Source organism: Aegilops tauschii, chromosome 7, assembly GCF_002575655.3.
Source record: "Aegilops tauschii subsp. strangulata cultivar AL8/78 chromosome 7, Aet v6.0, whole genome shotgun sequence".
Lineage (NCBI taxonomy): Eukaryota > Viridiplantae > Streptophyta > Magnoliopsida > Poales > Poaceae > Aegilops > Aegilops tauschii.
The window spans coordinates 211,960,126-212,031,573 of record NC_053041.3 but is presented as its reverse complement, the minus strand read 5'-3'; the positions used below and the strand labels follow the sequence as shown (position 1 = coordinate 212,031,573).

Sequence of the window (71,448 nt, the reverse complement as noted above, 5' to 3'; positions counted from 1 at the left end):
GCGTTACTCTATTTTCATGAACTTAATACTCTAGATGCATGCTGGATAGCGGTCGATGAGTGGAGTAATAGTAGTAGATGCAGGCAGGAGTCGGTCTAATTGTCTCGGACGTGATGCCTATATACATGATCATACCTAGATATTCTCATAACTATGCTCAATTCTGTCAATTGCTCAACAGTAATTCGTTCACCCACCGTAAAATACTTATGCTCTTGAGAGAAGCCACTAGTGATACCTATGCCCCCCGGGTCTATCTTCATCATATTAATCTTCCAACACTTAGTTATTTCCTTTGCTTTTTTACTTTGCATCTTTATCACAAAAATACCAAAAATATTATCCTATCATATCTATCAGATCTCACTCTCGTAAGTGACCGTGAAGGGATTGACAACCCCTTATTGCGTTGGTTGCGAGGATTTATTTGTATTGTGCAGGTACGAGGGACTAGCGCGTAGCCTCCTACTGGATTGATACCTTGGTTCTCAAAAACTGAGGGAAATACTTACGCTAGTTTGTTGCATCACCCTTTCCTCTTCAAGGGAAAACCAACGCAGTGCTCAAGAGGTAGCAAGAAGGATTTCTGGCGCCGTTGCCGGGGATGTCTACGCAAAAGTCAACATACCAAGTACCCATCACAATCCCTTATCTCCCGCATTACATTATTTGCCATTTGCCTCTCGTTTTCCTCTCCCCCACTTCACCCTTGCCGTTTTATTCACCCTCTCTTTTTCGTTCACCTTCTTCCCGTATGTATCTTTGTTTGTGTTTCCTCGTGCCTTCTATATGCTTGCATCTTCGCTTGCTGAAAATGTATTGATATGGATCCACTTAAATTGTTTTACTTGGATCATCTTTGATCCTTATGCGCTCGTGCTGAAACCCCAACTAGCCTAGTTGATGGGAAATCTTTAGATGAGCATGCTCATTTTGTGCGTCATTGTTTGTTTGAAAAAGGGAAGCTCTTATGGTATCATATAAATAGTTTGCTATGCTATGCTTGGAATCTTTGTGAAATGTGTGATATTACTTGTTGCTCTAAGAACCCTAAAAAACACCTTCCCTACCTATGTGAGTTCAATGATAATGAAATCTTATCTTCTTATGCAAAGGGTGTTTATAGCTACTATGATATCGAACAAATTGAAGAATTCGTTGTTTTTAAGGGTGCTCATGAAGTTGCTTATTTGATTGAAAAGTATGATTTTACTCTCAACAAATCTTAAAATTCCGTCATACTTAAATATTGCAATGAAAACCTTGCTCACAATGTCTATGTCCAAGAATTTATTGAAAGAATGACCGTTGCTTTGGAAGAAAATAATGATATGCACGAATCCATAGATAATGATGATTCCGATGATTTGGTTGAAATATCCCTTGATGAACATGATGCTTGCTATTCTTGTGGCCATGATGCCAATATTTATGAAGATGATTTTGCTATAGTTCCTTATGTTAAACATGAGATCGTTGCTATTGCACCCATGCTTGATAGTTCCCTCGATGAAAAGCATGATTTCAATGATTTTACTATAAATTCTCTTGATGTCAATTGTGCTAATAATATGCAAAACCCTAAGCTTGGGGATGCTAGTTTTGCTATGTCTACTACTTGTTGCAATGATCATGATTGGGGTGATTCTTCTTATGATCTTGAAAATTTATTTAATCCCCATGATGAATATGAGATTGATAATATTGTTTGCAATAATATTGAAAGTGGGCTTGGAAGAGTGTCAACTTTAGATCCCACATATTTGGAGAATATTCAATCTTGTGAAATTTTTGATAAAAGTGGGTTTGGAGAGGTCATGACTTTAGTTAATGTTAATCCCACTATTTCGGAAGAGTGTCAACTTTGCATGCATGAGGATCGTGTTGAAAATATTTTATGTGATAGCTATTTTGTTTAATTTTCTTATGATCCCACATGTAATTATTATGAGAGAGGAAAATATGGTCGTAGAAATTTTCATGATAATAAATTACCTCTCATTATGTTGAGATTGCTATTGTTTCTTTCCGCTTCCTTGCATATGCTAGTTTTTGCTTGCTATGATAATTTGTTTGCCTATAAGATGCCTATGCATAGGAAGTATGTTAGACTTAGATATTTTGTCGCGTGTTTCATGATGCTCTTTTTGCGCTTCAATTCTTGTCTTTGATGTGAGCATCGTTAAAATTATCAATGCCTAGCTAGGGGCGTTAAACGATAACGCTTGTTGGGAGGCAACCCGATTTTATTTTTAGTTTTTTTTGCTTTTGCTTCTGTTTAGGAATAAATCTTTGATCTAGCCTCTGGTTAGATTTTTTTAATGTTTTAATTAGTGTTTGTGCCAAGTTAAACCTATAGGATCTTCTTGGGTGATAGTTATTTGATCTTGCTGTAATTTCCAGAAACTTTCTGTTCACGAAAACAATTGTTAAAAATCACCAGAACGTGATAAAATAGTGATTCCAATTGCTGCTGATCAATAAACAAATTTCCTAGGTCGTCCTATTTTGGCTGATTTTTTGGAGTTCCAGAAGTTTGCGTTAGTTCCAGATTACTACAGACTGTTCTGTTTTTGACAGATTCTGTTTTTCGTGTGTTGTTTGCTTATTTTGATGAATCTATGGCTAATAAAATAGTTTATAAACCATAGAGAAGTTGGAATACAGTAGGTTTAACACCAATATAAATAAAGAATGAGTTCATTACAGTACCTTGAAGTGGTCTTTTGTTTTCTTTCGCTAACGGAGCTCACGAGATTTCTGTTGAGTTTTGTGTTGTGAAGTTTTCAAGTTTTGGGTGAAAGATTTTTGATGGATTATGAAACAAGGTGTGGCAAGAGCCTAAGCTTGGGGATGCCCATGGCACCCCCAAAATAATCTAAGGACACCAAAAAGCCAAAGCTTGGGGATGCCCCGGAAGGCATCCCCTCTTTCGTCTACTTCCATCGGTAACTTTATTTGGAGCTATATTTTTATTCACCACATGATATGTGTTTTGCTTGGAGTGTCTTGTATGGTTTGAGTCTTTGCTTTTTAGTTTACCACAATCATCCTTTCTGTACACACCTTTTGAGAGAGCCATACATGATTTGGAAATTATTAGAATACTCTTTGTGCTTCACTTATATCTTTTGAGTTATATAGTTTTGCTCTAGTGCTTCACTTATATCTTTTAGAGCACGGTGGTGGATTTGTTTTATAGAAACTATTGATCTCTCATGCTTCACTTAGATTATTTTGAGAGTCTAAAATAGCATGGTAATTTGCTTAAATAATCTTAATATGCTAGGTATTCAAGAATAGTAAAAACTTTCTTATGAGTGTGTTGAATACTAAGAGAAGTTTGATTCTTGATGATTGTTTTGAGATATGGAGGTAATAATATCAAAGTCGTGCTAGTTGAATAGTTGTGAATTTGAGAAATGCTTGTGTTGAAGTTTGCAAGTCCCGTAGCATGCACGTATGGTAAACGTTATGTAATAAATTTGAAACATGAGGTGTTCTTTGATTGTCCTCCTTATGAGTGGCGGTCGGGAACGAGCGATGATCTTTTCCTACCAATCTATCCCCCTAGGAGCATGCGCGTAGTGCTTGGTTTTTGATGACTTGTAGATTTTTGCAATGAGTATGTGAGTTCTTTATGACTAATGTTGAGTCCATGGATTATACGCACTCTCACCCTTCCATCATTGCTAGCCTCTTCGGTACCGTGCATTGCCCTTTCTCACATTCAGAGTTGGTGCAAACTTCGCAGGTGCATCCAAACCCCGTGATATGATACACTCTTTCACACATAAACCTCCTTATATCTTCCTCAAAACAGCCACCATACCTACCTATTATGGCATTTCCATAGCCATTCCGAGATATATTGACATGCAACTTTCCACCATTCCGTTTATCATGACACATCCATCATTGTCATATTGCTAGCATGATCATGTAGTTGACTTAGTATTTGTGGCAAAGCCACCGTTCATAATTCTTTCATACATGTTACTCTTGGTTCATTGCATATGCCGGTACACCGCCGGAGGCATTCATATAGAGTCATACTTTGTTCTAGTATCGAGTTGTAATCATTGATTTGTAAATAAATAGAAGTGTGATGATCATCATTTTCTAGAGCATTGTCCCAAGTGAGGAAAAAAAGAGAGAAAGGCCATAAAAAAAAGAGAAGGCCCAAAAAATGAGAGAAAAAGAGAGAAGGGACAATGATACTATCCTTTGCCACATTTGTGCTTCAAAGTAGCACCATAATCTTCATGATAAGGAGTCTCTTGTTTTGTCACTTTCATATACTAGTGGAAAATTTTCATTATAGAACTTGGCTTGTATATTCCAACAATGGGCCTCCTCAAGTGCCCTAGGTCTTCGTGAGCAAGCAAGTTGGATGCACACCCACTTAGTTTCTTTTGTTGAGCTTTCATACATTTATAGCTCTAGTGCATTCGTTGCATGGCAATCCCTACTCCTTGCATTAACATCAATCGATGGGCATCTCCATAGCTCATTGATTAGCCTCTCTGATGTGAGACTTTCTCCTTTTTTGTCTTCTCCACATAACCCCCATCATCATATTCTATTCCACCCATAGTGCTATGTCCATGGCTCGCGCTCATATATTGCGTGAAAGTTTATAGGTTTGAGATTTCTAAAGTATGAAACAATTGCTTGGCTTGTCATCGAGGTTGTGCATGATGAGAGCATTCTTCTGTGACGAAAATGGAGCATGACTAAACTATATGATTTTGTAGGGATGAACTTTCTTTGGCCATGTTATTTTGAGAAGACATAATTGCTTAGTTAGTATGCTTGAAGTATTATTATTTTTATGTCAATATGAACTTTTATCTTGAATCTTTCGGATCTGAATATTCATACCACAATTGAGAAGAATTACATTGAAATTATGCCAAGTAGCACTCCACATCAAAAATTATCTATTTATCATTTACCTACTCGAGGACGAGCAGGAATTAAGCTTGGGGATGCTTGATACGTCTCCAATGTATCTATAATTTTTGACTGCTCCATGCTATATTATCTACTGTTTTGGACATTATTGGGCTTTATTATTCACTTTTATATTATTTTTGGGACTAACCTATTAATCGGAGGCCCAGCCCAGAATTGCTGTTTTTTGCCTATTTCAGAGTTTCGTAGAAAAGGAATATCAAACGAAGTCCAAACGGAATGAAACCTTCTGGAACGCAATTTTTAGGAAGATTATGATCCGGGAGACTTGGACCCTACGTCAAGAAACAAAAGAGGAAGCCACGAGGTAGGGGGGCATGCCCACCCCCCCAGGGCGCGCCCTCCATCCTCGTGGCCCCCCTGTTGCTCCACCAAGATACTCCTTCCTCCTATATATACCTACGTACCCCCAAACTATCAGATACGGAGCCAAAAACCTAATTCCACCGCCGCAACCTTCTGTACCCACGAGATCCCATCTTGGGGCCTGTTCCGGAGCTCCGCCGGAGAGGGCATCCATCATGGAGGGCTTCTACATCAACACCATAGCCTCTCCGATGAAGTGTGAGTAGTTTACCTCAAGCCTTCGGGTCCATAGTTAGTAGCTAGATGGCTTCCTCTCTCTTTTTGGATCTCAATACAATGTTCTCCCCCTCTCTCGTGGAGATCTATTCGACGTAATCTTCTTTTTGCGGTGTGTTTGTTGAGACCGATGAATTGTGGGTTTATGATCAAGATTATCTATGAACAATATTTGAATCTTCTCTGAATTCTTTTATGTATGATTGGTTATCTTTGCAAGTCTCTTCGAATTATCAGTTTGGTTTGGCCTACTAGATTGATCTTTCTTGCAATGGGAGAAGTGCTTAGCTTTGGGTTCAATCTTGCGGTGTCCTTTCCCAGTGACAGTAGGGGCAGCAAGGCACGTATTGTATTGTTGCCATCGAGGATAACAAGATGGTTTTTTTATCATATTGCACAAATTTATCCCTCTACATCATGTCATCTTGCTTAAGGCGTTACTCTGTTTTCATGAACTTAATACTCTAGATGCATGCTGGATAGCGGTCGATGAGTGGAGTAATAGTAGTAGATGCAGGCAGGAGTCGGTCTACTTGTCTCGGACGTGATGCCTATATACATGATCATACCTAGATATTCTCATAACTATGCTCAATTCTGTCAATTGCTCCACAGTAATTCGTTCACCCACCGTAAAATACTTATGCTCTTGAGAGAAGCCACTAGTGAAACCTATGGGCCCCGGGTCTATCTTCATCATATTAATCTTCCAACACTTAGTTATTTCCTTTGCTTTTTACTTTGCTTTTATTTTACTTTGCATCTTTATCACAAAAATACCAAAAATATTATCCTATCATATCTATCAGATCTCACTCTCGTAAGTGACCGTGAAGGGATTGACAACCCCTTATCGCGTTGGTTGCGAGGATTTATTTGTATTGTGCAGGTACGAGGGACTCGCGCGTAGCCTCCTACTGGATTGATACCTTGGTTCTCAAAAACTGAGGGAAATACTTACGCTACTTTGCTGCATCACCCTTTCCTCTTCAAGGGAAAACCAACGCGGCACTCAAGAGGTAGCAACGGCCTGTTGGGGCCCCGCGAGAACCCCGTCGACGTGGCTCCCTTCTTCGCCGCCAGCGCCGAGCTCATCCCGAGTGTGGGTGCAGGGGGGGCGAGGTCTGACGGAAGCTGGTGGCCCGAGTGCTGAGGTGCATATGCCGCCTGGGGATCTTGGGGCGTCGTCCTCGAGAGCTCATGATTCCTCCCCTGGGGCGTCGGTTGCGGAGGCGATGCAGCACGTGGCTCCCGAGGCCGAAGCCCTGGAGGTCTGGAGGGGTTGCGGTCAAACGGCGCCTGGCTGCTCTCCTCAGCTCGGCGCTCCTGAAGCTGTCCCTCCGAGCGCTTCCCTGGCTACGCCCCGTGCCGGCCGCCACGTCCAGCGCTTCGGCCGGTTTTGCATGAACTTCGAGGAGCTCCGCAAGAGGAAAGGATCCCTGAGCAGCAGCGGTATCTTCGGGCCATTGAAGCGGAGGAAGTACATCGCCGTTGACGAGTAATTACCCCATCTTTGTGTCTTCTTGAGTGCTGCTTCCCTTCCTGATGTTAGTTCTTCAGGGTCCCTTCCGTCAAGGCCACCGTGTCCCCCGAGAAGCAGCCCGCTCTTTCCTCGACTCCCCCGCTGGCCTTGAGCGCTCCGAGTCTGCATGCTGTCCCTGGAGCAGGGTTGGTTGGAGAGGCGCGCTTGCCTCCATGGCGCATTGATCCTGCAGCCTCGTCATCCCTCCCCCACGGCCTGGTGTGGTGCCTGGCGGGCGTGCCCAGGACCCCTCATCTGGTCATGGACAGTAGCTGGTTGGCTTTGGTCTTCGGTTCCTCTTCAAGCAGCGGGCCCCAATAGGCTAAGGCCCCTCGCGAGGCCCGGCTGGCGCCTGGGGCAGCACCAGCCCCCAGCCCCCTGCTGGGAGGGTGTGCGCCGCTTCACGTCCCGCCTGCAGCCCCCGAGGCGGAGGACGAGGTGGGCGCGCTTGAGTTCGAGCACGGGTGGAGCGTCGTTCGTCATGAGCTCTTCCAGGAGGCGATGGGCGCGATGAACTGACTCGGTGAAGAACTCGCGGGTGTCGACGCGCGCCTTGAGGCCGAGGGTCTTCGGTTGGCAGAGGAGTGGCACAAGTTGAAGGTGGCCATCAACCTCGGCCGTCGTCAGTGTGATCTTGACAATGCGAAGGCCGAGGCGTCCCTTAAGGTCTCTCGTGAGGCCTGCTCCAGAGCTTTGGAGGAAGCTCGCGAGGCTGACCGCCGTTGTGAAGCCGCAGAGAAGCACGCGTGGGAGCTCCAGGCCTGGAGTGCGTCCCTGGAGCAGCAGGTGGAGGCGCGCCAAGCCGCCCTTGCGTCGTTGAGGAGGACGCCCGCCGAGGAAGAAGAGGTCCGGAGGCGCGAGGAGGCGTTGGCTCTGGAAGCCGTGGAGCGTAGCCTCGAGCTTGAGCGGCTGGAGACGAGGGAGCGCCAAGTTGCCCAAGAGGAAGATGCCATTGGCGCACGCGAGGCCAAAGCTCAGGAGGAGGTCGATCGCCGGGTGGCCGAGGTTTGCGCGGGTCTTAAGGGTTGGCATGATCTGAAGTTGCAGCCTGCGGAGACGGAGGCTGCAGGCCGGGCCACTGCCCTTAGGCCCAGGCTGGCTGAGGTAGAGAGGCGAGAGGAGGCCACAACGGCCGCCCTGGTTACGGTGCAAGCAGAGTTGGCTTCCGCCCGCGCCGAGCTGCTCTCTCTTCAGAAACGGGTTGATGACGCCAAGGCGGTCGCGCGGCAAAACAGGGAGGAAGTGCTTCAGCGGCGGACATTGGAGCGCGAGCACGCCCCCATGCTCCAGGACCTCAGGGTCAGGGCCAATGCGTCGCTGGGCCATGTCTGTGACGAGAATGCACCGCATCCCCACTCGGATGACTACGCCAGCCACCTGCACTTCTTTGCCGACGCGGTGACGCGCCTGGAAGCCCGGTCTAATAGAGCTCGCCAGCTCATGGAAGAGAGGAGCCGGGGCCTGCTCGGGCGCGCGTTCTCCCGTGTCTTCAGCCATCTTCGGAACACCTTCCCCGACTTCGACTTCGACGCCGCCATTGCCCCTGTACCGCAGGCCATTTGGGGCGACCTGGCGCGGTGGGTGGAGGACAATGTGGACGCGCTGGTCAGGGCCTTCGCTTCCGAAGACGACGCGGTGGTGGTCGCAGTAGACGAAGGCGACGTGGTCAATGACGGTGATGGAGGCACCGCCGAAGGCAACGACGATGCTGGCGAAGGTGACGACGATGCGAGCGACATGTCCAAAGGCGATGCAGCGAGCGACATATCCGGCTGATCCCATGTTCCCCTGCTGTTTTATCCTGTATGCAAAAACTCGGGCGTGGCCCCTAAAGATTGTAAGAGCATTTTGAGAGGGGGAGCCCCTCGTGTAAGCAAACCGCTGTCTTTTATTCCTTATGTCAAGCCGAGTATGCACCTTCGAGAATCCGTGCGTCCGGCGGCAAACTTCCCGTTGCGGCTTACCTTAGCCGGGTAAGCCCTCGTGCTGGATCGTGAGATCGTGAGCTCCCGAGGAACTCCTGAAAAGTCTGCTGGCTCGCCTGAGAGAGCTTCGCGAGAATCTGGCGCTGATCGTGGTGCCGACGCGACGCGTATGCTGCGCCCTGCCCCGCTCGCGAGGAGCCCACGAGGGGGGGGGCAGCGGTCGTAAGGTCCAGGGCAAGGCAAGAACGAAATAGCAAAAAATCGCTCGAACGAGAAAAGGCACCCCCCCCCCCCCCCGCGCGCGTCAATGAAAATTTAACTTCAACTTAAATCCAAATCCGGAAGGCAAGGCTACAGAAAAGAGATCCAAAGCAAATGGCTGCATCCGGCGCCTAGTCTAGTCTTCTGGTCTTCGAGTCTTCTCACCAGCGCGGAGCTAAGTGCTGCCACTAGGACATGGGAGGGAGCCCCCGAGGCCCGAGGGCGGCTCTCTGGAGACTCCGGGGCGTGTACAGCCCCACTCATTATTACGTGAGAGTGTCACGGGCGGCGATCTTCACAGGCGCGAGCCTTACTTCATATCACCAGACGAGAGCTCCGCTTTGCGCCTCCCTCGGCCACCGATGGGGGCGACCGAAAACTAGGACGCCACCAAAGGGGCAAAGGGGACGCTAGCAGCGCCCTCGGCGACCACGGGTCCTCTGCCGGGGGCAGGCTTCTTAGCACCTCCCCAGTAGAGGACCTACCTCCGGGGGGCGCCTTGCTCCGTGCGACGTGGGGAGGGATCCAGCTCCCGACCCCTCTCCTGCAGCCCCCAGCGCGATCCCCCTGGCGGAAAGGAGGTCGCCGAGTTGGGGCCGCCAGCCGCTGTGGTGACCTGATCCCCTTGCGACTCATGGTTAGCGTAAGCTTGCTCCTGAGGGATTAGTGGTACCCTGTATCTGTTGTCGACGGCGCGGTTGGTGGGGCTCTCTGGCGGCTCCTGGAAGGCTTCAGCTCCTAACGCCTCCTCCTCCCAACCTGGCCCGAGGAGCGAGCCAGGGTCGTCCTCCGGTGTGTACTCCTGGTCCATCATGTGGGGAACATAGGCCTCTGAGGCCACTGCCCCGAAGACCTCGCCGAAGTGCCCCACACTCCATGTTGCCCGACCTATCATGCTGTCCTGAGGATGGCAGGGCGGCGCTCCGATGGGGCCGTAGGCGGCAACACTTGTGCCCGCACCCATCTGGGGTGGTGCGGGCGCGGCTGGGCGCCCTCCATCGTGGGTCATGTTGATGTCGACGAGGGCCCCGGGCGCACCCGGGAGTACGCGGGCGCTGTGTGGCCCGCCGTGGGACCCAGCCACCACCTGAGACATGAGCTGATAGCAGAAGGGCGGAGCTCCCATGGCCGCCGCATCTAGTAGCTCGGCGACGCGCTCCAAGAGCGCATCCCGGCCGCTCTCCATCAGTCGGCACCGCAGCAGCTCCCGCGCCACTGTGAGTGCGGCCCGCATGTTCGCCTGCTCCCGCCGGGTGTGTGGCGTCGTTGCCGCGGTGTGGCTTGCGGCCCTTGCAGCAGCTCGCGCTTGTCGTGGAGTAAGGGTGGACGGTGCCTGGCCGCGCCGCCCGCGCCCAACAACGTTAGGTGGCGCCCGTGCCGCCTGGAGCGCGGGGTTGAGATCTTCCTGGGCAGGCGGCGCCGCCCGGGCAGGCCAGGCTGCCCAGCAGTCGGCATCGGCCCTCGGGTTGCCGGACATCGGAACCGCGGAGCGTCGGCGGATCGACTGGTGGGGAAGAGGCTCCGGCGCACCCCTACCTGGCGCGCCAAATGTCGGATCACGGGTTCCGGCAAAACCCTTAAGGTTCGAACTCTGGGGTGCGCGCAAAGTTCTTTCCCCCTACCAATCCACGCCCTAGCTTGCTAAGATCTCGCGGACAAACTCAATGAACTCACAACACAAAAGACACAAGATTTATACTGGTTCGGGCCACCGTTGTGGTGTAATACCCTACTCCAGTGTGGTGGTGGTGGATTGCCTCTTGGGCTGATGATGAACAGTACAAGGGGAAGAATAGCCTCCTGAGGTTGAGGTGTTCTTGTGCTTGGCGAACTTGTGTGTGTGGATTCGATCAGCTCAGGCTTAGTTGCCCCCTACTGTGGTGGCTAGTCCTACTTATATAGGCCCTGGTCCTCTCCCCAAATATTGAGCGGGAAGGGATCCAAAAATGGCCAATTCGAAAGGGGACAACTAGTACAACTTATCCTGACAAAAGCGGTCTTCGCCTGCAAAAGGCTCTGGTGGTGACGCCGCCTTGGGCTCCATGGTGACCTCCGTCTTGCCGTCCTGCTGGTCTTGGTCTTGTTCCACTGATATGGAAACCTTTTCTTGACGCCTCGGTACTCCGTGCATGCGCTTGCTTCCTTAGCACTAAAGGGGAAATAAGGACACTACGCGCGCTGGCGCCCGCCTGATCTTGATCGTCATGGCTCACGTCACGAGAACCTCGTGAGGTTTGCTTCGCCTTGATCTCTCCGCTCCTCGCGAGCCAACTTGGTGAGGCCGCTCCTGAGGAGGTCTTGTGTCGCCCGCCTCGCGAGGCTTGGCCCCTCACGAGGGTCTTGAACGCCTTGTTGATGAAGATGGGCCGTACAGGCCCACGCGCAGAGCCACGCCGTGGGCCACAGGCAGGCAAGTCTGGGGACCCCCGTTCCCAGAACGCCGACATGGCGGAACCAAGTCTGCGTCTCGGCGATGCGCCCCTCAAGATCCGCCTCCGCCTTGTCTACCGCTGCCATCCTGGACTTGGCCTTGTCCAGGCGGGCGCGATGGAGCGCCTGGAGCTTCCGAAAGTTGGCACCCATGGCCTGGAGAAGCCGCTCTTCCTGGGAGCCGCCGCCGTCGGCGCTTGGCTCGTCAACGACTTTGAGCCTGGCGGCGGCAAGCACCTCCTTATCGAACACGTCTCCCTCAACGGGCGCCCTGGTGCTCGCCGTCCTTGGGAGGTGGACGAATAGGTCATCGGTCACCTTCAGATACCTGCCGGAGCCCGATGCAGCGGAGGAGGAAGGTTGGTCGTCAACCACCTCCTCCTCGGTAGCAGCCTTGCCGGCCTCCCCGGCAGGCCCCTTGCCGGCCTACTCGACAGCAGCCTTGTCGGGCCCCCCGGCAGACTCCTTGGCGGCGCCCTCAGCAGCATCCTCGGCCTCCTCGGCGGCGATCTTCTCGGCCTCCGCTGTGGTGTCCTTGGCAACGTCCTCGATCACGGTGTCTATGTCCTCCCGATCCGTCGAGGGACGGTCTGGACATCGAGAAGGGGATGAGGCGAAGCCAAGACCAAGATTCAAAAAGAAAGAAAAGAACAGGGACGGAAGGCGAGTAACTTACCCGTGCCAGGATGGGATGAAGTAGCCCCTTCGCCGCCAACGCCTGGCGCCAGGACGGAGCCACCACCGCCTCGGTTCTCCTCCTCTTCCGTGCGCATCGGCTCGACGCTCGGCGCCCTTGCCGGGGACGCCCCTCGGGGCACCGTAGTTGACGGGGGTGGTGTGTTGGGGGCGGCCCTCAGTGGCTCCTCCTGCCGCTGTCCTCCTCCTGCAACCCCGGCGAGGTCAGCACCGAAGGGTCGTGCCTCGACACACGTTGAGGAGAGGCAAGTGATGAGCTTACGCTGGGGGTTGTGTCGGGGGCTACTGTCCGGGCTGCTCAACACCACCAGCGGTGTACCGGAAGTGCCTGCCGAGGGCTGGCCGCTCGCCGAAGCCCTGACCCTCTTCACCCTCTGAGCCAGCATCTCCGCATCCCTGCAAAGGTGGAAACAGATCAAGATAAGCGGCACAGTCTGAGGAGATGGAGATGACAAAAAGAAACAAGATACTTACTCATCCTCCACCTCCTCTTCTGTTGCCTTCCTCTTCCTCCTTGGGCTGAGGGACCCAAAATCGAAGACAACCTCCGTGACGTCGCCTGCGGGAGGAGGGGAAGCAGATGGAGTCCGAGGACGTTTGGACGAAGAAGAGGCAGTTGCTTTCTTCTTCGCCACCGCGGCCTTCACCAACTTCCTCGCCGCAACGGCCCTTGTCTGGCGCACGGACCCCTCCTAGGTCTGTTGCGGCGGCGCAGCCCTGCCGGGCTAGACCGGCTCGCCGGAGCTGGCCCGTCGTAGGACTCGCCCTCTCCCCATAGCCGGGGGATCGACAGTCTCGGCCTCCTCCTCCGGCGACTCGTCGACCACATCCTCAATGAGAGGGGCCCCGGTGCCGGTGCTGCTGGCCTCCCCAGCGGACTCCACCCACTTGATGAGCTCCTTCTCCTCCGCGGCTGCCGCGGCCTTGTCCTCCACGCCGCCGGCCTCCCTGGCAAGCTCCGCCTCCGCCGCCCTGGCGGCGATATAGTCCAGCTCCGCCTGGGTGGTGTCCTGGACGAGCCGCGGCTCGGCGCGGACGTACTTCTCCTCCAAGGTATCGAAGAATTCCTGCACCTGATCCGCCGGTGGCTCGGCCCAATTTGGGACAAGGCCGTGCGCGTTGAACTCCGGCATCATGGCGATGGTGTCACTTCGGCGCAAGTTATTGCTCAGTAGGACCACCCCCGCCGGCAACCCAAACAAGGGCACCTTGGCGACCTTGCCGGCCTTCGCGGCCTTGCCGGACCGCTTGACCTTGCCATCGCGGTTCACGTCGAGCTGGAAGAGCCGCTGGCAGAAGTGGGCGTGCCCCATCACCGTGACGTTGTGGTCCAAGCCAGGGCGAAGCCTCATGATGTCAGCCGCATTCGTGAAGAGCCAGGACGGCCTTCCCTTGTTGTGCAGCAGAGCGATTCGGCGGCGGATGAAATCCGCCCCGTTCATCTCAAGGGTGAGCTCGGCCTCGGTGAGACGAAGAATCCTGGTGGTGGCGACCGTGAGCTTCTTGTCATTTGCGTCAACATCACTCTAGTCGTTTCTGCGGACCGGCGGTGCGTGGCGGACCCGGCAAAAATCCTGCGGGTCCTTCTCTTCAATCCGGCACCACCGGCCCCGCCACTCCTCCCAACTTTCCTTCTGGGCGCCTTCCGGATATGTCTTTTTCTCCTGGGTCCTTGGGATCCAGGCGACACAGCCGGAAATGGCGCCTCCCTTTTGGATGCGAGTGAAGAAGTAGTGGCAGAAGAGCGCCGTGTTGGGATGCACTCCGGCGAAGCCCTCACAGAGATGGGGAAAAAGGGCCATGCACGCCACAACATTTGGAGTAAAATCCAGAAGGCGGAAGCCATAGGTGTGCATGACATCATTGAAGAAATCGGAGAAAGGGGGACAGAGCCCGCAGGAGAAGTAATCAACGAAAAATGGGTACCGATTCAGGCCGGCTTCGGCGAAAGCGGCGGGGATGACGCGCGTGGCCGGATGCCTCGTCGTCTCGCCCCCCGTCTTGCACCCCCACAGGTGTTTAAAGTAGTCCCGGAGTTCGACCGCATCGACCGTCGACGCGTGCTGTGTCCGCGGCACCACCAACTCGCTCTCCGGCGGCTCCTTCTCCCCGGCGTCCTTGGCCGCCCCCTTGCCTCTGCTGGTTTTGGGCGCCATGGTGGTTGAAGAGTACAAAGGCACAACGGCGGCGAGCGGGAGCAAGAGCTTGAGAGGGAGGAATAAGGGGACGGCGGTTCTGAGAAGGCGCAAGGGGTAAATGAGCAGCGCGCCCGTGGTTATTCCTTTTTACGGGGAAGGCGCGGGCCGTCTCTTTTCCCATTAACTGCGATGTGACGCATGCGTGCGGAGACCGCCCCACGCATGACCCCCACGTCACGCACGACCCTCCATGTCGCACGTTCAACGCGGGTCGTGGGGAAGCGCAACGGACGAAAAGTTACTGCGGTAAAATCCGCCCCACCTGCCCGCGCACCGTTCTGGGCCTAGCCCAACAACGCGTCGTGCTTATGTGTGGCCCAGGCCCGGGGGCTCCTGTCGGTGCACAAAAGTAGGGGCTCTCCTTTTGACCCCTTTACTTGTGCACGGGCAGTTAGAGCCACGCCCGCGGCCACACTTAGCAGGGCAGAGGAGGGAAGCCGGAGCACAAGCCAAACCAAGGCAACGCTAAGACCAGAGACACAAAGAGCACAGGAGCGAGGTAGACTCCCCCGGCAAGACCCTTGCCGGGGCGGCCTCCGCGGCCCCGACAAGAGCCTTGCCGGGGCAGATTGCCCAACACCAGCAGAGCGAGCCACCCTTGAGCCCAAGGGTTCCAAACGTTGCCAACGACTACTTTGGAACCAAGGCTCGGGAGGCACCTCCGTGGTGGCATGCAGATCTTTGTCAAGATCATAAATTCATGAGATCAGATGAGGACCATAAGACGACGACCCTCAGTGGGATCCTAGCCGAGGAAATCCACAAGACCCCCGGCAAGATCCTTGCCGGGGACGACCACGATGCCACGGCAAGACCCTTGCCAGGGCCTCGGCAAGACCCTTGCCGAGGACACCAGCAGGGCCGCAGCCAGGCCCACGTCTGCCAAGACGCCACCGCCGTCCCCATGTAGCTGCTAGCTCAACCAGCTGGGCAGGCACCTGCGTGGCAACGAGCGACCTCTACACCGACCTAGCAAGCACCTGCGTGGTGGCATGCAAAACTTCGTGAAGGCTCCACCACCGCGCCAGCCCAGTAGCCAGCCAACGTGGCGCAGCAACGCCTCGTCAGCTCGGATGTGCGTCGGAACCCGGCGAGGCGGCGACAGCTGGGACGTGCTTCCTCGCCGTCCCCAATAAAGCAAGAGGGGCACGTCGGCAGCGCATTAAATGCGTTTGTCCGATGGTGAGAGAGGATAGACTCATCCACTGTACACCTTTCCACCTCCTGTGTGCCACTGTGGCAACCCCTTTTGCCTATAAAAGGAGGCCCGAGGTGACCAGGAGAAGGATTCAGATCTTTTGGGCAAGTTGCACCCTGTAGCTAGCTCAAGAACACAAGAACACTGAAATACATCCATCAAAGCAGGACTAGGGTATTACGCATCTTCGCGGCCCGAACCTGGGTAAACGATCTGTGTGCCTCCTGTCAGACCCGCTCTTTGCACAACCCCGTGCCCGCCAACCGTAGAAGGGATCCCAGTGATTCCATAGGTGCCGATTTCCCCCGACACATGTACTCTCCCTCGCATGCCTCGCGAGGGGGCTGGACAGGTGCCCTCGTGAGCATTTTTCTTGTTGCCCTCGTGAGCGTTTTTCCTGTTTTTCGCAAGGCACCCTCGCTCGAGCTCGCAAGCTGGCGCACCTCTCTCAATCCGTGCCCCTCGGGTACCGCGATGCGAAGCGCTGGGTCGTGGCCGGCTGCGCCTACGACCAAGGCTCGGAAGAATAAGAGTTTCGTAACGAATTTTTGCAGTTCCTAGACGCCTCCCAAGCCAAGGAGGCCTCGCCAGATACTGGGACATGCGCGCCTCACGAGGCGGAGACTATTTCGAACGAGTAAGCTAAGTTATTCCTACGCGCCTACATAAAACGCTGATGCTGCAACACGACACAGGAACGATAAACATAGCATAGCAACTTGGAAATCATAGTAGTTGCACGCCCCAGCGGGGCCCCATACTTGTCTCTCTCTTAATGCAGGAAGGAAAGGAAGAGCGAAACAAAAGTGGCACGTGCTCCCGCGGCAGTTCGTGAGGATGGGCCCATGGCGCTCTCCTGAGCTCAGGCAGACCCCTCCTCGCACTTCACCGGAGCACGGCGACGAGACGACCCGCTGCCACCCTCGAAGCGGGCGCGGCGCCTGGTCGTAGCCGCCGCTGCTGGAGCTATCGCCGGAAGAAGAGTCGCCGTAGCTGGACGAGCCATGGCCGGCGCCGAGGACAAGCCCGCCTTCACCCTCGACGCGGCCATCGCCGAGACTGAGCACCTCACCGCCGTCATTGTCCTCAGGGCAGCACCCGACGTGGCGGCCATCTTCCCCGAATACCCTCACATAGAGGGTCGAGTCGCCATCGTACTTGAAGTAGAGGGAGCACCGCCGGCCCAGGCCGCGCGCGCGGGCAAACGTCTGCCAGCCGGGGGCCAGGGTTGCGTTGCCTGTGATGGAGACCTTGACCGCGACCCACGAATCCTTGCTGCAGCAGCCGTCTGCCTGCGGCCAGAGATCGCCTGGACCCGTGGCTGGCAGCTCACCGGCAAAGAAGCGCGGGAGCTGAAGCCAGGTACCGGTCGGGTTCTCTGACCACACGACAAACTCCGGCAACACCTCCGCCAAGTGGAAGCGCGGCCTGGGAGGCCGCGCGACCATGGCGCGCCTCCCTTCATCGATGGGGCTACGACGACCTGGGCGACTCCCACCACGCGAAGAGGCGTCGCCGCGGCCGCGAGGGGCCATGGTGGGGGTCGCGGTGTGCTTGCGGGGATGGCCGCGCCCCCTCTTGGGCGGCGGTGAGCCGGGCCCCTCCTGGCGGGCCTTCACCTTCTCTGCGGCCGAGAACCTCTTTGCAGGCGCCATGGGTGTCGCTGCCGGCAGTGAACCAAGGGAGAAGAAACGAGCGGAGCAGGAAGAGATGAGCGACGGGGGCTCCGCCCCCTCCTCATTTATAGCGGAAGAAGGCCAACCGGCGACCCCACGATCACAGGTAATGATGATTTTTCTCTGCATGCAACCGGGACCCGTCAAGTCGGGCAGTTATCGAGGCAGCGTGAGGAAGTGGAGACGCCCACGTCCAATCAATCGCCACGCGTCAAGCGAGGCCGCAGACTGTTGGGGCCCACGGCGCTGCGCACTTGCCCTTTGGCTTCGCCTCGAAGCCAAGTCCGAGCGTGCCTTGGGCCCGGGGGCTACTGTCGGTGTCCTGGGAACGGGGGTCCCCAGACTTGCCTACCTACGGCCTGCGGCGTGGCTCCACCAGCGGCCCTGTATGGCCCATCTTCACCAGCAAACACTCAAGACCCTCGCGAGGGGCCAAGTCTCGTGAGCGGACGACGCAAGACCTCCTCGGGGGCGGCCTCACCAGGCTAGCTCGCGAGGGGCGGAGAGATCAAGGCGAGGGGCACCTCACGAGGTTCCTGTGACGTAAGCCATGACGACCAGGGCCAGGCGGGCGCTAGCGCGCGCAGTGTCCTCGTTTCCTCTTTGGTGCTAAAGAGGCAAGCGCAGGCAAGGAGTCCCGAGGCATCAGGCAAAGGTTTCCATATCGGTGCAACGAGACCAAGACCAGCAGGACGGCAGGACGGAGGTTACCGTGGAGCCCAAGACGGCGTCACCGCCAGAGCCTTTGGCAGGCGAAGACCACCTTTAGTCAGGATAGCTTGTACTAGTTGTCTCCCTTCGAAATTGGCCGTTGTGGCATCCCTTCCCGCTCAATATTTGGGAAGAGGACCAAGGCCTCTATAAATAGGACTAGCCACCACCTTAGAAAGGGGAGGATCATTCAGATCACCCTTGACCACCCGAACTCACCAAGCACAAGAGCACCTCTCCTCAAGAGGCTGTTCTTCCTTTGTACTGTTCATCCTCAGCCCAAGAGGCAATCCACCATACCACACTGGAGTAGGGTATTACACCACAACGGTGGCCCGAACCAGTATAAACCTTGTGTCTCTTGTTCTGTGGGTTCGACGCGCTAAGCTTTGAGATCGCGGTGAGGGCGTGAGCTAGAGGAAGGAGAGATCTTCGTGTGCACCCCAGTGTTCGAACCTCAAGGGTTTTGCCGGAACCCGAAATCCGATAGTTATAACATAGAATATAAACTCTTAATTGTGAACACGGACATATAATAATACAATATTATTGCCTCTAGGGCATATTTCCAACAGTCGGTTCCCCCCCAGTACACCGGGATTGGCTAGGGACTCAAGCGTGGGTACCTCTTACGGTGGAGGCGCTCACCCACACTCAGTGGCTGATGCCAGGCTAGGAGTAGAAGGGTGTCTCTGCTCATCCTACCGCGGTTGGGTGCGCTGAGAAGTGGGTCATGTACGGTGTTTCGCGACAGGGGCGCTGGGCGGTGGCCTTGGATGGTGGGCTTCAATGTGGGCTTTCCAGCAGGCTTCGTGGCAGCGATGGTGACTCCACTTCTTGGCCATGTAGGCCGCAAGGGGTGTAGTGGCTGGAGGCGCTGGCTTTGCCCAGATCCGGTGGGGATGGGTCGGCCCTCGTTGCAGTGGTGACTGGGACTTCTATCGATGGTGGTGACGAGTGTTCGAGCAAAAGCTCGTGTTTTTGGCACTGGTGACGGTCGCCCATGGGTGTCGCTTGCTTCCTGAAGACGGGGTCATGGAGCTCACCCTTGTTCCAGGGTTCCGGGTGAAAACCTCTGTCTGATCGGCCTCGGCAACGACAACGCTTTGCCGTCACCCTCTTGGGGTGTTGTTGTGGAGCTCAGGATTCTTTGGTCGGGCCGTGGCGAGCTGTTAGGCTCATTCTAGGTTGATGGTGTATCTTGTGTTCTGCTTTGCAAGGGGGCCTCCCCACCATATTGTATCGTTCGGTCATGTACTTTGTTGTGTTGCTTTATATATAAAGCAGGGTGAAAGCCTGTTTCCAGAAAAGCTTTGGAAGAACTCAACAATGCTCAGATACAAAATCTTCTTCTAGCTACTCCTGCATGGCAGAAGTAACACTTGGAACCTCTTGCACAGAAAGTATTTCTTTCTTCAATCATATTTTTTTGGAACTGGACGTGTGCCCCCAGCCTCTACATCATAACGATGCATGCAACCATCTTATTAAACAATCCACGAAGTAGCACAAAGTCATAAAAGTATTACAGCTTGCAAGCGGAGCGAAGCAAATGAAAAAGAAAAGTACATGTTGGCAATGACAACCGGAACGGCAAAATGAAGGATAAGCTTCCTAAACTCCTATCCTGTTATGCGACTGCCATCCGAACCGGTTGAATATACCCCGTGCTACCATCTCCCACCGGTTGCACCCAATAACCAAAGGCTCCCTGGATTCCAAATGAGTGAGTAAGGACCACGTACGGATCCATGCGGTAGCTCTGAAGATGACGTGCAAGAAAGTTAAAGTGTGTTGTCTGTTAAAAATTAAATCATTCCTACAGTTCCATATAGCCGACAGAAGCGCACATATTCCAATCCGAATACGAGCCGTAGTAGTATGTTCAACCCCAGTTAACCACGTTCCAAACAACGACTCAATGTCAACTGGAGGATTAATGTTGAAGGCTATATGAATCGTTCTCCAAAGCAATTTGGCGAGTGGGCATTCAAGGAATAAATGTTGTATTGTTTCATCATGATCACAAAAACAACAACGTGAACTACCTACCCATCGCCTCTTGATTAAGTTGTCCTTGGTGAGTATTACTTGCTTGTGGACAAACCACATGAAAATTTTAATACGCAAGGGAACCTTAATCTTCCAAATATGTAACGATCTCGAGATTGGGCCAGAATTAATCAAATCTACATAGAAAGATTTCACCGTAAATACCCCTTTTTAGCTAATTTCCATTGCGTCGAATCCGGCTGGTCAGAGAGTTGAACATCTATCAATCTCCGAACCAAGTGCATCCATGCAGTCCATCACTCACCAACTAACGTGCGTCTGAACTTAATATTCAGGGGAATCGTTTGGAAAACTGTGCCTACGTAATCCTCCTTACGTTGCACAATGTTATAAAGGGTGGGATATTGTACGGCATTGGTGTCTCTCCTAACCACGTATCCTCCCAAAATCTTGTTGACATCCCATTGCCAACCAAGAATTTGACCCTACGAAAGAACATGTCTTTCGTTCTCATAAGCCCTTTCCAGAATGGCGAGTCAGTTGGTCTCATAGTAACCTGGGCAAGCGTTTTCGTCTGTAAATACTTATTACGCAAAATCTGTGCCTACATGCCCTCTGGCTCCGTCTCTAACCTGTAAAGCCATTTGCTCATAAGGCATTTATTCTTGATTTCTAGATTCTCAATACCGAGACCCCCTGGTCTTTTCGTCGGTAAAGGATATCCCATCGCGCGAGACGATATTTCCTCTTGGCCTCATCTGACTGCCAGAAGAACCGAGATCTGAAGAAATCAAGTCGCTTTCGTACCCCTTTTGGAATTTCGAAGAACGATAATAGGAACATTGGCATACTAGTCAGTACCGAGTTAATCCGCACTAGCTGACCTCCATAAGACATAAGCTTGCCCTTCCAGCAGCTAAGCTTTTTTCAATTCGATCTTCGATACACTTCCATTCTTTATTGGATAACATACGGTGGTGAATCGGTATACCCAAATAACTAAATGGTAAAGAACCTAATTCACACCCGAACAATTCTCTATAAGTGTCTTGCTCGTCTTTGGCCTTCCCAAAGCAGAACAACTCACTCTTATGAAAGTTTATCTTTAAACCAGACAATTGTTCAAAGAGACATAATATAAGTTTCATATTACGCGCCTTAGCAATGTCATGATCCATGAATAGGATAGTGTCGTCAACGTACTGTAGGATGGATACTCCTCCATCAACCAGATGAGGAACTAACCCCTCCACTTGACCATGCTGCTTGGCCCTGCCAATAAGGATGGCCAACATATCGGCCACTATATTAAACAAGAGAGGAGACATGGAATTCCCTTGTCTCAAACCCTTGTGTGTCTGAAAGTAATGGAAGATATCATCATTAACCTTGATTTCGACACTACCCTTGTGGACTTGAGAACCCACTTGGTTCCGCCAAGCCTCACTAAATCCTTTCATACGCATTGCCTGCTGAAGGAAAGGCCACTTAACTTTATCATATGCCTTCTCAAAATCCACTTTGAAGATAACCCCATCTAGCTTCTTCGAATGAATTTCATGTAACGTTTCATGCAGAACGACCACCCCTTCCAGTATGTGTTGCCCTGGCATGAACGCTGTCTGGCTCGGTTGTACCACTGAATGAGCAATCTATGTCAATCTATTGGTACCCACCTTTGTGAAAATTTTGAAACTCACGTTAAGAAGGCATATGGGCCTGAATTGTTCGATTCGGTCTGCCTCTTCTTTCTTTGGCAACAGCGTAATCATGCCAAAGTTAAGATGAAACAGCTCCAAATGACCATTAAAGAAATCATGAAACATAGGCATAAGATCATTCTTAATAATATGCCAACATTTCTTATAGAATTCAGCTGGAAACCCATATGGTCCCGGTGCTTTATTCGGTTTCACTTGTGAGATTGCATCGAGAACCTCCTTCTCAGTAAACGGTGCAGATAGAATATCATTCTCCACTGCCTGGAGCTGAGGTATATCTCCAATAACAGATTCATCTAGGGCCAACGTGCTTGCTTCCAGATGCCCAAAAAGTTGTTTATAGTAATTAGAGATATAAGCTTTCAGATTCTCATGCCCTTAATTGTCCCCTCGTCCTGTTCAAGCTGAATGATTTTCTTCTTCCTATGTTTGCCATTCGCAATCATATGGAAAAATTGTGTGTTGTCATCCCCTTGGACAACCTTAAGCACTTTAGCACGCAATGCCCACTTGAGCTCCTCTTCTCTAAGAAGAGCTCGTAAGCCTTGCTCAGCTTCAGACTTGGAGCTTTGCTCATTAACCGTAAGAAGGTTACTTTTAGCTTTTAAATCTAGGGTTTGAATCAGTTGAGTGAGTCGCTCTTTTTCTTGTTTGTAAATCCCACTCCCGTTTCTGGCCCAACCTCGCAAAAGCTGTCTCAGGTGTCTGATTTTATTTTGCCATTTCTCAATACTAGTTCTTCCACTAACAGGTTTTGCCCATTCGCGTGCAATGATCTCCAAGAAGTTGTCTTTCTCGAACCAACCTAGTTCGAAGGAGAAAGCATTCTTGTCCGCAACGTGAGTAGCCTCTCCCGAGTCTACAAGAAGTGTTGTGTGATCTGAGATCGCTCTCTGCATCGCATGAACCGACACCAATGGGTACTTTTGTTCCCATTCCACACTAGCAAGAACCCTATCCAACTTCTCATAAGTAGGAGTGGGCAACGAATTGGCCCATGTAAATTGCCTACCGGTGAGCTCAATTTCTCTCAAATTAAGACTCTCGATAATCATGTTAAACATCATAGACCAACGTCCATCAAATTATCATTGTTCTTTTCACCTCTCCTCAGAATGATATTAAAATCCACACCAACTAGGATCAGCAAAGTTTCATCTCCACAGATTCTCACCAAGTCGGCTAAAAAATCAGGTTTGAGTTCCGGTTGTGCTGCACCATACACAACCACGAGAGACCATCAGAAACCATCCAATTTTGATCTCACCCGAAACTTGACCGCAAAGTCTCCCCGAACCACGTTAAGCACCTCAAGTGTTTCACACCGAACCCCTAGTAAAATCCCACTAGATCTTCCTCTAGGAGGTAAGACGTGCCAATCAAAGTCAATTCCTCTGGAAAGAGTTGCAAGGAACTGTGAGGTAAAGTTATCTCGCCGTTTTTCCATTAGCGCAATAAAATCTAAATGTGCTCTATCATTGTCTCAACCAAGAACCTTCGTTTAGCCAAGTCAGCTAGACCCTAGCACTTCTACGAACCACCAAAGTAGGATAAAATTTCCGTTTCCAGGGTCGCTTGGGCTTCTCCCCATCACCCTTCGAAAACGTTGGATCGGCAATACATGAGACAGTGCCCTCCATCATTAGAGGCTCTACAGTGTCTGTAGTTTCCGACTCCTCCTCATCTTCGGCCTCCGCACTAGGCAAGAGATTATTGCAAATGTTTGCAAGATCATCCATTCCTAAATTTTTCATGTCATCGTCATTCATAGGTTTGACAGATGCAAGATTCTGAATTATTTCTAAGGCACGCTCTGCTTCTAAGTCTAAAAGATCATTCACGGATTTCGGAACCTCCTTCTCATTTGAACCCAAAGAAATACCTATGTCGTTTGCCTTATCTACTATTTCATGCTCGGTGAAATGCAGAATTGGACAACTCTTATCGAAAGACATACCTGTATTTGCCTCGACATCTCGAAGCATGGCGGCCCTCTTGGCGTGCGCTATGTGCAGGTCGTCAGCATCCGGTTGTCCCTGGATCCGGCTGCTGACACGCCTGCCAGCCGTCACCGGATCCGTGATCCAACCGAAAGCGATAAGCTCCTCCGCCGTCCTCTCCCAAGGCGTATGCACCTGACTCCCACACCCTTCCCTTAGCGCTGGTGAAGAAGGGTAAGGTGCGGTCGAGCGGGTGTCACCAACGGTAGTAATGGGGGAAGGACACCGTGGAGCCACCTGCTCTATGGTCCCACTCCTCCCCTCAGCATCAGGGTGGCATGTCCCCTGTCCGTGCTGCTCGGCTGGGTCCCGCGAAGAGGAGAAGCCACGGGCCTCCTACTCGCGTCCCTCTCCCAGCTCAGTCGGGGTCGCCGGATGAGAGAGGGCTCCGCGGACCTCCTGTCCGCCCCCCTCCCCAGAGAAGCTCGAGGCCGCCGCGTGAGGGTGGGTGCTACGGGCCTCCTGCACACGACACCCCCCACTCGCAGTCATGATATCTGCCATGACCAGACCACCATCAGCACGCGTGTGCCGTGCCTCCTGGGTGGCTGGCTCTGGGGTAGTCATCGCCTCTCTCGGTGTGCCCGTCCGCCCGGTGAGAAGATAGACCCATCGACAACTCACAAGGGAGCATCACCGGTGGTAACTCACGTTCCACCGGATCATCCGCCTCTACTCTGTTGCTCCATAACCGACTAGGCACAGACCTCACTCCAAAAGAACCAAACCAAAGTGTGTTCATCGGAGTTGTGGATGGTGGCGCCTCCTTAGCAGGCACGTCCGTCTTATCCGACTGTGAATTCGGCCCCGTAGCCGAGTCTCGTGGCGCACTCTCGGGCCCCTTATCCTGATTCCCGGGGGCTCCATATCCTGATACTCATCCCCCTCCCGAGGAATCGGTGTGTCCTCAATCTCGATCTCTAGGACGTATGTGACTCCGGCATGTGTCCACCTGACTACATCCGACACAAACTCAACGCTGACTACACTAACAAGTAACCTCGCGGCACCCTGTGCACGAGTGAAAGGCATGTCCACCTGCTCCGTTTGCCAATCAAAGATCCCAAGCTCCAGGCTACCAGAAAGTGATTAATCGTTTTGGGTGGCGCACCATAGAACTGTACCCAAACCTTCTCCAAAGGTGTACCCTCTGGTTGCGGCTGCTTCCACTCATCGAAAGCCATGATAATGTTGGTGATCGGAACTCTACACAAACCCCACTTAAGAATATGCAATTGATCCTCTTTAGTGGGAAAATCCACCTTGTAAGTCTGGTTCTCCAACTTGTCAAGATTCCACTGATAATTACCTGGTACCAACTCTCGCAGCTGCCTCAGAATCTGAGCCTCTGTCGTGTTCCCATTGGTAACCTTAACCACTGCTGGGAAAGAACTCTCCACCACCTGTGTCAAAGGTGACACCTCAGGAGACTCAAAAAACATCAACTCTTTGCAGCACACCCCAAAAATGTTAACCCCTGGCTTGGGGCCGGACATGAGTGGGCAATCACTGGTCACATGCTGCGATCTATGGCAGTAGTCACAAAGTTCATTAGTACACTCTGCGACAAAGTGCCCAGGTTCACCACATCTATAGCAAGGAAGTTTCTTCTTCTTAATTGCCCACTTTGAAAGTTTTTCTCCTTCCGGTTTGTCCGAGCCTTTGTCCGTCCCACCATCACTTATCTTAGCAGCTCTAGTGGCTGCCGGAACAGAGACCACTGCCAGGGCCCTGCTGTGTCTACACCCACCGCGGGCAAAGTAGGTATAGCCGCCGCCGTAGTTGCTGCGATATCCATCACCGCCCCCGGGGGCGTGTGTGCCGTGTCAGCCGGCGGAGGTGGTGGTGGAGGTGGGCGCTTCCCACACCCTCTCCCGCCGCGACGATATCCCCCCGGTAACGGTCATTGGGGCCGGCAACTCCTTCAATAAAATTCCCGGGCTGACCCTGAAAGCCATGTCCTTGCCTGCCGCCATTGTGCCAGTTGTATCCTCGACCACCACCCGAGGATGACCCACGGTGCTGACCCTCACCATAAACATCGTAGCCATCGTCGCCCCACTGCCTGTACCGATTGAAACGATGACCATCTCTGCCGTAGCCGCCGTAGCCATGGCCATCCCAACCTTGATTTGCACCGCGACCATGCCCCAGCGCCTGCGCTTTGGTCGCCGGTGGCTGTGTCAGCTCTTCCGGCTGCCGCGCGTTCGGCCGGCTAGCAACACGTGGCAGTCCTGAGGCTTGTGGCCCTGCAGCGGCCGCCGCCGGTTGCCCCGCAGGAGGTGGAGCACCCCGACCGGCCCCAGCGACGGGCGGCGGCCCTTGCCCTTAGGCGGCTGGCGGCGGTTGCCTCGCAAGAGGTGGAGCATCGCGGCCGGCCCCAGCAACGGGCGGCGGTCCTCCGCGCCCAACCATCGCACCGGCGCCGGAGATCCAGGCAGCTCTCCCCGTACCGAGCGATGGGAACCCAGGCGAGCGAGAAACCCTAGCCGTAACGATGATAGACGACTAGGGCTGCTCCGGCTCATGCAAGCATGTAGAAACAATAGACGTGACTTGGGATTCCGACTGGGCCTCATGCCCCGAATCTAGAGGGCCCACGACCAACGCTTTCTGATCCAGTATTGAGGCCCAGCAACGAATTCAAGCATGCCCTTCTGTCCGCTCGAATCGTGCTAGCCGCCGTCGCCACCGGCGATCGCTGCAGCGCGGGCCTCGATGACTGCCCTTTCTTTCCTTTCTTCTTTCTAGTTACTAAAGTCCATGTCTCCAGAATAAAATCTGGCAATGTAACGGGTGCGCGAGATACCTTAGGGATCGGTCTGATCCATGGTTTGACGATCTTCTTCGAGCTCTGAGCTTTGGACCGACGACGGTCAATTGCATGTTTAAACTCCGGCGGACTCTCTGGTGTCGTATTCGAAACCATGAGAGAATCCGTCGGGGCATGCTCGATCTCAACCTCTTCTTCTTCATCGCTCTCGATTAGAACTCGGAAACGTCCTCCCGGTTTGTCCATTCTTGTTGTGTCCATCAAATCAACGAGATCCGCTGCCGGGATCTGATCAACCTGCACACAATGACCAACAACTACATCATAGTTATCAATCAAAAACCAAAATCCTACCGCAATCCGGTCGTCGTCCGGGAGATAGTCGTCGGCTAACACATCGTTCTCCATATCCAACAGAGCCATCCATCACGACGATGGAGTAAAACGAAGACGCCCCACGATCCAAGTGTCGGGATCTGTCTCGTCGGAGTATTGGACCTGCCACTGCCGCAATCTCGGCTTCTCCCCCTTGATCTCACCATCTAACATATAAGAATTTTTGAAGAAAGAAAAGACAGAAATACCCAAGATCTTGCTAGAACAAGATATTGGGTATTTCTGTCTTTATTTTGAATCTTTTTTTCTTCTTAATCTTTCTATTCAGAATTCAGTTAACGACGAGATTTAGAGACTCAAAATCTCGTGCTGAAGAGCGTGGAGGTTCGAGTCCTCTTCAAGGCATAATATGGAGAATGCTCATTCAATGAGCATTCCCTGTAGAAGTATTCCGGAAATCTGGGCCTGGCGCTCTCCTCTATCTTCTGAGGTCCTTAACCATCTCCCTGAGAAAAGTAGACAGTAAAAGCCAAAAAAAAATTGAACGATTAAATTACTGCTCCCGAATATTCAACTGACCGATTAATTTCTTATAACGTACTCTATTTTTCTTTGCCAAATAAGCCAGCAAACGTCGACGTTTTCCCAAAAGTCTTCGTAGACCTCTTTCCGATGAAAAATCTTTTTTGTGTAATTCCAAATGTGAAGCAAGCTTCTTTTTTTATTAACATTAAGAAAAAAGAATATAATTAAAATGGAATTGGCAATATAATTTTTATAGACTTTTGAAAGAAAAAAAGGGGTTTTTTTGCAACCGTTATTTCTTATTTCTTTCCTATATCATATCACGGAAACCTTTCGCTTTGGAACGTGGAGAGATACAAAATAACTCAAGAAAAATCCAATTATTTACTCTACAAGAATGAAATGCTTGTTATGCCTAATATACTTACGCCGAGATCCGCTATCGCTCGTTCTGCCTTTCCACCCAGCGGCGCTGCCGCACGAGTATTTGGGGGAGAAAGCGCCGTCGACGGCAAGAGAAAGATCACCGCCCGTGAAAGGAGATCAGCCACGTTGGGCTTCCGCGATGAGCCGCCGGCCGCATCGGTGCCGACCTCGTCGTCGGGCGGCCGCGACATGGATAGCTTATTAGGGACCTCCTTTTTTAAAATTGGGGGAGAATTTCACTTCCCCGGCCTTTGCACCAACTAGGGATGCATACGACCTTTTAAGTATGAGTACTAGGATCTTTAATCTCGATTACGCACCAAGCCTAGTCCTCAATAAATGCGTGAGTACCAGGAAAGCCTGGTCCTCAAGAATAAATAGGAACCTAAAGTCGCCTCCGTGAGGATTTGAACCCAGGTGTTGGGTTTGTACATCCACTCCCCAACTAGTTGAGCTAGGCTCACTCATTCAATCATATAATTGTGAACTCTGTAATGACGGGGCTGAGGAAACATCACTCCACTTATTCTGGGACTGCCCTTTTGCTATGTGTTGTTGGGACTCTATCATCCCCCACAAAAACAGAGGTATTTCTGTTGTTGATGAGATCAACTCCTTACTTCAAGCTCTGTCGGGCCCAATTGCCATGGTGATTGCAACCATGGGATCTTGGCGAAATTGGATGCAAAGAAACTCCAAGATTTTTTAAGCTCGCGAAGTGCGTCGACTTCCGCCGACCGCCGCCGCTGCCACCCCCGTCGTCGGAGTCTGACGATCCTGGCTGCGCGCCTGACTCCCCGCCACTCCCCCCTCGCTGGCCGCATCACCACGTGTTCCCCCCGGCTTGCAGCAGCGCGGCTCGACTGCCGGGCGATGGGCGTGGCCGCCGGCGACGCCACCGGCGGGCTCATGCGCCCCCATCGTGCCGGTTCTGGGCTGGCATCCTTGGGGCCCACCCCGGCACCATGGCTGATGTCACGCGGGTCTCCGCTCGCCTATGATTGGCCGCACCCACCGAATTGGTGCTGGCCCTAGCCCACCATGAGTCGCCCGCTGCGCATGTCCTGTCGCCAGCTGTCGAGCTTGGGTCGGCCGCCCTTGTGCCTGGGCCTGCCACGGATTTGAACGACGCGAAGACTGTGGCCACCCCCTCGCCCCGAGATTGCTGCCAGCCTTCCAGCGCATGCGCTGATCCCGTGGCCCCGCCCATGCACGTCGCTCCAACCGCATGCACTGATCCCACGGCCTCACCCATGCATGTCGCTCCTACCGTGCCTGATGAGCCAATCCCGCTGCTCGAGCTTCCTGCCCAACGGGTGGCTGCCGACAACCATCCTGGGGACGTATCTTCCTCCGGGCCCACCCGCGATTCGGTCACGGCCTCGGATCCGATGCTTGACCAACCAGCGACCGCGCCAATCACGGTGACCGAGCCCGACACGACCCCCGCCCCCTGCAAATACTCCTGGCCCCGCACAAACCGACGATGCTGCCTCGCCGGGCCCCGCTAGCCGCCCGCGCGTGCTAGTCGCCCCATTGGCTGGTGGTGGCCCACCATCAGGTGACATGCCCATGCATGACCGTTCGCCTGCCGCGGATGATTTCGTCTGCGCGTCGGCCTGCTCACCTCCGCCTAGTGATGCTCCCTCCTCCGCCGCGCTTGCAGATGCAGATAGCAACACCCACTCCTTGGCCGCGTTCGTGGACGTGCTCTCCGTCCGTTCCCAGCCTATCCTCGCTGCACCACCGCGTCGCCGTCGCCGTGAGCTGCCCGCCGACTTCACACCTCGCCGGAGTTTTAGAATTGCCAAGACTGACCAGGGCCTTGACTCCGAGATGAAAGCGAAGCGGGTCCTTCTACGTCGCCTTGGGTTGATCAAGGATGACAACGTGCCCATCCCGCGTGAGATGCTAGACAAATACGCTCTCCTGTTCGAGAAGCCTTTGGCGGAGGACGTGGTCGAGGCGTTTCTAGATTTCTTTGGATGCCACCTTCCTGGACGTGCACCGGCCGAGGCCTCGAGCTCCCGTGCAACGCCTCACCACATTGAGGCTTAGCTAGCTTGCTCTCTGTCTTCCGACACCCCCCTTAACTTTGTTAATGGATTGCAACCCAAAGATCATCTTTTGGAATGTTCACGGCCTCAATTCCGGTGCCAAACGTACGGCCGTCCGCAGCGTGATCTCCGCTGCCGCCCCCACCATCGTGTGCTTGCAGGAGACAAAACCTGCTCATGTCACGGACTCGATCGTCCTTAATACCCTCGGCACCTTATTTGAGGACTTCTTCTTCCTCCCCGCCACCGGCACACGTGGTGGCGTGCTTCTTGCATGGCTCAGATCCCATGTCTCCCTCTCCAACCCCTACATAGGCGAGCACCATATCACTGCTCTGGTCTCCCCCGTTGGCGGCGCCGGCCATTGGTGGCTCACAGGTGTTTACGGCCCCCAAGATGATGAGGCCAAGCTCGACTTCCTTGCCGACCTCCACGACGTGCGCGAGTCACGCATTGGGCCTTGGCTCCTTGGTGGTGACTTCAACATGATCACCTCGGCTGCCGACAAAAATACCCCGAACCTGAACCATCACGTCATGAGCCGATTCCGGCGCTTCATTGCAGATGAGGAGCTCCGAGATATGTACTTGCACGGGCGCCGCTACACTTGGTCTAGTGAGAGTGACACGCCTACCCTCGTGTGGAATGGTCGGATCCTTTGCACGTCCGGATGGGAGATTGCTCACCCGCATTGCCTTCTACATTGACTCTCCTCCGCGGCGTCCGACCACTTCCCGTTGGTTGTTGACTGCACTGCCCGTCCCATAGGGGCATGTGGTTTCCACTTCGAGTGTTTCTGGCCGAAGCTCGAAGGATTTCACGACACGGTCTCGGAGGCCTGGAACTCGACTACCCCGAAGACGGATCCCTTCCGGCGTATTGTGGCTCGCCTTAAGGCCACCGCACGACACCTCCAGCGCTGGAGCGCGCACACCATCGGCGGTGTCTCGCTGTAGCTGCAGGTCGCGCAGGAACTGATTGTCCGCCTCGATGCCACGCAGGACTTCCGGCCGCTCTCTCAGCCTGAGGTGTGGCTCAGGCGCAAGCTCAAGGGCGCATACCTGGGGCTGGCTTGCCTCGAGCGCTCCATTAAGCACCAACGATCGCGCCTATCTTGGCTCCAGGACTCCCCGCTATCCTACTTCAGCGTGCATGCCTCGCGCCAAAAGTAGCGTAACCTGATCTCCTCCCTCCGCATGGACGATCATCTGGTCACCGAGCACGTCGCCATGGCCGAAGCAGCCTTCAACTACTTCTCCAGTCTCCTTGGCTCATCGGAAGAGCGCGCCTTCTCCCTGGACCAGTCCTTCCTGCACATGGCACCATTCGACCTATCTGACTTGGAAGCGCCTTTCATGAAGGACGAGATTTGGCGGGTCGTTAAAAGTCTACTGACCGGAAAGGCTCCCGGCCCGGATGGATTCACGGCCGAGTTTCTCTGTGCCTGTTGGGATATCATCAAGCACGACATCTGCGAGGCTTTCGAGAAGCTATATACCGCCAATGGGCGTGGGTTCCAAAAGCTAAATGAAGCACTCATCACTCTCCTACCCAAGTGGCCGGACGCCGCTGCCCTATCCGACTATCACCCCATTAGCCTCATCCACCTCATTGCAAAACTATTCGCAAAGGTGTTGTCTCTGCGGCTCGCCCCTCGGCTCGGGACCATGGCTTCGACTAACCAGGGCGCTTTCATCGCCGACCGGTGTATCCACGACAACTTCCTGCTTGTTCAGCAGACGACGCGTCTCCTCCACAACCTCAAGGTGCCCCGCATGCTTCTGAAGCTCCACATCGTGCGAGCCTTCGACAGTGTCTCATGGCCCTTCCTCCCCGAGACTCTACAACACCTTGGATTTGGCCAATGTTGGCGCGACTGGATCTCGATACTTCTATCCACCGCCTCCACCCAAGTCATGCTCAACGGTCACCCGGGCCCCCTGATCTACCACGCCTGCGGCCTTCGCCAAGGCGACCCGGTCTCCCCGATGCTTTTCACCCTCGTCATCGACGTCCTCAACTCCATGCTCATCCGGGCCGTTGAGCTCAGCCTCATCTAGCGGCCGACCACGCGGCACGCGGCCTCTAGCATCTCTCTTTATGCTGACGACGTCGTCATCTTCTGCCGCCCTGACCACCACGGCATCTCGGCCGTCCGTGAGCTACTCCGGATCTTTGGGGTGGCCTCCGGGCTGCACATCAACTACAACAAGTGCTCAGCCACCCCATCCAATGCAACGACGAGGACATCGCAACCATCGCTTCCGAGATGCAATGCCCGGTGAAGAAATTCCCAATTCAATATTTGGGACTCCCCCTGTCCATTCGCAAGCCGTCTACTACGAGTCTCATGCCGATCATCCACAAGCTGGAGCATAAGCTCTCCACCTGGCGGGCCTCCCTCCTCTCTCCTGGCGACCGGCTCGCCCTTGTCCGCCATGTCTTATGTGCCATCCCCACGCACTTCCTCACCGCCATCGCCTTCAACCCCTCCATACTCAAGAAGGCCAACCGTATCATCCGCGGCTTTCTCTAGGCTGGGAGCAAAGATGCCAATGGTGGCCAATGCTTGGTGCCACCCGCTTTCTGTAGGCGGCCTTGGCGTCCATGACCTGTAACGCGCCGGCATCGTGTTGAGAACTCGCTGGCTATGGCTCAAGTATACCGACTTGACGCGGCCATGGAGCCACCTTCACATTCCCCATGACCCTGCCGTCACCGCCATCTTCCGTGCTTCTACAACCTGGACAATTGGCGACGGCCGCACTTGCATGTTCTGGAGCGATCACTGGATCAATGGCAGACCTGTTGCCCAGATCGCGCCGCTCGTCCTCGCGCTCGTCACCCGGAGGCGGCCCAAGACTCGCACCGTGCACGATGGCCTTCTCCAGTGCTCCTGGGTTCGCGACATCCAGGGCGCTCTGGGACCCGCCGCTCTCGTCCAATATGTCGACCTCTGGACCTGCGTGCGTCACGTCGCTCTCTCGGACTCGCCTGACTCCCTTCATTGGCGCTGGACCACTTCCGCTACCTACTCGGCGAGCTCATGCTACCAGGCGCTCTTCCTAGGTGCCTGCCAGGACCCGCATTGGCAGCTCACCTGGAAACCATGGGGCCCTCTCCGCATGAAATTCTTCATCTGGCTAGCACTGCAAGACCGGTGCTGGACGGCTGAACGCCTTGCTCGGCATGGCCTCCCGCACGAGGACTCCTGCGCCTTCTGCGACCAAGAGGAGGAGACCATGCAACACCTCCTGGCAGGCTGCCCCTTCTCTCGACAAATCTGGCACGAGATCTTAAGCTGGGTTCACTCCAGGGCTGACATCCCGAGCAGCGACACTGACTTCTACACTTGGTGGGAGACGTCCTGCAACCGCTCACCATCCCCGGCGCGCAAGGGCTTGGCCTCCTTGATCATTCTCACCGCCTGGTGGCTTTGGAAGCACCGGAACGCTTGCATATTTGATGGCGAGCAACCCCCACCTCCCGGCTTTTCGGCATCATCAGAGACGAGGCGCGCATGTGGGCCAAGGCTGGCGCCACCGGACTGCACAACATTATTCCCGAGAGATAGCTTTGTAGGCTCCTGGGGCTGAGCACCCCCATGTCTGTTCTGCTCCTAGTTCACTTCCATGCCTTCTTGTGTACATGGCTTAGTGAGCTATTGTAACCCCATGCTATAAAACTCTTCTCCTATCAATGCAAAGATACGTATCCTCTGCGTATTCGCGAAAAAAAAGATTGATCTATTACTAATGAAGCACACGATCAGAAGTATATATTCAGACTTGTTGACAAGTTGGATTGAAGAGCACCTCAACTAACTCTAATATATCATGATGGGTTTCCCAGGAGCTGGTATTGGTTAATCTGTTGTATGCTGCCTGAACTTTTTGTATCTTATTTTAATATTTAATATATTTGCCATAGAACGATTATTCTACGGTTTTCGGTTCAGAAAAAAAAAACACAGCCGCTTAACAGCAGCAGCAGTATAGGCTACAGCAGCCAGCCAGCAACGTCTCACATTCACATTCTTTGTCACGGAAATAGTAGAGTAGAGTAGAAGATAACCAATCCAATCCAACCACAATTCTCACGGCCGCCCTAACCTGTACTTTGAACGACTGAACGGCGACATCTTGGAAGATGCTTCTCTGCACAGATGAGACGTACTAGCCCGAGCTGCTGCTTATCCCAACAGGATTGTTCAAAGATGCGCTTGTCTTCTCTGAACAAAACTCGGAATAGTCTTCTGAAACCCCGGGAAGAGAAAAGGAGACTTCTGGTCTGCCTCTCCCGTCCTGCTGCGTCACGCAATCCACAGTTGCATTCTGTTCCGCTCCTCGAGACATTTCAAAGAAAAAGACGCATACACTTGGGTTGTAGAGATCAAACTTATCTTCGTGTCCAGGTCAAACAAAGCAAAAACTTATCTTCGTGTCCAGGTCAAAACAAAGCAAAAAGCCTTATCTTCGTGTCCAGGTCAAAACAAAGCAAAGAACTTATCTTCGTCTCATCGCTCCATCACTTGTCGCCATCACAATTCACAACGGGTCAAGTCCTCGGATACGAGTCAGCTGCAAGAAGAGAGCCATTTGTGATCCGTTACTGTGCGATCAATGTGCTGAAATCACGTGCTGTGTCTCTGTAATTCAGTAACAGATAATTCGTGTCCTTTGGTCTATCAGAAATGTCAAAAACCCGCCGTCAGATTTTTAGCATTTCTAAAAATAATGCCTGATGATGCGAGTTGATAGGTCACCCTCTATAGCTCCTCTCTCTAGATCCAAGGGTGGCGGCTAGCTAACCTTTGTGCACTTTTTTTTAGGGGTCCTTTGTGCACCTTAAGCGCCACAAAGAAATGTTGGCTCTCATGCCAGCCTTAGTGGGCCGCAGCCCAAGTACCTCACTCCTTTGCTTCACGTTAACCGCTTATGCTCGTCAGTTGCAAGTACCTTGCGAACAAACGTGGATGGTTAGAGGCACTGTGGTATCCCCAGCTCACTAGGATTCAAGTCCTGATGCTTGCATTTTTTCCTGAATTTATTTCAGGATTTCCGGCAATGCGCATTCAGTGGGAGAAGACGTTTCCATCGACGACGAGGTGCCTACGTTGACTTCGTAAATTTCAAGATGATATGCCGGCTCATTCTTGCGAAGGTGCTCATAGGGGTAGGATGTGCGTGTGTGCATTCATAGGGGTGATTGTAGGCGCGTGTATATGAGCGCTTGCGTCCGTACTGTGTTAAAAACAAAAGTTGCAAGTACCTCAACGTTTGTTTTCATTTGCTCGCTGTATTTTCTTACTTTTCTCTTCTCTGCTGATTTGTGAAGTAAAAAACCAGTTGTTGGTTTTGAAAATTCAAAAACATATTCATGGATTAAAGAAAAGTTTGCAAGTTTAAAAAAAGTTATTGAAATTGAAAAAAATCATGTTTTTATAAAACAATACATGAATTTGAAAAAAAAGGTTCATTGATTTGAAAACACACGATTTTAACAAAAATAATCATGAATTTGAAAAAATTTCATTGATTTGTTAATAATTTGAAAAAAAATATCATGAATTTGATTTTTTTGTGAAATTGAAAAACGTTCTCATGTTTGAAAAAAGATTAAAAAAAGTTCATGGATTTGAAAAAAGTTCATAAATTAAAGAAAATATTCATGGATTTGAAAACAAATTCACAATTTTAGAAAATCACGAATTTAAGTAAATGGAAAAGAAAAGAAAATACAAAAAGAAAAGAAGAAAATAATAATAAATAGACCAAAGGAAAAACGGCCAAACAAAATCTCTACTACTTAAAAAAATGTAAGGTTCTCATTTCACCTTTCTTCCCACCACGCCTTCATCCAACCTTTCATGTATATGATAATCAATCACCTTAATTTACTTACCTTCTGAACCAATTCTACTTTAATTTACCAAACTTCTAATCAAAATATAAGGTAATTCACAGTCAGAATTTGATTAACATTTGTTACACAACCGTATTATTATTGGCAGGGCATTGTTCTAGTGAAAAGAAAAGGAAACATAAAACACGGACAACTAGAACAAAAAAAATGAATAGGCACAACAAGTGAGCTTTCCTTGTTGGTTACATCGGTTGGAACTAAACCAAGTGGTCGAGAGTTAATACGAGAAAAGAGAAAGTAAATAGTTGAGCCCTGGATCGCGGGGGGGGGGGGGGGGGGGGGGTCGGTTTGTGGAATACACTATAACCGGCACCGAGGGCGCCAAATAGGAGTTGGGCCCAAACCGGCCCTATACATCCGGGTTGACAGGCACCCTTTATATCCATCTCAAATGTGGCAAGACCCGCGCACGTCCGTTCCGTCGGATCTGGCCCACCCCGACCCCTCATATATTCATCCTCATCCTCATCCCGGACCAAACCCTAGCCACTCCACTTCACTCTGCCCCAAGCTCCCTTTCGGTGATCTCCAACATGACGTGCAGTGGATTCGACTCTGAGTTCTCACGATCTGCGGACTGGAACCTCATCCCATACGGGCCCCAGAATGAGATGGTCGTCTGCACAACTCTCCATCGCTCCCAGGAGGAGTCCGCCGGACCGCGGTCGGACTCGAGCCGAGGGGAATCCATTTCGCCCGCCGAATGACGCTTGGATACGGTGGGAGGCGCTTCACCGCTGCCTGGCCGGGCGTGGTGCGGTCCGTCTGGCGCCCCAATGTTGGGCGATGGCACAGCCCGTTCGGTGGCGCATCTTTCCCGCGTCATTGGATTCAGAGTCAGAGGTAAACAACGACATGCATTGTCCCGCCCCGCACCTTTAAATGGCGTGGCGTGCGCACAATGCTAGTGAAAGGGCGCAAGATGCCGCTGCAGCCCTCGTGGCCGAGGCCACAGAGGCGAAGTCCCACGTCGCCGCAGAGCTGGGACGGGTTGCCGACAACCGTTGGCGCAACAACCAAGTCGTCGAGGTGTCGGGCTCCGATAAAGAAGGGTCTATCGTGGACCTCACCTCGACCGGCGACGTCGAGGCCATGGACTTTGACGAGGAAGAGTAGGGTATGTGAGACAGTGGCGCCTTCTGTCCCATGTCCTACTCTACCTCACCGGCAACCGGACCTTCACTTCGTGGGTCTCGCATTAGCTGGACATGGACACAGACACACATACGGAAACATGGACTTGGAAGCGAACGAGCGTTATCAAAGATTTAGAGTAGGTTTACGTTGCATATAATTGTATGAATTTGATGAGCTGGTAATGATGTATCCGTTTGTGAAAGAGCATATTTAAGCCGCGGACGTGCCCAAGCACGTTCTCATGATGTCTAGGGGGGCGAATTCTTTAAAGTCTGACTGTAGATACTCTTAGCTTAGCTGGACCCTTTGTTTTCTGAACATAGTACAATCAAAGTTGCTCACATACACGCACCCCTATAAAAACACACACGCATGCACACTGTATCCTTATGAGCACTTTCGAGAAACTAAGCCAGCACATCATCTTGAGATTGACGACGTTTCGTAGTCGATGGAAACGTCTCCTTCTACTAAATGCACATCGCCGAAAGGTATAAATCCCGAAAAATGCAAGCAGCAATACCAAATCTGGAACATAAACTATGATGGGTAGGGGATACTTGTGTCCTCACCAATAACCCAGATTGGTTTGCAACTGGATCCCATTCTGAGGCTGCTCTACAGATGATTGGGTTGTGCGCGGCCCGCTGGATGTTGAATAGTAGCGAGTGAAGTCAGAAACAAACCCTGTCTTTGTACGACCCGTCGGAATCGAACCCCCAACTCCTAATCCCTGAAATCGACACCCCCACCTCTCAAATCCCGGTTGTCACATCCCTTAAGCCCATTCCCAAACAGGGATTGCTGAGTCAGCCTGGGGGTGTGGGTCCACTGGCCGCGGCGCGGGCCAAATCTGGTTGAGCCGGCCCAGCTCCGCCTCCCCGTCGCTCTCTGTTCCCCCCCTCGCCTCGCTTCCCTGCAGCCTGACGCGTCAACTTCTCCGCGGCGGCCATGGCGAAGGACGGATGATCGCGGCCATCTCTGACGAGCACTCCAACAGAGTAGAATCAGGTATGTGATGTTCTTCCTTCTATTGCGTTTGGCCTTTTTTCCCCTCTCTGTGGGCTAGGTTTAGGGTTCTACAGTGAGATCAAGTTGGGGTTTTTGGGTGTTTGAATCGGCCGACAATCACTGATGCATTAGTTGCTTTGCTTGTAATGTAGGGTTTTCTTGTTGAAATCATGGACCCGGCAGAGATCTTGAATGTTAGATTTCACTTTGGGGGTTAGTTCATACGAATTGGTCCAAGTCTAGATTATGTTGGGGGAGAAACTGGAATGTCAGAGATTGAGCGGGACAAGCTCTCTTTGCAGGAGCTGAAAGGGTTTTTAGGAGATCATATGACAGTGAAGGAGAGCATGAAGTACTATTTCCTGTTGCCTGGCAGAGATTTGGTAAATGGATTGCTTTTTTTACATGATGATGGTGGCTGCATGAAGGTGTCTGACTACATTACAGAGGGGGGAGTTGGTGAAATATATGTGGAGTACAATGGTGAAGAAGAAGAACAAGGAGAAATAGACAGTGGGTCAGATTTTGAGGATGAGCTTGATGAACTGATGAACATTGGCAGTGAAGAAGAACCTGATGCAGTTATCACAGCCGAAGATTGTAGTGCTGAAGTCAATGATAATGTAAATGCCACTGAACAGACTGGTACTGCAGGAGAAATTATTGAGCATATATTTGTTCCTGATGTAGGTGGTGCGATTACTCAGGTGATAAACAGTCCATTGAAGCAAAATGTGAGAGTTGATTATCCTACTCAGAGTTCTCAAGTTCTTAATGTAAGTCAACCATGTCAAGCAGCCCAAGACATATCTAGTTCAGTTGCTAAAGTGGCAGAAAATGGTTCAGATTCAGAGGACTCAGAGGACTATGAGTATGTGCCACATACTGATGATAGTGGGGAAGAATCAGAGGTTGTTGAGATGAGAAAACATGCAAGAAAATTTAGGAAAAAGATGGGAGATTTCAAGATGTGGGCTGATGCAGATGCAACAGGGGCTGTGCCCATTGATTTGGTAGCAAATGTGGAGGAAGTTGTGGAGGACATGGAGTTTGAGTCATCAGATGAAGACTACTCCTATGATGAGGATGAGGATGGCAACATGGTTAGGAGGAAGAGCCAGTTTGTGAGGTTTAACCCAGACTCTGACATTCCTCATTTTAGTCTTGGAATGGTTTTTAAAAGCAAGAAACAATTGACTAGAGCTATGAAGAGATATGGGCTTGCTACCAAAAGAAGCATTTCATTTTTAAAGTCAGAGGAGGCCAGAGTTAGAGCAAAATGTGATTGGCCTGGGTGTCCCTGGATGTTGTATGCAGCTAAGACCAGCAGGTGTTCTAGGTTTCAAATCATCACATTTGAAGATGAACACCAATGTGCACAAAACAGAGACAACAAACTGGTTACTACTAAGGTCATTGCCAAAAGGTATGAGCACTTCATCCTGGCAAATCCTTTGTGGAAGATTGATAGTATGAAAGCCATAGTGATGAAAGACATGTTTGTTGATGTGTCCATTTCAAAGTGCAAGGCAGCAAAAAAACTTGTACTTGACCAGCTGATGAGTGGTATGAAAAGTGAGTACAACAAGGTGTTTGATTATCAGTTGGAACTTCTTAGGAGCAACCCTGGGAGTACTGTGGCTGTTTGCTTGGATCCAAAAGAGAAGGAAGAAAATATTTTTCAACAATTCTATGTATGTTTCAATGCTATGAAGCAAGGGTTTAAAGCTGGGTGTAGGAAAGTGATTGGGCTAGATGGTTGTTTCTTCAAGGGAGCCTGCCAAGGTGAGCTACTGGCTGCAATAGGTAGGGATGCAAACAACCAAATGTATCCAGTAGCTTGGGCTGTTGTGGAGAAGGAGACAAATGAGAGTTGGGCCTGGTTCATTGGTCTTTTAATCAAAGACTTGGACATTAACGATCAAGGAGCTGGATGGGTCTTTATTTCTGATAAGCAAAAGGTTAAATTTATTTACTGCCTCATTGTACTAGTCCTAGCCCTACTACTTTATTTTACTAATAAATACTTATGTCTACTACAGGGCTTAATTAATAGCATGAGAGACTATCTGCCTAAGGTAGAGCATAGGATGTGTGCTAGGCACATCTATGCTAACTGGAGAAAGAAGCATAAAGATCATCAATTGCAGAAAAGGTTTTGGGCAATTGCTAAGTCTGCAAACAGAGAAGACTTCAACTACAACAAGGCCAAGCTTGCTCAACTAACTCCAGAAGGTGCAAAAGATATCATGAAGACAGACCCAAAGCATTGGGCTAGGGCTTTCTTTCCAAAAGGAGCAAATTGTGAGTCAGGTGACAACAACCCTTGTGAATCATTTAATAATGCCATCATAGAAGCTAGGTTCCACCCCATTATTTCACAGCAAGAAAAGATTAGGAAAAAATTGATGGTTAGAGTTCAAGAGCAGAAAACAAAGAGTGAGAAGTGGAATGGCATAATTTGCCCAAACATCTTCAAGAAGATTAAGGCCAATATCAAGAGAACTCAGTTCTTGGAGGTGCTCTGGAATGGAAAGGATGGTTTTGAGGTGAAGCATTTGAATAGCAGAGGTAGGAGGTACACTGTTAACCTTGAGAAATGGACTTGCTCATGTGGTTCCTTTCAGCTTGCAGGCCTTCCTTGTTGTCATGCAATTTGTGCTATCTATAAGAGTGGAAGAAAAGTAGAGGATTTCATTGACAAGTGCTACTACATTGATACTTTCAAAAAAAAATATGAGCATTGCCTGCAACCAGTTGAAGGAGAAGAAAGCTGGCCTATGTCTCAAAACCCTAGGCCAGTAGCACCTGGCTACATTGCCATGCCAGGAGCCAGGAAAAAGAACAATGATAGGAAGAGAGAAGAGGGGGAAGCACCCAAGGGGAAGAAACTGAGCAAGCATGGCATACAGATCACATGTGGAAGTTGTGGTGGTCAGGGGCACAACAAAACTTCCTGTAAAAAGAAAGGAGATAACGCCAAGAAAAGAAAGTCATATCTTGGGAAGAGAGGGAGAAAAGTGAGGGAAACAGAGGTAATTTTATTTTCATGCTGTGTTGGTCTTTTACAAAAAAGTGCAATTGTTGTTTGACTGATCTGTTTTCCTTGCAGCAAGCACAGACAGATGCATCTACAAGCAAGGCTGCAGCAGCTAGAGCTTCAGGCCCAACAAGATCTCAAGTTGCAGCAAGGTCTCAATCTGCAGCAAGATCTCAAGCTGCACCCTCTCAAGTTGCAGCAAGCTCTCAAGCTACAACATCCAGGTTTATACCTCCTAGAAGTTCATCAACAACTAACAATGATGTCCCTAGAGGTAGCACAACTGCAGTTAGAGGGAGAGGCAATGGCAGAGGAAGTGTGGGAGGAACTGGGAGAGGGAGAGGCTCAGAAACTGGGTTTATGGCCTTCTTTACAGCTAGTGGGAATTACTAAAGCTTATGGTGGATGTAGTTGCCTTTTGGATGCTACTGTCAGTGTGTACTAGTTACTATTAATAGTTCAAATCACTAGTTATGTGTGGACTTGTGGTTTTGTAGTGTGATACGTGTTTCTGCTACTGTCAAAATATCCATTCCCTCTACTCTTATGTGTGGTTTATGTTTAATAGCTGAATTTTAGAACTCTTCTTGCTATAAAATAAGTGCAAATGTTCTTGCTGTTACATAAAGCATAATAGAAGAATTATTGTGCTCTACTTGCTGTTAAATGAAGCATAATAGCAGAATTTTTGAGCTCTACTTGCTGTTAAATGAAGCACAATAGCATAACTTTTTAGCTCTACTTGCTGTTAAATGAAGCACAATAGCAGAATTTTTTTAGCTCCACTTGCTGTCAACTGAAGCACAATAACAGAATTCTTTAGCTCAACTTGCTGTTAAATAAAGCACAGTAGCAGAATTTTTTAGCTCCACTTGCTATCAAATGAAGCACAATAGCAGCTTTTTGAGCTCTAGTTGCTGACAAATAAAGAGGGAGAGCAATTATACATCAGCATCATGAGTTGATTTAGTAAAGAGACATCAGCTCAATCTTACTTAGAATCAAAGTTCAGCCAGAACCTTGGCCTGCCGTTGGGTGCGCTGGAGGTGGGCAGCACTAGCTGCGACGGCCACCGTCTTGCCGCCAGCAGCCAAGGCCACGTCCGGGCGTGGCGCAGCGCGCCTGACGCGAGCGAGCAGAGCGCCGGAGACGGGTGTGGCTACCGTGGCAGCTCCGGGCGGAGAAGAGCGTCGGAGATGGACGGCGCTATACAGCTCCGGTCTTGCCGCCGGCCACGGCCTGAACGGCGGATTTTACCTGGTCAGAACCCTCCCTCTCGGTGGAATGAGTGGCTGTGAGCGGCAGCAGCGGACCAGTGGTACATTGGGATAAGGCAAAGAACAATTATTTTCAGCAACCCGACCCCATTAATCACCAAACCCTGCCGCCAGCGGTGCCACGTCACCGATCCCACTCTTAAAACGGGCTTAAGGGTTGTGACGACCGGGATTTGAGAGGTGAGGGTGTCGATTTCAGGTATTAGGAGTTGGGGGTTCGATTCCGACGGGTCGTACAAAGACAAGATTTGTTTCAGACTTCACTCAATAGTAGCCGACCAGCTGGTTGGAATATCTACCCCTGAAAGAAAAAAAAAACATGCCTGGTTGGAATATCCATCCAGAGTGTCGTTCTTGCAAGTGGGGTTGGTTTGTGTCGCTGTCCGCACGTCTTGTGCGGCCAATTATAGAACATTTACTAGCATAGCAGCTGCTACTATAAATTCAGGATTGACCGCACGAGGATATTTGCTCCTCCGTAGACTCTCTGAAAAAACGAACTGACACAAAGCAAGAGATTTGTACTAGGACGGGCACCTTCCGGAAGATGGCCCTGGAACGGTGGTTTAAATTATGAAAGTTGCTAGTACTATCTGCATCGGCCTCGAGGCCTCGAGTCACAGTTTACCCTCATGTACTGTAAGGCCTTCCACTATGTGAGGGGTGCCAAATTTCTGAAAAGGCAGCCACCTACACACAGATTTGGCATCGCCTCTTTTTAGCACCGGTCACACAGCGTGAACGGTTTGGCATCGGCTCCAGCTCTGGTCCACATACATATAAAGTAGTACTAATATATTAGCTCAGATTACCCAACGACCAGTGTCTCAGGGTTGCTTCGCGTAGCAAAGGACAACAGCGTGCTTAGTTTATTTGCTCGACGAATATGGCATCGGAGCAACTACATGCATCGGTGCCCTGAACTTTTTATTTGACACCGGCTGGGCAATGTAAAGCACCGGTGTTAAATGTCAAAAAAACAACTTTGGCACCGCTTTTGGCCTATATAGTGAAGGGCCTAAATGTTTAACTATTATTCTCAAGAAAACAGGCACTGATGAGGAGCCCAAGCGTAATGCCGTGTTGGATACCTAGGATTAGATACAAGCTTTTGGAAAACGAGTTTTTAAAGGATTTTTAGGAAAATCAGTTTTACCTAGTTTTTCTGTTACGGTGGGTCTATACAATTTCTTGTTTGGATGGGGAAAACAGGAAAACACGGTTACGTGATTCTTTGTTTGACCATCTCGTACGCAGTTGCTTCGTGCACCTCCCACGGTACCATGATGCTCCGTCTCGCTGGTCGCCTTGACCTCAAGATCATGGAATGAATACTTCGCGCGCCACTGGCATCCCGCTCCTTTGCATGCTGGCATGCTATTCACACATTTTTTTTTAGATAAGGTGGATGACCGCCGGCCTCTGCATTTGGAAGATACATGCGGCCATTTTATTGATTATTTTTGAGGACCTTACAAATAGAACAACAATATGCCTGAATCCGTCATCTTGGCAACATCTGCCGCTACTTCTATACAAATGATGAAGGAGTGCAAGCTAGGCCACATACCAATACCTCTCATCTAAGCCTAACATCTAAAGCCGGAGGCCCGGACCGAGCCATCTGCCGGGTCCGGGGCTCAAACCGGTCCGACGCACTCACATGTGTCGTTGCTGCCATCTTACACTGGTCCATCTTCAGAGCAGATTGAGGTGACAACCTTGGCAGGTGCTCCGCCGTCGACGCCACCATGTCGCCAAACGACGACCTCCACCTACGCGAGCCTTGGCAGGTCCTCCGCCATTGACGCCACCACGACGCCAGACGACGACCTTCACCTACGCGAGTCCATCTCCAAGCAACGGACGTAAATCCATGCTAAGATAGGGCTGCACCACCGCCGTCGCCCACCATCCACAAGCGCCACCCAACCCCAAGGTTCCCAAAGTGGGGCCTTCAAGAAGGGAACAACGCCGCCGTCGCCCAACAAAGTTAGGGCTTTCGCCCGGGAGACCTAAGGGAAGGGGAAGTGAGGAGATCAGTCCATACCGACGCCTCCAAGGAGGGGAACGGCGCCCTCAGGCATCGCCGTCGGCGTGGCCGGTCATGGTCGGACAGGGATTTCGGCCGAACTAGATCTCCACCACCAGCAGCGCCTCCTATACAGAACCGGCGACCAAGAGGAAGCGCGGCCCGACCAGGCTGGCCCGCACGCCGAACAGGGGAGGAGGGGAGGCGCCAAATCGCATGCACCGACCGTCACAGAAGCCGCCGCCGGCAGCCAACGACCACCGGATCCCGCCGCCCGCGCGGCCGGGACGCCAGATCCACCGCCCGCCGGGCGTGCCTTGCCAATGGAGCCGCCGCTCCAAATCCGGGGTTCCCCACGCAGAGGCAGGGCAACCGAGGCCCCGCCGCCACCATCCTTGGCGCCCCGGGCTTGCCCGGCGGCTGCCTCAGGCGGCGGCGAGGATGGGAAGATGCAGATGCTACATGAGAGTCATCATGTGTGCTGCCTACCTCATGCTATTCACACATGCTTACTTGCCTACTACCATAGTTGATTGATCAGAAGAGATTGTCTATGCATATAGAACAGCAGCACAACGTGACATTGTTGGAGCACACCAATACCTTCGATGTCAGCAAGGAGCACGACAGCGGTGGCACGAGAGCATGTGCCACGGTGCCGGCTGTGGCAATTGGCAAACTGGGCATGGTGATGTCGAGCTCGAGCACGGGCATGGCGTAGTTGCGCATGGTGGAGATGGATGCATGGCCGGGCAAGCCGGGCATGGCAAGCCATGTACTCGTAGAGGCCAAGCCGGGAATGGCGCGACGTCGAGGCCAAGACGGACGACTAGGGGTTGCTCTGTCGTAGTATGTTTCTTCCAGCATAGAGGACGATGGGGACCATGCAGATGGAGATACGCCGCCGTAGCCGAGCCCGTCGACGCTGCCGTAGCCGAGCCTGTCGATGCCGCTCGATCCAAGCGCCGATTCAGGTGCGTTTGGTTTGGTGCGACGGCCGTAGGTTCGCCGGAAACCTCCATGTCTTCGGCGGGCACGGCGACGAGGCGCATCTGCTACCGTCCACATCTCTGAGCACTTGTAGTTGCAGAGTCAGGAGCTAGCCGGGCATCGACGTCTCGTCGACCCGCCGTCGCAACAACCCATAGGAGGAAGAACCTGAGGGCAACGGTACCGAGGAGCAGGTATATGTTAATCGCGTTTTTGCAAAAAAACGACTAATAGTCGTTTTTCCACAAACGCAAACTCCTGGGTTATGAAGAACCGAGTTTTCTGTATCCACGGGTCAGTTAGACTATCCAAACAAGATTTTATTTGTTAGAGCCGTATCCTAGTTTATAGAGATCACATTTTGTAGATTCTCCTTATCCAAACAACTCCTTAAAGCATCTCCACTTGTTCGGCCCCAGTGCACCCGGCGATTGCGGTTCGGCCTAAGTGCCGGCGCTTTTTAGGCCCTGTGGCGATCCAGTTCCCAGCCGCGTCCCCAGGTTTCGGCCCCAAGACGCGCATAAATTCAAACTTGCCAATTCCCGTTACCAAAAAAATGCCACAAGTTCGGTGATCAAAGGCTGCCACAGAGTTCAGCGATCACCATGCCACAGTTCAGCGATCAAACATACTCGAGAGTTCGGCGTTCAAAAGGAAGGACGCGTAGGCAATGCATCAAACAACGGCGGGCTCCTCCGGCGTCGGACTGGCGGGTGTAGGCGTGGTCGGCGTCGGCGTGGCTTCTGTGCTCGAGTTGGTCGGCGTTGAAGGAAATATGCCCTAGAGGCAATAATAAAGTTATTATTTATTTCCTTATATCATGATAAATGTTTATTATTCATGCTAGAATTGTATTAACCGGAAACATGATACATGTGTGAATACATAGACAAACAGAGTGTCACTACTATGCCTCTACTTGACTAGCTCGTTGATAAAAAATGGTTATGTTTCCTAGCCATAGACATGAGTTGTCATTTGATTAACGGGATCACATCATTAGGAGAATGATGTGATTGACTTGACCCATTCTGTTAGCTTAGCACACGATCGTTTAGTATTCTGCTATTGCTTTCTTCATGACTTATACATGTTCCTATGACTATGAGATTATGCAACTCCCGTTTACCGGAGGAACACTTTGTGTGCTACCAAACATCACAACGTAACTAGGTGATTATAAAGGCGTGTTCGGTAGTTCACCAGCACTGCAAAATCCTCAACTCCGTCGCCCGGTTTCAGCAGCCAGCTTCCCACGAAAACTCCAGAATCGAGCGATCTGTTCGGCGCTGCAGCTTCTCGTTGCTAGCGATGGACGAGGTAAAAAGGCCAGAAAGTGCCTGCTTGGCCCGTTTTGGCAGCCCATGTTTGTGTGTGGCCTATAGGCATACGTGGGCTAGTGATGATTTAGATTTTTTTTTCCTTCCTGTGTGTACCGGGCCTGTAAAGGAATGCTTGGCCTGTTCGTTGGGGAATTTTTTTGCTGTTCCGAATTTTGCCTAGTTCAGCATGCCTGTACGCTGGTACTTGTGATTTTCTTTGGCTGTAGCGGTTTTGGTAGTAACAGAGAGCATGTATAGAGAGGAATATCTCATATTTTGAGCATAGAATGATTATGTAAATTTGAAAACAAATATGACAATGTATATCATGGCATAAGCATCAAGTTTCACACATGTTTTATAGAACAAAAGCCTCTCATTGTGCATAAGCTTGCAAATCAAAAGGGGCAAATACATGTCTCTAAGATCAACAAAGCTTCACCTCATAGTTTTGCATAAGTTTGCAAATCAAAAGGCCACGTACATGTGTCAAACATCAACGATGTCTCACCAACTTAGAGCAATGGCTGTAGCTAGTTCTTGCCTAAACACATCCATGTCTTCACCATTTTCCGCTGTAGTTGATGTATCCGATGCGTGTGAAGGAACAACAAATTTCTTGTATCGTTCCGGAATTGTTGGCACATAGTCCGGGTCCTTGTCACATCGAACAAAGTGAATATCTTCTTCATCATGGAAGCGAACATAGTTGTGCAAAGTCATAGTAGCAGCAACAATCATCTTTTGTGTTTCGATGGAGTAGCTTGGCATCTTTAGAAGAATCTGCCATTTCATCTTCCACACTCCAAAGGCTCTCTCTATGCAATTGTGTTTGGACGAGTGGAGCCTATTGAACTTTTCTTTAGGAGTATTGGGTGGAACACCTCTATGAAAGTCAGGCACATGATATCTTTCACCTTTGTACGGTGCGAGATATCCCTTTCTATTAGGATAGCCAGCATCCACAAGGTAGTACTTGTCTACGAAAAATAAAGAGAAGAATGAATGTTAGAATTGGCATACATGAAATGAGTTCTAACATTCTGAGTCATGGGGGAAGGGGGGCCTTGTCCGCATGCTCACCCTTTGGAGGATGGGGGAAGGTGGCCTTGTCCGCATGCATTGCATGAAATAGCACACTTGTGTCATGCATAGAACCAGGTTGTCCAATTGAAGCATAAGTGAAATGCATATCAAAGTCACATATTGCCATCACATTCTGAGTGACTGCGCCTGTCCTTCCAATATATCTGATTTGCTTGTCTTCTGGAATTGAAGCTCTAATGTGAGTCCCATCTATTGCACCAATGCAGTCTTTCATGTGTGGATATGCTCGTTTATCACCAAGGATCCTTTGATGCACAATGTGAAAATTGGGGTCTTTCGGCTTGAGGTAGTGACAAGACATCCTGACCACACAATGCAGTACCTCATGGAACTTGCGGTGGATAGTGTCAGGTGAATGTTTGAAACGGTTTTGGGTCCTTCTATTTGATTCACAACCCCCCAAGGTCCACAAGAACATAGCAAGAGACTCGTAGCTGCTAACAAATGGAGAATAACCGAGCCCATAGTCCTTCACCAACAAGTCATGAAGCTCAAAGAAAACTCTTGTCTTCATTCTGAACATTGTAAAGGTCTCCCCTGGTGTTCCAATAGTCTCTTGCAACCATCCAAATCCTGTCAAGATAGATTTCTTAGGCTCATTCTTCATGATCCAACTACTGCAATACTTTCCAACTATTTTTGTTGCTCCTTCACAAATGACCGACATATGCTCGGAATGAAGACAAATCATTTTTTTCTTCAATTCATATTGGTTTTTCTCATCACACGACATCTGCACATACAGAATCATGCATTTTTAGATACCAACTAGCATGCAGATAGTGCATACAGAAAAAGGTACCCAGAACAAGTGCAAGTACCCAGAACATCCTAAAAGTGCAAGTACCCAGAACATGCAATTACCAATAATTCATCCAAATAGAAAATGGTGGTTCAACATTACATAAATATCATCCAGATAGTGCATACATAAAATGGTTCAATAGTGCATAAACAAAAGACATGAGAAACCATCTAGTGGAACCAACTATTTCCCATACGTCATGGTAAACTTCCTACGACGCCAATCTTTTCGTGCGGCAACACCCATGTGTAGAAACATCTCTCTTTGCTCTCTTTTGATGAACAACTCAGTCGCTATGTAGTGTTCATCACTACCCTCTAAAATACCAAGAGCAAGCACTTCATTCATGGTACTGGCAACAGAAGTGGCATCATCATTCTTTATGAATGATTGAACGGTTTCTTGGGACTCCTTAGCAATGATTTTAATCTGTGTAATCTCATCTTGCATCACTTGTGCAGTCCTAGGTTTCTTATGCTTGTCATCAATGGTTTTTCCAAGCCTCTTTTTCGTTGATGGCACGAAAGGAGAAGGTGGCATAGCAGGAGAAGGTGGCACTTGGGGATCTTCTAGCAAATCAACATCTGTGATGGCTTCAATATCAATGGTATCTGGTATTGCTGCACTAGAGGAGGGAGGTATGCCTGTAGAAGGATTCCAATGGTTTGAGCCATCACTGGTGATGTCCTCAAACATAATGCTCAAGTTTTCTTCATTGCGTAGTCCACGCTTTTGGAACTTGCCGCAACCTTTAAGGTCCTACAATACATTGCAAACAAATATTAGTAATAACAAAAGTTATACGACTTTATTAAAAATAAATGCAATCCAGAAACATGACAACTCACAATTTTTGCTTTCTTCCACCACTCCTTATCTTGTTTGATAGTGTTGAGAACAAAGTCCCATCCCCCTCCGGTCTCCTTTAGCTTGAGCTTCTTGAATAAAGCGTAATCTGCTTTCAGCTTGTCCCATTTGTTTTTCATTTGGTTGCTCGTGTAGTCCAATCCGGTTCTCACTTTGAATTGCAATGCCACTTCCTCGAATGCACTAGGGGTCAAGATTTTGTTTGGCCTATTTCCAGCCCGCACTTGCGTAACCATCAAGTTGGTAACGATCCTAGTGTTCTCTTCATCCCACTCGGCAGTCATGCTCGAAGACATGCTCTGAACTTGACTATAAAAAATATGTGAGTGCTTAACTATAAAAAACATGTACAAGTGTTGCTACTGTCATTAAGTATGTACTAGCAAAATTCTATTGTTGTACTGGACATGTACTGAACATACATAGCAACAAAATGCAGCACTATCCATGAGCATGTACTGAACATGCAGCAGCAGAGAATGTACAAAACATTTACATTTTTTTCTGTCCCCTTCCTATAATCTACAGGCAACACATCACCTACAAAAAATTACCAAAGCACATCACCAAATCCTACAACTAATCACCATGTACATCACAAATTCCACCATGAGCACGTATAGGGAGAGGTGGTCGGGCATCAAATCACCTTCCAGAATTGGGAAGAGGTGCACGGGGAGGCGGAGGAGCTCGATTGACGGCAGAGAAGCTCGTCGCTGACGGGCAGTGCTCGAATCGCGGCGGTGGATCTGGTCGGCGATGGTGGCGAAACAGGGTGGGCAGGGGCGGGGAAGCTCGTCGCTGATGGCGGCGGACCTAGTCGGCGACGGTGGCGAAAGAGGGCGGGGAAGGGTGGGTCACGGCATGGACTAGGGGCAGGGAGAGCGTGTCCGCCGGCGGTCGAGGTGCTTTGCGCCATCGCCTGAGGCTTGCGGCGGCTAGGGTTGGGGAGGGGGAAGAGGAGTCACGGGACAGGCCGGGCTCGAGCGTGTCCCTGATGCGTGCGGGGCTGGATCGATCACTTGGCGGTGGCAGAGGCCCGTAATTTGTATCCAAATCCCGCTTCGCTATTTTCTTGGAGCCAGGTATTTCCAACTCCGTCGCTCCGTCGTTTTTACACACAGATTTGAGCCAGCTTCTCGGTCCAAAATCCAGGAGTAGACCCGTTCGACTGGACTCTACGGCTGGAAACATGGATTTGAGAAGCCAGACAACTACCGAACACGCCCTAAAGGTGCTCTACAGGTGTCTCCGAAGGTACTTGTTGGGTTGGCGTATTTCGAGATTAGGATTTGTCACTCCGATTGTCGGAGAGGTATCTCTGGGCCCACTCGGTAATGCACATCACTATAAGCCTTGCAAGCATAGCAACTAATGAGTTAGTTGCGGGATGATGTATTACAGAATGAGTAAAGAGACTTGTCGGTAACGAGATTGAACTAGGTATTGAGATACCGACGATCGAATCTCGGGCAAGTAACATACCGAAGACAAAGGGAACAATGTATGTTGTTATGCGGTCTGACCGATAAAGATCTTCGTAGAATATGTGGGAGCCAATACGAACATCCAGGTTCCGCTATTGGTTATTGACTGGAGACGTGTCTCGGTCATGTCTACATAGTTCTCGAACCCATAGGGTCCGCACGCTTAAAGTTTGATGACGGTTATATTACGAGTTTATGTGTTTTGATGTACCGAAGATAGTTCAGAGTCCCGGATGTGATCACGGACATGACGAGGAGTCTCGAAATGGTCGAGACATAAATATTGATATATTGTAAGCCTATATTTGGATATCGGAAGTGTTCCGGGTGAAATCGGGATTTTACCGGAGTACCGGGGGTTACCGGAACCCCCCCGGGGGTTTAATGGGCCTACACGGGCCTTAGTGGAGAAGAGGAGGGGCGGCTAGGGCAGGCCACGCGCCCCCTCCCCCTCTAGTCCGAATTGGACAAGGAGGGGGGGCGGCGCCCCCCTTTCCTTCCTCTCTCCCTCCTCCTTCCCCCTTCTCCTACTCCAACTAGGAAAGGAGGGAGTCCTACTCCCGGTGGGAGTAGGACTCCTCCTGGCGCGCCTCCTCCTGGCCGGCCGCCTCTCCCTCCCTTGCTCCTTTATATACAGGGGCAGGGGGGCACCCCATAGACACAACAATTGATCATTGATCTCTTAGCCGTGTGCGGTGCCCCCCTCCACCATAGTCCACCTCGATAATATCGTAGCGGTGCTTAGGCAAAGCCCTGCGTCGGTAGAACATCATCATCGTCAACACGCCGTCGTGCTGACGGAACTCTCCCTCAAAGCTCGGCTGGATCGGAGTTCGAGGGACGTCACCGAGCTGAACGTGTGCTGAACTCGGAGGTGCCGTACGTTCGGTACTTGGATCGGTCAGATCGTGAAGACGTACGACTACATCAACCGCGTTGTGCTAACGCTTCCGCTTTCAGTCTACGAGGGTACGTGGAAAACACTCTCCCCTCTCGTTGCTATGCATCACCATGATCCTGTGTGTGCGTAGGAAATTATTTGAAAGTACTGCGTTCCCCAACAGTGGCATCCGAGCCTAGTTTTATGCATAGATGTTATATGGACGAGTAGAACACAAGTGAGTTGTGGGCGATACAAGTCATACTGCTTACCAGCATGTCATACTTTGGTTCAGCGGTATTGTTGGATGAAGCGGCCCGGACCGACATTACGCTTACGCTTACGCGAGACTAGTTCTACCGACGTGCTTTGCACACAGGTGGCTGGCGGGTGTCTGTTTCTCCAACTTTAGTTGAACCGAGTGTGGCTACGCCCGGTCCTTGAGAAGGTTAAAACAACACTAACTTGACGAACTATCGTTGTGGTTTTGATGCGTAGGTAAGAACGGTTCTTGCTCAGCCCGTAGCAGCGACGTAAAACTTGCAACAACAAAGTAGAGAACGTCTAACTTGTTTTTGCAGGGCATGTTGTGATGTGATATGGTCAAGGCATGATGCTATATTTTATTGTATGAGATGATCATGTTTTGTAACCGAGTTATCGGCAACTGGCAGGAGCCATATGGTTGTCGCTTTATTGTATGCAATGCAATCGCCCTGTAATGCTTTACTTTATCACTAAGCGGTAGCGATAGTCGTAGAAGCATAAGTTGGAGAGACGACAACGATGCTACGATGGAGATCAAGGTGTCACGCTGGTGACGATGGTGATCATGACGGTGCTTTGGAGATGGAGATCACAAGCACAAGATGATGATGGCCATATCATATCACTTATATTGATTGCATGTGATGTTTATATTTTATGCATCTTATCTTGCTTTGATTGATGGTAGCATTATAAGATGATCTCTCACTAAATTATCAAGGTATAAGTGTTCTCCCTGAGTATGCACCGTTGCGAAAGTTCTTCGTGCTGAGACACCACGTGATGATCGGGTGTGATAGGCTCTACGTTCAAATACAACAGGTGCAAAACAATTGCACACGCGGAATACTCAGGTTAAACTTGACGAGCCTAGCATATGCAGATATGGCCTCAGAACACTGAGACCGAAAGGTCGAGCGTGAATCATATAGTAGATATGATCAACATAGTGATGTTCACCATTGAAACTACTCCATCTCACGTGATGATCGGACATGGTTTAGTTGATTTGGATCACATGATCACTTAGAGGATTAGAGGGATGTCTATCTAAGTGGGAGTTCTTAAGTAATATGATTAATTGAACTTAAATTTATCATGAACTTAGTACCTGATAGTATTTTGCTTGTCTATGTTGATTGTAGATAGATGGCCCGTGCTGTTGTTCCGTTGAATTTTAATGTGTTCCTTGAGAAAGCAAAGTTGAGGATGATGGTAGAAATTACACGGGCTGGGTCCGTAACTTGAGGATTATCCTCATTACTGCACAGAAGAATTACGTCCTGGAAGCACCGCTAGGTGCCAGACCTGCTGCAGGAGCAACACCAGATGTTATGAACGTCTGGCAGAGCAAAGCTGATGACTACTCAATAGTTCAGTGTGCCATGCTTTACGGCTTAGAACCGAGACTTCAACGACGTTTTGAACGTCATGGAGCATATGAGATGTTCCAGGAGTTGAAGTTAATATTTCAAGCAAATGCCCGGATTGAGAGATATGAAGTCTCCAATAAGTTCTACAGCTGTAAGATGGAAGAGAATAGTTCTGTCAGTGAGCATATACTCAGAATGTCTGGGTATAACAATCACTTGATTCAACTGGGAGTTAATCTTCCGGATGATAGCGTCATTGACAAAATTCTTCAATCACTGCCACCAAGCTACAAGAGCTTCGTGATGAACTATAACATGCAAGGGATGGATAAGACGATTCCCGAGCTCTTCGCAATGCTAAAGGCTGCGGAGGTAGAAATCAAAAAGGAGCATCAAGTGTTGATGGTCAACAAGACCACCAGTTTCAAGACTAAGGGCAAAGGGAAGAAGAAGGGGAACTTCGAAAAGAACAGCAAACAAGTTGCTGCTCAGGAGAAGAAACCCAAGTCTGGACCTAAGCCTGAGACTGAGTCTTCTACTGCAAACAGACTGGTCACTTGAAGCGGAACTGCCCCAAGTATTTGGCGGATAAGAAGGATGGTAAGGTGAACAAAGGTATATGTGATATACATGTTATTGATGTGTACCTTACAAATGCTCGCAGTAGCACCTGGGTATTTGATACTGGTTCGGTTGCTAATATTTGCAACTCGAAATAGGGACTACGGATTAAGCGAAGATTGGCTAAGGACGAGGTGACGATGCGCGTGGGAAATGGGTCCAAAGTCGATGTGATCGCGGTCGGCACGCTACCTCTACATCTACCTTCGGGATTAGTTTTAGACCTGAATAATTGTTATTTGGTGCCAGCGTTGAGCATGAACATTATATCTGGATCTTGTTTGATGCGAGACGGTTATTCATTTAAATCAGAGAATAATGGTTGTTCTATTTATATGAGTAATATCTTTTATGGTCATGCACCCTTGAAGAGTGGTCTATTTTTGTTGAATCTCGATAGTAGTGATACACATATTCATAATATTGAAGCCAAAAGATGCAGAGTTGATAATGATAGTGCAACTTATTTGTGGCACTACCGTTTAGGTCATATTGGTGTAAAGCGCATGAAGAAACTCCATACTGATGGACTTTTGGAACCACCTGATTATGAATCACTTGGTACTTGCGAACCGTGCCTCATGGGCAAGATGACTAAAACGCCGTTCTCCAGAATTATGGAGCGAGCAACAGACTTGTTGGAAATCATACATACAGATGTATGTGGACCGATGAATGTTGAGGCTCGCGGCGGGTATCGTTATTTTCTCACCTTCACAGATGATTTAAGCAGATATGGGTATATCTACTTAATGAAACATAAGTCTGAAACATTTGAAAAGTTCAAAGAATTTCATAGTGAAGTTGAAAATCATCGTAACAAGAAAATAAAGTTTCTACGATCTGATCATGGAGGAGAATATTTGAGTTACGAGTTTGGTCTTCATTTGAAACAATGCGGAATAGTTTCGCAACTCACACCACCCGGAACACCACAGCGTAATGGTGTGTCCGAACGTCATAATCGTTCTTTACTAGATATGGTGCGATCTATGATGTCTCTTACTGATTTACCGCTATCGTTTTGGGGTTATGCTTTAGAGACGGTTGCATTCACGTTAAATAGGGCACCATCGAAATCCGTTGAGACGACGCCTTATGAACTGTGGTTTGGCAACAAACCAAAGTTGTCGTTTCTTAAAGTTTGGGGCTGCGATGCTTATGTGAAAAAGCTTCAACCTGATAAGCTCGAACCCAAACCGGAGAAATGTGTCTTCATAGGATACCCAAAGGAAACTGTTGGGTACACCTTCTATCTCAGATCTGAAGGCAAGACTTTTGTTGCTAAATTTGGATCCTTTCTAGAGGAGTTTCTCTCGACAGAAGGGAGTGGGAGGAAAGTAGAACTTGATGAGGTAACTATACTTGCTCCCTTATTGGAAAGTAGTTCATCCCAGAAACCGGTTCCTCTGACACCTACACCAATTAGTGAGGAAGCTAATGATGATGATCATGAAACTTCAGATCAAGTTGTCACTGAACCTCGTAGGTCAAGCAGAGTAAGATCCGCACTAGAGTGGTATGGTAATCCTGTTCTGGAGGTTATGTTACTAGACCATGACGAACCTACGAACTATGAAGAAGCGATGGTGAGCCCAGATTCCGCAAAATGGCTTGAGGCCATGAAATCTAAGATGGGATCCATGTATGAGAACAAAGTGTGGACTTTGGTTGACTTGCCCGATGATCGGCAAGCCATTGAGAATAAATGGATCTTCAAGAAGAAGACTGACGCTGACGGTAATGTTACTGTCTATAAAGCTCGACTTGTTGCGAAAGGTTTTTGACAAGTTCAAGGGATTGACTACGATGAGACTTTCTCACCCGTAGTGATGCTTAAGTCTGTCCGAATCATGTTAGCAATTGCCGCATTTTATGATTATGAAATTTGGCAAATGGATGTCAAAACTGCATTCCTGAATGGATTTCTGGAAGAAGAGTTGTATATGATGCAGTCGAAAGGCTTTGTCAATCCAAAGGGAGCTAACAAAGTGTGCAAGCTCCAATGATCCATTTATGGACTGGTGCAAGCCTCTCGGAGTTGGAATAAATGCTTTGATAGTGTGATCAAAGCATTTGGTTTTATACAGACTTTTGGAGAAGCCTGTATTTACAAGAAAGTGAGAGGGAGCTCTGTAGCATTTCTGATATTATAAGTGGATGACATATTGCTGATTGGAAATGATATAGAATTTCTGGATAGCATAAAGGGATACTTGAATAAGAGTTTTTCAATGAATGACCTCGGTGAAGCTGCTTATATATTGGGCATCAAGATCTATAGAGATAGATCAAGACGCTTAATTGGACTTTCACAAAGAACATACCTTGACAAAGTTTTGAAGAAGTTCAAAATGGATCAAGCAAAGAAAGGGTTCTTGCCTGTGTTACAAGGTGTGAAGTTGAGTAAGACTCAATGCCCGACCACTGTAGAAGATAGAGAGAAGATGAAAGATGTTCCCTATGCTTCAGCCATAGGCTCTATCATGTATGCAATGCTGTGTACCAGACCTGATGTGTGCCTTGCTATAAGTTTAGCAGGGAGGTACCAAAGTAATCCAGGAGTGGATCACTGGACAGCGGTCAAGAACATCTTGAAATACCTGAAAAGGACTAAGGATATGTTTCTCGTTTATGGAGGTGACAAAGAGCTAGTCGTAAATGGTTACGTCGATGCAAGCTTTGACACTGATCCGGACGATTCTAAATCGCAAACCGGATACGTGTTTGCATTGAACGGTGGAGCTGTCAGTTGGTGCAGCTCTAAACAAAGCATTGTGGCGGGATCTACGTGTGAAGCGGAGTACATAGCTGCTTCGGAAGCAGCAAATCAAGGAGTCTGGATGAAGGAGTTCATATCCGATCTAGGTGTCATACCTAGTGCATCGGGTCCAATGAAAATCTTTTGTGACAATACTGGTGCAATTGCCTTGGCAAAGGAATCCAGATTTCACAAGAGAACCAAGCACATGAAGAGACGCTTCAACTCCATCCGCGATCTAGTCCAGGTGGGAGACATAGAAATTTGCAAGATACATACGGATCTGAATGTTGCAGACCCATTGACAAAACCTCTTCCACGAGCAAAACATGATCAAGCGCCAAGGCTCCATGGGTGTTAGAATCATTACTGTGTAATCTAGATTATTGACTCTAGTGCAAGTGGGAGACTGAAGGAAATATGCCCTAGAGACAATAATAAAGTTATTATTTATTTCCTTATATCATGATAAATGTTTATTATTAATGCTAGAATTGTATTAACCGGAAACATGATACATGTGTGAATACATAGACAAACATAGTGTCACTAGTATGCCTCTACTTGACTAGCTCGTTGATCAAAGATGGTTATGTTTCCTAGCCATAGACATGAGTTGTCATTTGATTAACGGGATCACATCAGTAGGAGAATGATGTGATTGACTTGACCCATTTCGTTAGCTTAGCACACGATTGTTTAGTATTCTCCTATCGCTTTCTTCATGACTTATACATGTTCCTATGACTATGAGATTATGCAACTCCCGTTTACCGGAGGAACACTTTGTGTGCTACCAAACGTCACAACGTAACTGGGTGATTATAAAGGTGCTCTACAGGTGTCTCCGAAGGTACTTGTTGGGTTGGCGTATTTCGAGATTAGGATTTGTCACTCCGATTGTCGGAGAGGTATCTCCGGGCCCACTCGGTAATGCACATCACTATAAGCCTTGCAAGCATTGCAACTAATGAGTTAGTGGCGGGATGATGTATTACAGAACGAGTAAAGAGACTTGCTAGTAACGAGATTGAACTAGGTATTGAGATACCGACGATCGAATCTCGAGCAAGTAACATACCGATGACAAAGGGAACAACGTATGTTGTTATGCGGTCTGACCGATAAAGATCTTCGTAGAATATGTGGGAGCAATATGAGCATCCAGATTCCGCAATTGGTTATTGACCGGAGACGTGTCTCGGTCATGTCTACATAGTTCTCGAACCCATAGGGTCCGCACGCTTAAAGTTTGATGACGGTTATATTATGAGTTTATGTGTTTTGATGTACCGAAGATAGTTCGGAGTCCCGAATGTGATCACAGACATGATGAGGAGTCTCGAAATGGTCGAGACATAAAGATTGATATATTGGAAGCCTATATTTGGATATCGGAAGTGTTCCGGGTGAAATCGGGATTTTACCGGAGTACCGGGGGTTACCGGAACCCCCCCCCCCCGGGGGTTTAATGGGCCTACATGGGCCTTAGTGGAGAAGAGGAGGGGCGGCTAGGGCAGGCCGCGTGCCCCCTCCCCCTCTAGTCCGAATTGGACAAGGAGGGGGGCGGCGCCCCCCTTTCCTTCCTCTCTCTCTCCTCCTCCCCCCTTCTCCTACTCCAACTAGGAAAGGAGGGAGTCCTACTCCCGGTGGGAGTAGGACTCCTCCTGGCGCGCCTCCTCCTGGCCGGCCGCCTCTCCCTCCCTTGCTCCTTTATATACAGGGGTAGGGGGCACCCCATAGACACAACAATTGATCATTGATCTCTTAGCCGTGTGCGGTGCCCCCCTCCACCATAGTCCACCTCGATAATATCGTAGTGGTGCTTAGGCGAAGCCCTGCGTCGGTAGAACATCATCATCGTCACCACGCCGTCGTGCTGATTGAACTCTCCCTCAAAGCTCGGCTGGATCGGAGTTCGAGGGACGTCATCGAGCTGAACGTGTGCTGAACTCGGAGGTGCCGTACGTTCGGTACTTGGATCGGTCGGATCGTGAAGACGTACGACTACATCAACCGCATTGTGCTAACGCTTCCACTTTCAGTCTACGAGGGTACGTGGACAGCACTCCCCCCTCTCGTTGCTATGCATCACCATGATCCTGTGTGTGAGTAGGATTTTTTTTGAAATTACTGTGTTCCCCAACAGGCGTCGGCGTGGCTTCTGCGCTGGGCGTCGTCGCGACATCATCACCCGGGCTGGGTGGCGACGTTGGGGTCGGCGTGGGAGTAGGCGCGGTCGTCGACGTTATCTGGTTCAAGATGAGGCCGCGCTCCGCCAGGTACCATGCCTTGACCTGCTCGTCCCCTCGTCGACATGTCCGCCCCCATCAAGAACGCAAGGTCGGTGTTCCTCTTCTTCACAGCGACGTTGGTCCGGAGTTGGTCGAGCTTCACGTCCTGCTTCGTCATCAACGCTGACCAACGCGTCTCGGATTTCTCCTTCCTCTTGGCATCGGCGATGCACTACTCGATCGACTATTGCAGCCGCTCGGCAGCCGGTGTGTCGTCCTTCGCCGTCTTGACCCTTTTGTTGCCGTCGGGCCGCCCATCCGCCGCCCCAGGCGCGGGCACGTATGGCTTGTACGTCTCCTTGGCCTTGGCGGGAGTGAGCCGGACATCCATCCACTTCTGGCACTTCTCAATCCGGGTGAACACGTGGAGGTACTTGAACTCTTGGTCGCTGCTATCCTGGCGGAACATGGTGAACATCCGAACCATCTACGGCGGAAGAACAAGTGTCGGCGATGTGAACGGCGAAAAGATGTGAGACCCGGCGGATGTGCATACCTGACCCTCGATGTTGGCGCCGCTTTCCGGGCGAGCCGCGATCTCCTTGACGATCCCATGCCATTTGTTGCAGGCCATTTGGATGATGGCCCAATGGTTCGCCATGGCCTTTGAGCCGCGCTGCATGTGGATGGTGGCGAAGTAGGGGTCGACAAGCTTGCGCTCATCAAATGCCGACTTGATGCGCGTCCAGTACGTGTCGGCATCCTGGTTCGTGCCGGTGACTGGGTCGATGTGACGGTCTTCCATGCTTCGGCAAGGCACTCGTCTTCTTTGGACGTCCACTTGACGCGCGGCTCGCCGGTCCTGCCCCCTTCTTCTTCCCTTTCCTCGTCGACGCCGACTCCACCTCCTCCTTCTCTTCCTCCTCCTCCTTGGCGTCATCGACCTCGTCGTCCATGTCGCCCGTTGGGTCCATTGTGTCGTCTTGCGCGTGGAACCCGAGGGAGGAGGCAGCGGCGACCGAGCCGCTCGTGATGATCTCGTCCATGTTGGCTTCCATCACATCGGGGTTACCAAAATGTGACGCCGAGGCTTGCGAGAAGGGCAGAGTGCCACAGCGTAGAGGCAGCCTCGACGAGGCTGTGTACGCTGGTGGCGAGTAGTTGTATGGGGGGTACTAGACGCCGGTGAATGCGGGTGCGGGAGTGCGTTGGTCGGGGTTCATCCCGGAGGGTGAGGCGTGCTGGCCATGTGGAAAGGTAATGTTGGGGTTGAATCCACCATGTGCGTCGCCTTCGGCGTAGCCAGGCAAGGGTGCGTACCCCCAGCGCGGCGGCGGCGGCGAGAAGTTTGCCGGCGACGCGACGCTCTGTTTGCTCCACGCAGCTTGCGGGCCGTAGCCATCGGGCGGATTCATCATCCCCGCGCGAGACGCCTCTACATCCGCCGTCGCGGACACCGCCGCCGCGTCCCGGGCCTTCTTGGTGTTGATCCTGTTCCGTCGGTCGGTGGTGATAGCCTCCCGGCGTTGAACCTCTCTGCCCTACAACCGACGTTCGACATGCCCGGCGATTTTTGCCATCGGCGCCCTCGGCTTCCTCTGCTTCGGCTGGCTTGAGTCGGCAGCGGCTCGAGGGGCCGAGTACTTCTTCGGCAGCATGGCGGGAGGGATGGCGGCCGGATGGCAGGGAGCGGAAAGGGAATGGCGGGGGAAGAGGGTGTAACGCCCACGATGCGGCTATATCTCCCACGTGTCGAGGCACGACTTAGAGGCATAACCGCATTGTGGTTTTGTCGCAAGAAGGGTCATCTTCACACAATCCCATGTAATGAACAAGAATGGGATAACGAGAGTTGGCTTACAATCGCCACTTCACACAATACATAAATATAATTCATACATCATCCAAAATCCACACATAGACCGACTACGGTCAAATCCAAAAGAAAATAAGATAACCCCAAAAGCTAGATCCCCGATCGTCCCAACTGGGCTCCACTACTGATCATCAGGAAAAGAAACATAGTAACGACCACGTTCCTCATCGAACTCCCACTTGAGCTCGGTTGCGTCATCTGCACTGGCATCGTCGGCACCTGCAACTATTTTGGTAGAATCTGTGAGTCACGAGGACTCAGCAATCTCACACCCGCGAGATCAAGACTATTTAAGCTTATAGGAAAGGATGGTGTAATGAGGTGGAGCTGCAGCAAGCACTAAGCATATATGATGGCTAACATACGCAAATGAGAGCGAGAAGAGAAACAGCGGAACGGTCGTCAACTAGTAATGACCAAGAAGTGATCCTGAACTCCTACTTACGTCAAACATAACCCAGAAACCGTGTTCACTTCCCGGACTCCGCCGAGAAGAGACCATCACGGCTACACACGCGGTTGATGTATTTTAATTAATTCAAGTGACAAATTCTCTACAACCGGACATTAACAAATTCCCATCTGCCTCATAACCGCGGGCACGGCTTTCGAAAGATAATACCCTGCAGGGGTGTCCCAACTTAGCCCATCATAAGCTCTCACGGTTAACAAAGGATAAACCTTCTCCTAGGAAGACCCGATCAGTCTCGGAATCCCGGTTTACAAGACATTTCGACAATGGTAAAACAAGACCAGCAAGACCACCCGCTGTGCCGACAAATCCCGATAGGAGCTGCACATATCTCGTTCTCAGGGCACACCGGATAAGCTAAGCGTACAGGTACCAACGTAACCCAAGTTGCCAAGGGACGGTCCCGCACGGTGCTCTAGTTTGGACCAACACTCGGAGGAGCACTGGCCCGGGGGTTTAAATAAAGATGACCCTCGGGCTCGCGAAAACCCAAGGGAAAAAAGGCTTAGGTGGCAAATGGTAAAACCAAGGTTGGGCCTTGCTGGAGGAGTTTTATTCAAGGTGAACTGTCAAGGGGGTCCCATAAATCACCCAACCGCGTAAGGAATGCAAAACTCAAGGAACATAATACCGGTATGACGGAAACTAGGGCGGCAAGAGTGGAACAAAACACCAGGCATAAGGCCGAGCCTTCCACCCTTACCAAATATATAGATGCATTAATTAAATAAGAGATATTGTGATATTCCAAAATATCCATGTTCCAACATGGAACCAACTTCAACTACGTGCAACTAGCAACGCTATAAGAAGGGCTGAGCAAAAGCGGTAACTTAGCCAAACAACGGTTTGCTAGGAAAGGATGGTTAGAGGCTTGACATGACAATATGGGAGGCATGATATAGCAAGTGGTAGGTAGCGCAGTATGGCAATAGAACGAACAACTAGCAAAGCAAAGATAGAAGTGATTTCGAGGGTATGGTCATCTTGCCTGCAAGGTTCTCAGAGTTGTCGAAAGCTTGATCCTCGTAAGCGTACTCAACAGGTTACTCGTTCACGAACTCGTCTCCCGGCTCTAACCAAAACAAGAACACCAGCAACGGAACTACAATCAATCACGAGAAATGCACAAGCAACATGATGCAAAACATGTATGATATGCGATGCATATGCGTGCTCCAGAAGAAAAATGATGAACAAGGCAGTAACTTGGCAAACCAAGCATGCCACTGGAAAGATGAGATGACTTCGGTTGAAATCGATATAAAGATCACCGGAAACGGATGCACGGTTTGCAAATGGCAAGCAAAACAAAATGACACGAATCTGCGATTAACAACATGATAGCACTTAGAATGCAAGAAGAAACTATGCTACAACACTCCAACATAGCAACAAAGCATATGACAGTAATCTACAGGAGATGCTTGACAAAAGATGAACACTGAGCTACAGCTAGATCACAACATAACAAGCTCAAACAAGCATGACAAAAGTGCAAAAGATATCAGGTTCACAGACTTGGTGAAATTACTGGACATGACTGAAACAGCATCAGGTAGCAATGTTCAGAGCACGAAATCAACATGATACAGGAACTTAACATAGCAAAACAAAGGATGGCATGAATCTACTGAATGCTTAGAACAAAAGTCCCTTACTGACCATAAGCCAAAAAGAATCAGAAGATATGATGGCAACCATGTAAACATAGCAAGTTGCGTTAACAGGTTTCAGACGGCAGAAAACAGAGCATGGCAGAAACAGTATTATGAAGGCATCTTTGTGAGCTTGATTCACTCACCACAAAGCAATGCATGACAAAAAAAGAATACCTACAGCAAGACAGAATGTTTATGAAGCTATCCATGGCAAGATCAAGTTCATAGCATGAAAGTATCAACTACAACAAGCTTGGCAAAATTGAATATCATGTTATCAATCTTCCAGAAATATTTTATAGCAAAAGTAGAGCAAGATTAAGACATGCTATGGCACTCCATAATTGCAAACAGGGACATGGATAGATAGAGCACAACTATATCTACACAACATCCTTACTGAAAATCACCAAAAGGAGCATGGATCTCTCTGTAGCCACATGGATACCTAGCAACAAAATAACAGCAGTCACAGACTTGGTAAAATTACTAAGTCCCTGAAATCAGAAACATCACGAAGCCTAGTTTGCATGCTTGTGCTATTCACCACAGAGATCACAAAAATACATGGCATACACCTCTGTAAATATGACATAGCATGCATCAAAACACATGTAGAGCTCATGCCCATAAGATGCACACATTAAATGCAACAAAAATAACAAATCTTCAAGTTCTGATAAGTAACAGCAGTCAACAGCAACTAGCACTCTTGCACAAGATATTTGGACATCAAGATGGACTCAAATAAGCATGGTGTAATGGAACAAAATGAAGAGCATCTCGAGGCGAACATCTCGATATATTACACGCACGAAACGGAGCTATATGCAGAGAGTTATGATACGATGAAAATGACCATGTAATGTAAAAATCTCAGACTTAGAATATTTCGGGGAGAGGGGAGAGAAGTCAACCCTAGGCGATTTCAGATCGGATCGGGCCGGCCGAGCTCGAGCTCGCCGGAGAAGATGGAGGGGAAGGGCGACGCGGCGGCCAGAGGAGAGGAGGGCTCGGGGAGGCGCCGTCCGGGACCGCGAGGGGACGAGGCGGCGGGGACGGCGAGCTGCGGCGGCGGCGCGCGGGAACGGCGGCGGCAAAGGCGACGCGGGCGCTGGCGGGCATGGCGGACGGCGGCGGCGCCCGCGTGGAGGAAGACGGCGGCGGGGCGCGGGGCTGCCGACGCGGGAGGAGACGGGCGGCGGGCGACGGGCACGGGCCGCGGGCGGCGCGGGCGCCACGTGGCAGCCCCTGGTTGGCCGGGCGCGGCGGCGGGGATGCGTCCGGCCGGCGGCGGACGTGTCCGGCGGCGCGGGGGCGATTTTTGCAAGGGTTAGGGTGGTTTTTGCCCGAGATTTCGGAGGGAGAGGTGTATTTATAGGTAGAGGGAGCTAGGAGGCTCCAAATGGAGTGCGGTTTTCGCCCACACGATCATGATCGAACGATCTAGAGCATGGAAGTGACTTAGATGGGTTTTTGGGCTGTTTGGAGGGGGGTTTTTTGCTGCAACACACAAAAGGACTTTGCGGTTACCCGGTTAACCGTTGGAGCATCAAACGACCTCCAAATGGCACGAAACTTGACAGGTGGTCTACCGGTGGTATACCAAGGCCACTTGACAAGACTCGGTCCATTCCGAGAACGTTTAACACCCGCTCATGAAAATAAACAAGAGGGACGTGCCAGTGCGCGTGGGAGTGCCGGATTGGAAAACGGACAACGGGGAAAATGCTCGGATGCATGAGACGAACTCGTATGCAAATGCAATGCACATGATGACATGATATGAGATGCATGACATGAACAAAATGCAAAACAAAAAACAAAACCCGACCACGAAGGGAATATCATAACACATAGCCGAAAATGGCAAGAATTGGAGTTACACATATGGAAAGTTACATCCGGGGTGTTACAGAGGGGCAGAAGGGGGAGCATTGAGAAAATGGAGGGAAAAGTGTGGGAACGGCGGGAAAAGACATGTATGTCGCCGACAAAGTGGACCCATGTGCCTTTTCGCTTCGGCCGGCGCCCCCAAGCGCCCCTCGAGGGGCTGGGTTTGGCCCGGGTTCGCCGGTTGTTATTTCGGTCCAAACCAACGATAAACAAGGGCCTGGGGGCACAACTGATCTGCGGACTGGAAGCTCATCCCATGCGGGCCCGAGAATGAGATGGTCGTCTGCACGACTCTCCATCTCTCTCGGGAGGAGTCCGTCTGAGCGCGGTCGGACTCGACCTAACGGGAATCCATTTCGCCCGCCCGAATGACGCTTGGATACGGCGGGAGGTGCTTCACCGCTGCCTGGTCGGACGCGGTGCGGTCCGTCTGTCGCCCCAATGCTGGGCGATGGCATGACCCCTCCGGTGGCACATCTTTCCTGCGTCGTTGGGCTCTGAGTTAGAGGTAAACTACGACATGCATTGTCCCGGCGGTCCCCCTATATGGCTCAGTGTGCGCGCCATGCTAGTGAGAGGGCATAGGATGCCGCTGCAGCCTAGCGATCCAGGCCGCAAAGGCGAAGTCCCACGCCGCCGCGGAGCCGGTACGGGTGACCGGCAACCGCTGGCGTAACAACCAAGTCGTCGAGGTGTTGGGCTCCGACAAAGAGGGGTCTATCATGGACCGCACCTCGACCGGCAACGTCGAGGCCATGACTTTGATGGGGAAGAGTAGGACATGAGAGACAGTGACGCCTTGTATCCCATGTCCTACTCTACCTCCCCAGCGATACGACCTTCACTTCCCGGGTCTCATGACAGATGGACATGGACACAGACACATACAGGAACATGGACTTGGAGGCGAACGTCGTCGTTGAAGATTTAGACTAGATTTACGTTGCATATAATTGTATGAATTTGATGATTTAATAATGATGTATCCATTTGTGAAAGAGGTGATTTGAGAATTGATCATTCACTATCCGTGGACGCGCCTGACGATGACATGTACCTAGGGTAGGGTAATAGGCCTAACCTAGGTGCCCTTCCCAAGGACGTTGCCCTAGAGTCAAAGACATTCAAAATACAACAGAAGAACCCGACTGAGTTCACCCTGGAGTGCAATCCACTCGACCATCTACCTCACTCGGATACCCCAATTCCATTCGACCAAGATAAGAGTCACTCGACTACATGAAGAATCACTCGGAGGCGGAAGACCTAAAGCCACTCAGGATGGCAACAGCCAGACGTTCACTCTACAGTCTTTAAGATCATTTATAGCTCTTTATAGCTGGCGTTATCAGTAACGCCCTGTCTTAATGTACATTGAACCCTATGTAACGGGCAATGGATGGGGTCCTGGCGCACTCTATATAAGCCACCCCCCTCCTATGGCACAAGGGTTCGCACCCCTGTAACTCTCACACATAATCCAGTCAACCAAGCCTCCGGGCACCGAGACGTAGGGCTGTTACTTCCTCCGAGAAGGGCCTGAACTCGTAAACCTTGCGTGCACAACCTCACCGTAGCTAGGATCTTGCCTCCTCCTACGTACCCCCTACTCTTACTGTCAGACTTACTCCCACGACAGTTGGCGCCCACCGTGGGGCAGGTGTCTTAGCGACTTCCGGCGAGGTTGAAGTTTTTCCGATCTTCATCAACATGGTTTCCGGCGATGGTCTGGCTTTGGGCCGCAAGATCCGACTCCGCGCGCTCGTCTTCATCGCCGACGACTCTGCTTGGTTACAAGAGGCCCCCCCTCGATGTCGAGGCCCTTCCCGTCCGCGGGGCGGCGCACTTCCCCGCGAGTGCCTGCGGCGTCCTCCTGCGGCAGCCGTCGATCCAGTATCGGTCGGCTCCCGCGTCATCCACCCTTCCAGCTGTACGTCGTCGCAAGAGATCTGGTGGATTGCGGCTTCAGCGCTGGGTGAAACATGCGGTGGCCCGCCAGTCGGTCACCCCACAAGTCGTGGCAATCAAGCCCGATGAATCTCTCTACGGACTATTCGACTGGTTCCGTTGAGACTCTGTCCGAGCGCGGGAGCAGTGACCCGGCGGCGGAGGTCCTGATGGTCGATACGCCATGCAGCCCGCCTGGTTTCCGTCGCAGTGGCGGTAGCGATGGTGGCGTCGGTCCGTCGCGCGGTCATGACGAGTATCATCCCGAAGCCCTCACTTCGGAGCAGAGGGAAGAGTTGCATCATTGCAACGTGGAGGCCCTCCACACCCCCATCATCGGGGAGACCTCTGATGCCCGGGCGTTGGAGGCTGCGCGCCTGGCCACCTTGGCTGAGCGCGCACGTCTGGAGAGTCTCCAACATTCACTCGACGAATGCGCTCGTCGGCAGATCCCCGAATCCAGTCGACGTCACCGACAGTTGTTTCCGCCTGAACCTCAGGTATATCGCACACCAGTCTAGAATCTTGCAGCCGCAACCCGTATAGCAGAGTCGATTCAGCCATCCCGTTCAGAGGCTACTAGAGGTTTGATGCAAATTCGAGCGTTGCTTCGGGCGGGGGGGGGGACAAAACTCAGCCGTTTCTCAGTCAGGCAACAGGATCCACAGCAGGTCCGTGGTGGCGGACACAGTCCAGTCGGCTCACAGCCCAAGATCACCTCCGCGGCGTGAGGGTCGTGGGCACCGCCAGAGCAGTACCTGGTTTGGAACCACGAGCAGTATGATCATCGACTCGGCCGTGATGACCGCCGTCGAGTGCCTACACCCCCTCCGAGGGGCGGACCGTATGTGCCCCGGCAGTACGATGACAGGCGCCCGTATGACGATGAGTGAAGGGCCCCAGTCGACCCAAGAGAGCCCGGGTTTGACGCAAGATCAGTTCTTGTGTAAGTTCTGGTCGACAGAGGCCGGGCACACAGAGAAGGACTAGACAGAGATCATCCGATTGGTAGCAGAGTGCATGTTTCTGGGCCTGAATGTTTCAGCAGAGCTATCAGAGCTGCTGAGATCCCTCCCAATTTCAGGTTGGCGACGGGAGTGAGTAAGTTCACCGGTGAATCGAAGCCAGACACTTGGTTAGAGGATTACCGAGTGGCTATGCAGATTGGTGGCGAAAATGATGATGTGGCCATGAAGCACCTCCCCCTGATGCTGGAGGGTTCAGCCAGAGCTGGTTGAATCAGTTGGCTTCTGGTAGTATCTTCAGTTGGGAAGAATTGGCCCGAGTGTTTGTCAAGAATTTGAAGGCACTTGCAAACGACCTGCAGGGCTGACCAAATTACAACATTGTGTCCAAAAACTGAATGAAACTTTGAGAGATTACATCCAGAGATGGACCACTCTTCATCATACCGTGGAGAATGTGTCAGAGCATCAGGCAGTTTGCTCCCTTAAGGAGGGCATTCGGTACAGAGAGCTTAACCTGAAATTCGATCAGACAGGGGACATGTCCCTGGTTGGGATGATGGAAATAGCCACTCGGTACGCTAACGGCGAGGAAGAAGACCGAATCCGCAGTGGCAAGAACAAACCAGTCACTCAGGACACCGGAGGAGGAAATTCCAGTCGGAAGCAGAAGCGCAAAGCCGAACCTGCAGGTCCTAGTGAGGCCGCAGTTTTGAACCAAGGGAAATTCAAAGGAAAGCCTAAGGGGCCATGGATCCCCAAGAAAGTGAAAGATCAAGTGGGAAATGATGTGCTTGATTTGCTATGTCACATACACACCAAGAAAGATGAAGAGGGAAACCTGATTTACCCCAAGCATACCACTCGACAGTGTCGACTCCTAATCCAGAGCTTCCGAGAGGGTCAGCCTAGTGAAAAGGAAAAGGAATCCGAAAAGGACGAGGACAAGGAGGAGGAGGATGGCTACCCCAAAGTCAATGCCACTTTAGTGATTTTTGCTGACATCGAGAGCAAAAGTCGACTGAAAGTTATCAACAGAGAAGTAAACATGGTTGCTCCGGCAACGGCGACGTATCTGAAGTGGTCGAAAACTCCCATTACATTTGACCAGTCCGATCACCCATCGCACGTTACTACCCCCGGGCGGCAAGCGTTGGTGGTCGACCCAGTCGTTGGGGGCACTCGACTGACCAAGGTCTTGATGGACGGTGGTAGTGGTTTGAACATTTTGTACGCTGAGACCCTCCGAGGGATGGGCATTCCGATGTCCAAGCTCAGTGAAAGAAACATGCGATTCCACGGAGTCATCCCAGGGAACAAAGCCGATTCACTCGGTCAGATCACTCTTGATGTGGTTTTCGGTGTTTCAAAGAATTACCGCAAGGAAAAGTTGACGTTTGAAGTGGTGGATTTTAACAGTGCCTGCCATGCTATTCTGGGGAGGCCTGCATATGCTCGTTTCATGGCTCGACCGTGTTATGTGTACCTCAAGTTGAAGATGCCTGGCCCTAGAGGCGTGATTACAGTCACTTGAAATCGGCAGAGAGCATAAGAGTGCCTCCAGAAGGGCTCAAAGATTGCCGATGAACAGATGGCAGCAGTAGAGATGCAAGAATACCAGAAGAATGCAGATCTGAGTGATTTGTTGCGTGCTAAGAAGCCTGCTTTAGAGTCCGCATTTCAGTCGTCCGGTGAAACAAAGCCAGATCACATTCACCCAACCGATCCCAATGCTGCTCCGACTCATATCTCAACAACACTCGGCAGCAAATATGAAGAAGCGCCCATCCAGTTCCTCCGTGAGAACTGGGACATCTTCACATGGAAACCATCTGACATGCCGGGTGTACCAAGGGGACTGGCTGAGCACCGTTTGCGAGTCGACCCAAAAGCAAAACCATTTAAAGAGCATCTCCGTCGGTCCACCGTGGAGAAGAGGAAGGCAATTGGCGAGGAGGTGGCTCTGAAGGAAATATGCCCTAGAGACAAGAATAAAGTTTTAATTTATATTTCCTTATATCATGATAAATGTTTATTATTCATGCTAGAATTGTATTAACCGGAAACTTAGTACATGTGTGAATACATAGACAAACAGAGTGTCCCTAGTATGCCTCTACTTGACTAGCTCATTAATCAAAGATGGTTAAGTTTCCTAACCATAGACATGTGTTGTCATTTGATGAACGGGATCACATCATTAGAGAATGATGTGATGGACAAGACCCATTCGTTAGCTTAGCATAATGATTGTTTAGTTTTATTGATATTGCTTTCTTCATGACTTATACATGTTCCTCTGACTATGAGATTATGCAACTCCCGAATACCGGAGGAACACCTTGTTTGCTATCAAACGTCACAACGTAACTGGGTGATTATAAAGATGCTCTACAGGTGTCTCTGAAGGTGTTTATTGAGTTGGCATAGATCAAGATAAGGATTTGTCACTCCGTGTATCGGAGAGGTATCTCTGGGCCCTCTCGGTAATGCACATCACTATAAGCCTTGCAAGCAATGTGACTAATGAGTTAGTTGCAGGATGATGCATTACGGAACGAGTAAAGAGACTTTCCGGTAACGAGATTGAACTAGGTATGAGGATACCGACGATCGAATCTCGGGCAAGTAACATACCGATGACAAAGGGAACAATCGTATGTTGTTATGCGGTTTGACCGATAAAGATCTTCGTAGAATATGTAGGAGCCAATATGAGCATCCAGGTTCCGCTATTGGTTATTTACCAGAGATGTGTCTCCGTCATGTCTACATAGTTCTCGAACCCGTAGGGTCCGCACGCTTAACATTCGATGACGATTTGTATTATGAGTTATGTGATTTGATGTACCGAAGTTTGTTTGGAGTCCTGGATGAGATCACGGACATGACAAGGTGTCTCGAAATGGTCGAGACATAAAGATTCATATATTGGAAGGCTATATTCGGACATCGGAATGGTTTCGAGTGATTCGGGTATTTTGGAGTACGGAGAGTTACAGTAATTCGCCGGGGGAAGCTAATGGGCCTTATTGGGCTTTAGTGGAGAGAGGGGAGAAGGGCCACGAGGTGGCGTGCGCCTCCCCCCTGCACAAACCGAATTGGACAAGGGGTGGGGGCACGGCCCCCTTTTTCCTTCTCCCTCTCCCTCCTTTCCTTCTTTCCTACTCCGAAAAGGAAAGGGAGTCCTACTAGGACTCCCTACACTTGGCGCGCCCCTAGGAGGGCCGGCCTATCTCCCTCCCTCCTTTATATACGTGGGCAGGGGGCACCCCAAAGACACACCAAGCCTTCTCTTAGCCGTGTGCGGTGCCCCCCCATAGTTACACACCTCGGTCATATCGTCGTAGTGCTTAGGCGAAGCCCTGCGCCGGTAACTTCATCATCACCATCACCACGCCGTCGTGCTGATGGAACTCTCCCTCGGCCTCAACTGGATCAAGAGTACGAGGGACGTCATCGAGCTGA

The 71,448-nt window shown here is 50.6% G+C and overlaps 2 protein-coding genes, 1 long non-coding RNA gene and 1 pseudogene across 5 annotated transcripts; 2 read left to right on the top strand and 2 right to left on the bottom strand.

The window, feature by feature from the left end:
- The first annotated feature begins 30,071 nt into the window (after positions 1-30,071).
- LOC141027042 (uncharacterized) lies at positions 30,072-30,734 on the top strand. Its single transcript, XM_073503964.1, has one exon. It carries the CDS (start codon positions 30,072-30,074, stop codon positions 30,732-30,734), a length of 663 nt encoding a protein of 220 aa, XP_073360065.1.
- A 3,239-nt stretch (positions 30,735-33,973) lies between these two features.
- On the bottom strand, positions 33,974-42,901 carry LOC109756486 (uncharacterized). The gene is made up of 2 exons (XR_002231250.3): positions 42,136-42,901; positions 33,974-34,607 (listed from the first exon to the last, which is right to left on the bottom strand). It is a non-coding gene; the product is annotated as an uncharacterized lncRNA (long non-coding RNA).
- LOC109756472 (uncharacterized) lies at positions 36,271-41,768 on the top strand. Of its 3 annotated transcripts, XM_040395367.3 has the most exons (5): positions 36,274-38,100; positions 38,253-40,061; positions 40,143-40,649; positions 40,728-41,135; positions 41,213-41,768. In XM_040395367.3, the coding sequence occupies exons 2-5, from the start codon at positions 38,367-38,369 to the stop codon at positions 41,531-41,533; spliced, it is 2,931 nt and encodes a 976-aa protein (XP_040251301.1). In that variant the 5' UTR covers positions 36,274-38,100; positions 38,253-38,366; the 3' UTR covers positions 41,534-41,768. The 3 variants fall into 3 exon arrangements, with proteins under 3 accessions (XP_045087575.1, XP_040251301.1, XP_073362036.1); XM_045231640.2 differs by lacking the exon at positions 41,213-41,768 and having other exon boundaries at positions 36,271-38,100; positions 40,735-40,946; XM_073505935.1 differs by having other exon boundaries at positions 36,275-38,100; positions 40,143-41,135.
- A 5,689-nt stretch (positions 42,902-48,590) lies between the features above and the next one.
- LOC141027041 (uncharacterized) lies at positions 48,591-67,437 on the bottom strand (annotated as a pseudogene).
- Positions 67,438-71,448: the final 4,011 nt, after the last annotated feature.

Coding starts and splice junctions, on each gene's coding strand:
- LOC109756472 (XM_073505935.1), top strand. CDS start 38,367: ATGTCAGAGATTGAGCGGGACAAGCTCTCTTTGCAGGAGCTGAAAGGG. Junction 40,062..40,142: donor TTATTTCTGATAAGCAAAAG/GTTAAATTTATT, acceptor TGTCTACTACAG/GGCTTAATTAATAGCATGAG. Junction 41,136..41,212: donor GAAAAGTGAGGGAAACAGAG/GTAATTTTATTT, acceptor TTTTCCTTGCAG/CAAGCACAGACAGATGCATC.
- LOC141027042 (XM_073503964.1), top strand. CDS start 30,072: ATGGATTGCAACCCAAAGATCATCTTTTGGAATGTTCACGGCCTCAAT.